General features: G+C 51.0%; 1 protein-coding gene and 1 long non-coding RNA gene across 12 annotated transcripts; one reads left to right on the top strand and one right to left on the bottom strand.

Moving 5' to 3' along the window:
• GYG2 (glycogenin 2) lies at positions 17,404 to 54,506 on the bottom strand. Of its 10 annotated transcripts, none has more exons than XM_021079763.1 (11): positions 54,420 to 54,506; positions 53,492 to 53,625; positions 48,141 to 48,282; positions 39,715 to 39,889; positions 37,449 to 37,611; positions 35,698 to 35,824; positions 34,113 to 34,335; positions 30,936 to 31,142; positions 22,543 to 22,647; positions 21,685 to 21,792; positions 17,404 to 19,330 (listed from the first exon to the last, which is right to left on the bottom strand). In XM_021079763.1, the coding sequence occupies exons 2-11, from the start codon at positions 53,496 to 53,498 to the stop codon at positions 19,169 to 19,171; spliced, it is 1,419 nt and encodes a 472-aa protein (XP_020935422.1). In that variant the 5' UTR covers positions 53,499 to 53,625; positions 54,420 to 54,506; the 3' UTR covers positions 17,404 to 19,168. The 10 variants fall into 10 exon arrangements, with proteins under 10 accessions (XP_020935422.1, XP_020935421.1, XP_020935420.1 ...); XM_021079762.1 differs by lacking the exon at positions 54,420 to 54,506 and adding an exon at positions 54,344 to 54,417; XM_021079761.1 differs by lacking the exon at positions 54,420 to 54,506 and adding an exon at positions 54,217 to 54,349.
• LOC110257661 lies at positions 54,644 to 63,008 on the top strand. Of its 2 annotated transcripts, XR_002340579.1 has the most exons (3): positions 54,644 to 55,009; positions 61,810 to 61,972; positions 62,653 to 63,008. It is a non-coding gene; the product is annotated as an uncharacterized LOC110257661 (long non-coding RNA). The 2 variants fall into 2 exon arrangements; XR_002340578.1 differs by lacking the exon at positions 62,653 to 63,008 and having other exon boundaries at positions 61,810 to 62,013.

Raw genomic sequence — 63,611 nt, 5'->3', positions numbered from 1 at the left:
GAAGAGATTCGGTGGATGGTGGCCACTGAGGGTGGAGTGGAGCAAGTGGGAAAATGGTCAGAGGGGACCCACCTCCGGTTTGACGATGCATCGGTTCTGGGCATCCGCTGTACAGCAGGGTGACCGCAGATATAACAACAATGTATTATTTCCCTGAAATTTGCTAAGACCCATCTTGAGCGTTCTCGCCACACACACACACACACACACACAGAAAAGCTAAAGATGTGAACTGATGGGTGTGCACACTGACACACCCTGGGGTGAGCACGTCACAGTGTCCGTGGATCAAACCATCCCCGTGTACCCTTGAAAGTGATACAATGTGTCAATGATACTTCAATACATCTGGAGAATAAACTTCCAAAAAAAAAAAAAAAAAAGGGATAGAAACAGCTCCCCCAAGACGAGGAGAGGACCCAAGAGTCCAGGAGTCCGTGATGGGACTGCAAAAAAAAAAAAATTTACAGCCCAGGTCGTAGCTTCGGTTTCCCCTTCTGGAGGAGCATGGCGTAGTCAGGGAATGGGTTTGTTTTCTCCTCTGTAGAAACAACAGGCTCCCAGTGGACCCGCAGTAATCTCTCTTCTAAGCATGTGCTAGAGCTTAGGGAGTGTGAAGGACTCCCAATCAGAAGGGCCGTCATCAAAAAGCCTACAGCTAACAAGTGCTGGAGGAGTCCCCGTCGTGGCGCAATGGTTTAAGAATCCGACTAGGAACCATGAGGTTGCGGGTTCGATCCCTGGCCTCGCTCAGTGGGTTAAGGATCCAGCATTGCTGTGAGCTGTGTAGGTCAGAGATGCAGCTCAGATCCTGCATTGCTGTGGCTGTGGTGGAGGCCAGCAGCTACAGCTCTGATTAGACCCCCCAGCCTGGGAACCTCCATGTGCCGTGGGAGTGGCCCTAGAAAAAAAGGCAAAAAGACCAAAAAAAAAAAAAAAAAAGTGCTGGAGAGGGCATGGAGAAAAGGGACCCCTCCTACACTATCAGTGGGAATGTCAGTGGCTGCAGCCACAATGGAGAACAGAATGGAGGCTCCTTACAAAACTAAACAGAGAACTAGGATCCAGCAATCCCACTCCTGGGCATCTATCCAGAAAAAACCATAATTCAAAAAGATCCATGCACCCCAGTGTTCATAGCAGCACTAGTCACAGTTGTCAAGACATAGAAGCAAATGAAATGTCCACTGACAGAGGAATGGATAAGGAAGATGTGGTCCATAGACACAATGGAATATTACACAGCCATGAAAAATAATGACCGAATGCCATTTGTACTAACATGGATGGACCTAGAGATGATCATTCTCAGTAAAGTAGGTCAGAGAAAGAAGGACAAATGTCATATGCTATCACTTAGATGTAGAATCTTAAAAAATGATACAAATGACTATCTACGAAACAGAAACAGACTCAGAGACTTTGACAACAAACTTATGGTTACCAAAGGGGAACCAATGTGGGAGGAAGGACACATTAGCAGTTTTGGATTAGCAGATACACACTGCAATATATAAAGCGGATAAACAAGGACTTACTCCATAGCACAGGGAACTCTGCTCAATATACATATATATATATGTGTGTGTGTGTGTATATACATGTGCATATATATATATTTGTCTTTTTTTTTTTTTTAGGGAGGTACCTGCAGCATATGGAGGTTCCCAGGCTAAGGGTAGCATCAGAGCTGAGGCTGCCAGCCTACACCACAGCCACAGCAATGCCAGATCCAAGCTGTGTCTGCAGCCAACACCACAGGTCACGGTAATGCCAGATCCTTAACCCACTGAGTGAGGTGAGGCCAGGGATGGAACCTGCATCCTCGTGGATGCTAGTCGGATTCGTTTCCGCTGCGCCACAATGGGAACTCCTACTCAGTATTGTACAATCACCTATATGGAAAAAGAATCTGAAAAAGAATAGATATGGGTATAGACAAGTGAGTCATTTGCTGTACGCCTGAAATGACCACAACATTGTAAAGGACGGATATTCCAATGTAAAATAAAATTTAAACTAAACTGAAAAAAAGGGAGTTCCCGTCGTGGCGCAGTGGTTAACGAATCCGACTAGGAACCATGAGGTTGCGGGTTCGGTCCCTGCCCTTGCTCAGTGGGTTAACGATCCAGCGTTGCCGTGAGCTGTGGTGTAGGTTGCAGACGCGGCTCAGATCCCGCGTTGCTGTGGCTCTGGCGTAGGCCGGTGGCTACAGCTCCGACTCAACCCCTAGCCTGGGAACCTCCATATGCCGCGGGAGTGGCCCAAGAAATGGCAACAAAACAAAAGACAAAAAATAAATATTTATTTTATTTATTTATTTATTTTTTTGTCTTTTGTCTTTTGTTGTTGTTGTTGTTGTTGCTATTTCTTGGGCCGCTCCCGCGGCATATGGAGGTTCCCAGGCTAGGGGTCGAATCGGAGCTGTAGCCACCGGCCTACGCCAGAGCCACAGCAACGCAGGATCCGAGCCGCGTCTGCAACCTACACCACAGCTCACGGCAACGCCGGATCGTTAACCCACTGAGCAAGGGCAGGGACCGAACCCGCAACCTCATGGTTCCTAGTCGGATTCGTTAACCACTGCGCCACGACGGGAACTCCAAAAAATAAATAAATAAAAATAAATAAATAAATAAACTGAAAAAAAGCAGATTGTCCAAGATTCCCATGGTCCCACATGCACCCAAGGAATTATTACTTGCATTATTACTATTTTGTTTTAGAGCCGCACACTGAGGTTCCCAGGCGAGGGGTCGAATGGGAGCTGCAGCTGCCGGCCACAGCCACAACCACAGCAACTCGGGATCCAAGCTGTGTCTGCAACCTACACCCACAGCTCACAGCAACGCCAGGTCCTTAACCTACTGAGGAAGGCCAGGGATTGAACCCGCATCCTCATGGATCCTAGTTGGGTTCGTTAACCACTGAGCCATGAAAGGAACTCCTACTTTTATTATTTTTAATTGACATACAGGAAATTTACAGAGGAAGAGCTCTGGCATGCCAATATCCATTTTTTTTTTTTTTTTCTGGCATCACCCATAGCATATGGACGTTCCCAAGCCAGGGAGCAAAACCTTGCCTCAGGAGCAACCCAAGCTGCTGCAGAGACACCAGGGAACTCCCGCCCATCAATCTGAAAGCTCATTTGGGATCTCACTGGCTCCACGAATAGCCCTATGAAATGGCAGGCAAAAGCATTCGTACCTTCTCTTTTCAGCTAACATAGGACCACTGCCCGTGTGTCCTCATTTCTTTGGTTAGAGAGTGTTTTGAGCCACTAGTAACACACACCAGCAATAAAAAAAATCCTGTAAACAAGCAGGAAGTATGTTATATCCCACCTCATCTGAGGGAAGCAACCCAGGGCTGGCAGCCTCCTTCCAACTCCCTGTGTTGCCATCTTTCACCTCGTGGCCTCAGCATGGCTGCCACTGCTCCAGGCAATATGCAGACATCCCAGGCAGCAGAAAGGAGGAAGGAATGGAAGCAGAAGCATGTTCCTCCCACCTGAGTCTGTCTTGCTGCAGGGTGTTGGAAGCCTGAACCCAGAAATCCTGCCCCCACCAGTCGTCCACAGAAACCACTGGAAATTGAGAAATGCACATGGGCTGCCCTGAACAAAAGCAGAGTCTGACTCATCAGCGTGAAGGGGAGAGAACCTTTATGGAGTTGAGCAAGCTTTGGGGTGCCTTGTCTTACTGCCCAATTAAAAGACTAATTTAGCAAATGGTGATCAGAGGCGCAGAGAGAACATTTTAACGTCAGGCACGGAGCCAGATGTGGGAGCAGCTTATATTCCTCAGATGCCTGCGATGTGACCGATGTCTCTTGTAAGTCAATTCTGCGTGTGTGCCCACACTCACCTCTGTGGTTTGTCCCCCTCACTAGGCAATGGGGAGGCATGGTGACACCTCACTTTTAGCCCAGTGACACCTGGGTCAGAGGTCTGACACTGGAAGGTAACTAGTAAGATAACCATTTGGTGCTAATTGGGGCTGCTCTGTCGTGGTGACTTGTTCCCTCAGTAAGAGGAACCTCACACATGCCCTGCATGCACCTGCCCAGGTCCCCAGTTCAGGCAGTGATGCTGGGACACTGAACTTTGTGTGTCCCTGTGAACTGGAAAGTCTCACTTGCCATCACATGCCACCTCCTCAACGCAGACTGAATCCTGAGCCGCTTCAGGGGCCGACCCTCCACACCCCGTGGAAGGAGCTCAGGGTGGGGACCAGGAGTGGGGTGCTCTGTGCTCTGGGAAAACCAGCAGAACAGGGCTTCAGATAGATACCTCTCTTAGGAGAAGATTTTACGTGCCCAGGTCTTGCATCTCCTCGTATCTAGAAAAGCACTAACATCCTTCATGGTGACATCTGCTCCTCGTGACTCGTAGTGACCTTCACGGGACCAGCAGCGCCCTTCTGTAGAATGTATGCCTGGCTGCAGGCACCTCCCCCTTCCCCTTCTTCACATAGATCCTGACCTTCCCCCTGCCTCTCTGGAGCAGTCTTTCAGAGCCCTGCAATATGACCACTCTGGCTATTAAAAAAAAATAAAAACAAAAAACAAAGGATGTCACAGTCATGGGAGAGTGCAGCCACTCCCAAGGCTGAGCGGGTGAGCCCTGAGGGATCTCAGGACGGAAACAAAGCACACCTGCCATCTAGCAGCCAGCAGACTGCAGCCACGCCAAACAGGAGCCCCGCGCGGAAACTCAGGTTGTGAAAACACAAGACACTGGCCCCCTAGCTGAGGTGCATGGCAAAGGAATGATTTCACTGACCTTTTGCATCTTCCCATAGAAAAGCACTAGATTCCTTAACTCGAGAGAGCTGGTTTTCTGCAAATCTTTTGTTCCTACTACCTGCCTTTGGTTGCAAAAACTCCTCTCACCTGGCTCCCCCGCCCCCCATCTCCTCAGAGAGGTTTCTCAGGGCTCCTTGAGATGCTGCCTCCTGGGCTTCAGTCCTCATTTTGCCCCAAAGAAAACTTAACTCGCAACTTTTAGGTTGTGCATTTTTTTTAGTCAACACTCCTGTCCAGCGTGACTCTGAAACCCACAGACTGCATCTCAGGGCTTACTTAGCAAGGTAGAGCATCTCCTGGCTGGGCACAGAAAGCATTCAGCTCGAGGCAGAGTGACCAGTAAGGAAAGAGGTGCTAGGATGCTTGTGAGGGTACAAGCGGGCGGCCCAAGAGACCTTAGTGGCTACAGGATTATCATCGCAGGAAAAGTGGGACGGGGCGAAGAGCCATGTCCCTCATTCTCAGTAGACGTCAAGCTTCCGTCAGCAGCTCCTCCACGTCCAGATGGAGGAGCCTGTTGTCAGACTCGGGCTGTCACGCACAGTGGCGATGAGCAAAAAGGCGGTAACATGAAAATAAGGTGAATCAACTCAGGATCCACCAGAATGTCACTTCTCCTGATATTTTTGTTTTGAGTGCAGGCAGAGAAGCACATCTTAAGGACCATTAGCTGGCGTTCCCAGGGTGGCACAGCAGAAAGGAATCCTACTAGTCGCCAGGAGGATGTGGGTTTGCGCCCTGGCCTCGCTCACTGAGTTAAGGACCCGGCGTTGCCATGAGCTCTGGTGTAGGCTGTAGACGCGGCTTGGATCTGGCATTGCTGTGGCTGTGGCGTAGGCCACCAGCTGCAGCTCTGATTTAACCCCTAGCCTGGGAACTTGCATATGCCGCAGGTGTGGCCCTAAAAAGCAAAATAAAAGAAAAGGAATCATTAACTTGCTGACCTCACGGGGCAGGATGTGGGTGTATTTCACCACTGTTTTATTGTCTGGGGTCACATCGCATGCTTCTGTTGTGTGGTTTTGTTGCTAAGCCAGCCTGCGTGGTTTTGTTGCTAAACCAGCCTGATTTCTCAAGTGACCCTTAACTCACTTCCATGCTTTTCTTCCCTACCTACAATCCCCTAGTGGGTTGGCTATTTCCTCACCTCCTCTGGCCTGGTACTCTGTCCCCATCAGCTCTGCACCCCCCTGCTCAGGATGAACGGTCCCCAGTCACCCCCATAGGTCTGTTCTGCTTCCTGAGCTAGGGAACGACTGGCCCCTGGGGACCCCCACCCTCCCTGTGTTGCCAAAACTCAGCCTCTGTCTGCGGTTGGTGAGTAGAAATGCAGAGGCAGAGTTTTGGGGGAAGGAGAAAAAAGATAGCTTTATTGCTTTGCCAGGCAAAGGGGGCCACAGCAGGCTCATGCCTCAAAGACTGTGCCCCCCTTGGAAGTGATTAGCAGGGGGCTTTATAATTTGGGGCATGGAAAATAAGGCCTCAGATAAGGATGAGGGTGGGTGCAAGCTTGTATTCTTCTCCAGAGCTGGTGTTTAGTGGCCCCGGGCCAGGTCCTGGGGGTCCTCCCCTCTGGCTTCCATCTGTTGGGGGTTTAATTCTGCAGAAGACCTCAAAGATTGTTCTGTGTGTATCCCTTGAGGGGGGACCAGGACCTGCCCCCAGGCGGCACGGTGGTCTCCTGACAGCCCCTCGGGGTCTCTGCATCCCCTCCCTTCCCTGATCAGCACCTGTGGGCACCTGCCCTTTGGGGCTCAGGGAAGAACCTGGAGGGTGAAGCGTATTCCCTAGAAACCAGACATGGGGGACACATGTGCCCAGGAGCCCACAGGGCCCTGCTGGGTTTCACCTGCATGGATGGGGCGGCCCCCTGCCAACCACACTGACCCAGGTGGCTTTCTGTGACCTCCAGCCAATTCTCTACTCTTCCTAGACCTTAGCGGAACAAAGACCTTCTCTCCTCCCAGACACCCAGGGAAGAGACTTGTTCCCCACATTTGGGGGGGACAGAGGGAAGCCCACCAGATCTGGTGACAATAGGGAGGGTGATGGGTTTGAGGGAAAGTCCATCTCCAGCCAGAACCCCTCAGCCCTGGTCTGAGATCCCACAGCACCCACAGCCCTATCTAGGGCCTTCACCTGCTTGCCGTCCTTTTAAAATAATCACAGAGTTCCCACTGTGGCTCAGCGGGTTAAGGTCTCTTCGGGTACAAAATGATGGAAGAGAACATGAAAAAAAAAGAATGTATGGAAAAAAAGGAACCCGATTACACTGTTGGTGGATTGTAAATTGGTGCAACAACTGTGGAAAACAGGATGGAGATTCCTCAGAAAACTAAAACTAGAACTCCCATTTGATCCAGCAGTCCCACTCCTGGGCATCTCTCCAGAGAAAACCATGACTCAAAAAAGACACATGTACTCCAATGTCCACTGAAGCACTATTTGCAATAGCCAAGACAGGGAAACAACCTAAATGTCCATTGACAGAGGAGTGGATCCAGAAGATGTGGTCCATATACACAATGGAATATTACTCAGCCATGAAAAGGAAAGAAATAACAGCATTGGTAGCCACATGGATGGACCTGGAAATTATCATGCTAAGTGAACTCAGACAGTGAGACACCAACATCAAACGCTTTCACTGACATGCAGAATCTGAAAAAAGGACCCAGTGAACTTCTTTGCAGAACAGATACGGACTCACAGACTTTGAAAAACTTATGGTTTCCAAAGGAGACAGGTTGGGGGGTGGGGGGACGCACTGGGGGTGTCTGACGGAAATGCTGTAAAATGTGGTTGTGATCATCATGGTACAACTATAAATGTAATAAATTCACTGAGTAATATAAACAAAAGAATGTACGTGCATGTGTGACTGGGCCACTGTGCTGTGCAGCAGAAATTAGCACAATATTGTAAATCAACTGCACTTAAAAAATCATGCTTTCCTACTGGTTGGGAGCAACGGCAGACAAGAATGAAATATGTTCCTTTGGGCGTTCCCATGGTGGTTCAGGGGGCTAAGAACCCAGCTAGGATCCATGAGGATGCGGGTTCAATCTCTGGCCTCGCTCAGTGAGTTAATGATCTAGTGTTGCCATGAGCTGTGGTGTAGGTCGAAGATGCGGCTTGGATCCTGCTTGCATTGCTGTGGCTGTGGTGTAGGCTGGCAGCTGCAGCTCTGATTCAACCCCTAGCCTGGGAACCTCCATATGCTGAGGGTGTGGCCCTAAAAAGGAAAAAAAAAAAAGAGAGATAAGTTTCTCTTTCTTTTCAAAAATTCCTGCCTTCCCCACGCAGAAAATATGCACAAAAGAAAAACCTGTAGAATAAATACCCATTAACACCCATCTTCTCTCTGTTCTCATATTTAAACACCCCAACTTTCATCTCCTCTGAAAAACCAACGATGCAAACAGGTGTGCTTGCCTTTCGAGCTTCCAGCTACATTTGTAGAACACTTTATCTTTTTCTAAAATGTTTTAAAATCAAAGTATAGTTGATTCACAATGTTGTGCAAAACAATTTGTTTAAATATGATTATTTTAAACATTGTACATTTGCAGAAAACCTTTTGTGCCTTTTTTTTCCCTTTCTTTCTTTCATCTTTTACAACTTTCTGAGGTGCTCCTGGGGCATTCCGTTCCTTTAGAGTCAAATTGCTTTCCTCTCCGGGGAAACGTGGCGGGGATTGGAGCCCAGGGCAGCTTTCGAGGCGTGGTAACCTGTTGCAAAACTGATTCTGAGCAAAACGGGGAGTTTTCTCCGCAGGCAGATGAGGGGCAGGAAGGGAGCAAAGCCGCCAGCAGCAGCGCGCTCCCCGCTGACCCCAAGGGTGAGGAAGTTGCACGAGGTCCTGGCAGCGGCGGCGACGAGCTGGGGGGGGTGGCCCCCCGAGCAGGGCTTGGCGACAGAGTCGATGTCACCCTGGACTGAACAAACTCCAGCTTCATCTCCGGGGCGCCGGGGGAGATTTACAATCATCCGGGGAAAGGTCACAGTCTCCGGAGCCATCCCCGGGCCGGTTACTTCATTTAGAATTTGCCCGTTTACAACCCGCCTGACGGGTTAGGCAGCTTGCAAACTGGGTGACCAGAGGCAGGCTTGACCCCTCCCATCCAACATCTGAGCCGCTGGAAACCCAGCTTTCTCCCAGAGCCCTTGCTGCTGGTGCAGGGACAGAGCGATGGGGTGCTTTGCACCTGTTATCTGCGACCTCCTGTGCCGGCCTGCCCGCCTCCTCTTCCATCCCCTCACCCTGCGTCCCCCCAGCCCCAATGGAAGTTTGCAGAAGTGTCATTAAGCCCTGTGGGGTCTGGGGAACCCACTGGAATGTCCAAGCAAGGCACACTCTGTGGGGTCCGCAAACGCACTCAGCTTTGGCTGCTCCCAGAGGTCAGCTCGTGAACCTCCCAGGGCGAGCTCAGCACACGATGTCCACTCCACTGCATGACGACACGCCACGGGGACGGATTTAGCCCCTCATCTCACAGGCTGCACAGACACGAACTCGAAGGAGTTCCCATGGTGGCTCAGCAGGTTAAGGACCCAACACCGTCTCTGAGGCTGTGGGTTCAACCCCTGCCTCGCTCAGTGGGTTAAGGATCCGGTGTTGCCGTGAGCTGGGATGTAGGTTGCAGACAAGACTTGGATTCGGGTGTTGCTGTGGCTGGGGTGTAGACCGGCAGCTGCAGCTCCGATTCGACCCCTAGCCTGGGAACTTCCATATGCCGCAGGTACGGCCCCCAAAAGAAAAAAACCAAAAAACAAAGAACCTAAAATTCACCAGAGCCCCACCCAGAAGAGAGAAATCTATGAAACTCTCTGAGGGCCACATAGAAAAAGACCTTTGCCTTCCAGAGTTAGCATGAAAAGTTTCAGGTAAGATACCAAGAGACGAATCCATTTAAAAAACACAGACGTGGCGTGTGTCTCAAATTTCAAAGCGCTCCTGAGGAAAATGAAGAGAGAAGCAGCAGGCTGGGAGTCAATGTGAAGAGAATGCAACTCAATAACAAGGCAGGTGATCTAAGAAGTGGGTCAAAGAGGCTCCCAGCCAGTTGACTGAGATGATAGGAACGGCAACACGCAGGTGCCCGCAGGCTGGACATCACTCGTAACTGGAGAAACAAACCAAGACCACGGGGAGAGACTGCGTCCCGCCCCCTCGCAAGGCTGGAATAAGTGTTTTTAAAAACACATGGACACACTGCTATATATAAAATAGATACCTACGTGGGATGGACAGGGAGTTTGGTGCTGGTAAATGCAAATTATGATATTGAGAATGGATCAGCCATGAGGTCCTGCTGTCCAGCACGGGGAACTCTGTCCAGTCTATTGGGATAGACCAGGATGGAAGAGAATATGAGAAGAAGAATGGATATGTATAACTGGGTCCCTTTGCTGTACACATGAAACTGATACAATGCTATATAACAACTATATGCCAATAAATTTTTTTTTTTTTTTTTTTTGTCTTTTTGCCATTGCTTGGGCCGCTCCTGCGGCATATGGAGGTTCCCAGGCTAAGGGTCGAATCGGAACTGTAGCCACCGGCCTACGCCAGAGCCACAGCAGCGCAGGATCCGAGCCGCGTCTGCGACCTACACCACAGCTCACGGCAACACTGGATCCTCAACCCACTGAGCAAGGCCAGGGATCGAACCCGCAACCTCATGGTTACTAGTTGGATTCGATAACCACTGCGCCACGACAGGAACTCCCCCCAAAATTTTTTAATTAAAAAATAAAACTTCAAAAAAAGAAAATCTTCATTGCTGTGGCTGTGACATGGGCCAGCAGCTGTAGCTCTGATTCGACCCCTAGGCTGGGAACCTCCATATGCCGCAGGTGCAGCCCTAAAAAAAAGAAAAAAAAGAAAGAAAAAACAAATCTGTAGAACCTCAGAATGTGCTTGCCTTAGGAAACAGGTTTTTAGTGTTTTTTTGCGTGTGGGTTTTTTTTTTTTTTTTTTTCTGGATTTGAGGGCTGTACCCTCAGCATATGGAGGTTCCCAGGCTGGAGGCTGAAGCAGAGCCACAGCTGCTGGCCTACACCAAAACCACAGCAACTCGGGATCTGAGCCATGTCTGCAACCTACATCACAGCTCATGGCAATGCTGGATCCTCAACCCACTGAGCAAGGCCAGGGATTGAACCTGCATTCTCATGGATAGAGGTCAGATTCATTACTGATGAGCCATAATGGTAACTCCAGGAGATGTGTCTTCAAAGAGCTCATTAAAGTAAAACGAGGCCACTAGGGTGTTTCCTAATCCAATAGGATTAAATGTCCGTTGACAGAGGAACGGATAAAAAAGATACAGTATGTGCACACAGTGGAATATTACTCAGCCATAAAAAAGAATAACACCATTTGCAACAGCACGGATGAACCTAGAGATGATCAAACGAAGTGAAATAAATCACACAGAGAAACACAAATACCACAGGACCTCGCTTATATGGGGAATCTAGTAGGAAATGATACACAAGTACTTATTTATAAAATAGATGCAAACACCGTATTTCAAAATCAAACTTGCAGGGGAAACTGGATGGGGAGTCGGTTGGGAGGATGGATTTAACACATATGCAATACCATATAAAACAGATACACCACAAGGACCTACTGCAGAGCACAGGGAGGGCTACTCAATATGCTGTAATAACCTAGATGGGGAAAAAAATGGGTATATGTCTATGTACAACTGATTCACTCTGCTGTAAACCTGAAGCTAATACAGTGATGTCAATCAACTATACTCCAATAATTTTTTTAAATTAAAAATTAAAAAAAAAAAAAACAAGTGTCGGCAAGAAAGTAGGCAAGTCGGCACTCATCCATTGGGCTTTCCCCTTCGCCCCCACAGCGTGGACAAAAATATGAGTTTGGAAGCAAGCGGTCTTGGGTGCAAATTCCTAGCTGAGATTGTTGGGTGCTGACGGAAACTCCACTTCACTTGCTATAACACGGGGCGTCAATGTATTCTGTTTTTCGAAACTTTTAAAATTTTGACACGGTGACAGAGTCATGCCTCCTCGCAAGAAATAACACAGAGAGGGGTCCTGTGCATTTTGGCTGGTTCCCCCAATCAGAGCTCTCCTACAATAGGGCGTGTGCCCTCTACCCGGTTCCCCCAATCACGGGTCTCCTACAATATGATGTGTGTCCTCTGCCTGGTTCCCCCCAATCACAGCTCTCCTACCATCTAGCAACCAGGCATGGAGGCAACTGGTCGACCTCACTCAGCCATCCTCAGTTTTGCTCCTGGGGATGCTGGGAAAATCTGCCGTCTCCTCACCAAGGAGGAACCCGCCCTCCCCACACCTGGATCTCGGACCTCCGGCCTCCAGGGCTGGGAGATAGCAATGTCTGTTGTTTGAGGGACCCTGTCCGGGGTGCTTTGTTAGGAGAGCTCAAGAAAACCAACAGGAGCGTTCTGAGAACTCCGTATCAAGGTGTATCTTTTTGCCCATGGATATCCAGTGGTCTCAGCATCCTTGGTCAAAAAGACCGGCCTTTCTCCCAGGCATTGCCTCTGTGCTTGGCTAAACCCTTGCCTTCGTCATGGAGAAGAGTAGGTGTGCACGCCGGGGGTATTGGAAGATTAAAACACTCGGAATGCAGCTGGTCCCCAATCCTGGGGGTTTCCTCTCCTGGTCTTTGCCCACTCTTGAAGCCTTGGAAGTCTATGAAAGGCTTTCCAGAGGATGCCAGAGGTGAAGAGTCTTGAGGAAAAACTAAGATTTACACAAGCTTACAGACAGTGTGTGTTTGAGTTTCCTGGGGTGGTGGTAACAAATGACCACAAACCAGGTGGCTTAAAACAATGAAAATTATCCTTTCTCAGTCCTGGAGACCAGACTTTCAAGATCGAGGGGTCCCAGGGCCATGCTTCCTCCCTCCAGAGGCTCCAGGGGAGGGTCCTTCCTGCCTCTTCCAGCTTCTGGGGGCTCCAGGCGGCCCTGGGCTGGTGGCCACCTCCCTCCCATCTCTGTCTCCATCTTCCCGTGGCTTCTCCTCTGTGTCTGGGTCTCTTCTGTCTTTTAGGAGGACACTGTCCTTGGATGGGGGGCCCCCCCATGCAGGAGGACCTCCTCTCAGACCCTCCCCGTGGCTTCTCCTCTGTGCCTGGGTCTCTTCTGTGTCTTCGAAGGACACCCTGTCAGACCAAATGGCTTTGAAAACAAAGCAATACAGGCGTTTCTTCCTGACTTGTTCTCCCATCATCTTCTCCCAAAGCTGCCATGGTTATATTTTTACAAATATTTTGTGGTGGTTCCTAATTCCTTGCCCAGTGACTGATCAAAAAATAGTTCTTGGATGAATTGGGACCTGAGTCATTCCAAAAACTTACCAGAAAAGGCGGGGGGAGTGGGTAAAATTCTCCTTGAGAAACTGCCCTAAAAGGGCATGTCCTTCCACGTTTCCTACAGAGCCCTTGGCCAGAGACCTGTTTTTGTGCCCTCGTTGATCCTAAGGAGTGGCCTTCCAGAAAAATTACTTGCATAACAAGCAGCAATAGGCTGGCAGATTTAGCCAGCCCCACCCAGGAAAGCCATGTGTATACTGTACAGCCTGGGACTGGAGGCCACCTCGGCTGAGGGACCCAGTCACCAAGGCGTGTGATTTTTCTTCGTCCCCAGCTTTATGGAGACCTAATCAATGGTGGGAGCTGAAGGTTGCAACATGGTGACTTCATAGCTTTACATGTCTTGCCAAACGGCCACCCTCACAGTGTCGGCAAACGCCTACATCAGGTTAGACAGATGCCCCTTCTTTTTGGTGAGGAGAACTTTTAAGATGTCCTCTCGTTTTAGTTGACGGCTGAGTAATATTCCATTGTGTACATGAGACCACGTCTTCTTTAAATCCATGCCTCTGTCAAAGGACATTGAGGTTGTTTCCCTGCCTTGGCTGCTGTGAATCGTGCTGCCATGAACACATGGGTGCGGGATCTTTTGGAAACGCAGTTAGAGTCTGGATGGATGCCCAGGAGTGGGACAGCTGGGTCGTGTGGTAGTTCTATATTTAGTTTTCCAAGGGTGCAACCAGATATGATCATACCCAGGGAAGTAAGTCAGAAAGAGAAAGACAAACACCACATGATGCCACTTACAGGTGGAATCTAAAATAAGGCACACATGACTGCATATATCGAAAAAACCAAGGCCTGTATCAAAGTGGATGTTGCTATCTATTTTCCATCTTTTATGATAAACCCCATGTTTTCACTAGAATGATACTATCTGCGATTATAAATATGCTGTCAAATCTCAAAAACTATATATGGCACAAATGAGCCTATCTACAGAACCGATACAGACTCACAGACACGGAGAGACCTGTGGTCGTCAGGGGGTAGGGGGAGGGAGTGGGATGGACGGGGAGGTTGGGGTTCACAGAGGCAAACTATGACACTGAGAATGGATGAGCCATGTGGTCCTGCTGTCCAGCACAGGGAACTCTATCCAATCTCTTGGGATGGACCAGGATGGAAGAGAATATAAGAACCGGTGTGTGTGTGTGTGTGTGTGTGTGTGTGTGTGTGTGTGTGTGTGTGTGTGTGTGTGTGTAGACTGGGTCACTTTGCTGTACAGCAGAAATTGATACAACATTGTAAGTCAACTATAATAAAAATGATTTTAAAAAGGGCAGTCAAAGGCAGGGGGACCCCAGGCTGGGTTCCTCTCATGTGCATTCTGGTCCCGGACGGGGCTGGTGGCAGCAGGCATCTGAGCCAATCCCCACCCGCCTCCCACACACGGTCTAACCTCCTCACCACGCACGCTCTTCAATTGTCCCTTCATCTCTGTACCACCTCCCATCCTGCATCCCGCATCCCACCATGAGCAATCCAGGTAAGCACGTGGCGTCGGCCATACAGTCCCCTCCTGAGACAGAGGACACGTTTCACCCACTGAAAAGGTCCCAACGGTTGCGTCACAGGGTGGCAAAATGTCCAGGAGTGCGGGCTGTCCATACAAAGGTGAGGTTGCCCAACAAGCAGCATCAGGTCCTCGGAGCGGGAGCAGGGGACACCTCCCCAGAGAAGACGCAAGACCCTTCACCCACCCACAGAGAGATACTGAACGGAGGTCAGCTTGGGGGGAAGGGTGACGGCCACTGGAAGGGACAGAGAGGATGAAGCCCTGACGGCTGCAGGTGCGGTCCTGCTGGAGGACCAGAGGCTGAAGCCGTTCTTCAGAAGCCACGTGCTCCACAGCCCAGGGCACGGAGCCTTCCGGAGAAGCCCCGGACCAGAGATACCACGTCCTGTGACACCGACAGGGTCCTTCCAAGGCCATGATGCCTCAAGTGGCCCCGTGGCCAGACGCCCATCATCAGCTTCCCGCCAACAGCACACCAACAAGAGCGTGTCTCCCCAGATGCGCCACAGACGCTCGGCTACAAATTCTTGTTGGCCTTTGTTCTCTGACTCCATCCCCCATCCACCCAACATCTGAGAGGGGAGCCCCCTCAAAATGCACAAATCTCCATGCGATCTCAATGCCCAGGTTGTCCTTGGGGCCAAGGACACCACGACGCCAAGGGACACAGGCACCTGGGCTGCAGGAGGCCAGGGGTCAGAAAGGAGGCCAAGAACGGGGTGAGGGTCGAAAACCCCACCAGGCAAACGAGGGGGGCCCGTGATGCCTCTGAAGATGGAAACTCTTGGGCCACCTTAACGTGCTGGGGGACCCACAGAGATTTTCGCAAATTCTGTTTGTCGTGAACTTAAGCTGATCCATGGCAGCTTTCTCAAGGTCATAAAGCTAAAATGTCCCACAGGTACCCAGCTGCGCTCCAGGCTTCCAATGGACCTGCCTCGCTACCCAGTCTCCTCTTTATAATGTATCCTCCTTCCCCCCCGGGGGGATGTTTTTCCTTTTTAGGGCCATACCTGTGGCATATGGAAGTTCCCAGGCTGGAGGTCGAATCAGCGCTGCAGCTGCCAGCCTGCATCACAGCCACAGCCACGCCAGATCTGAGCCCCATCTGGGACCTACACGGCAGCTCATGGCAAGACCGGATCCTTAACCCACTGAGCGAGGCCAGGGATCAAACCCTCTTCCTCATGGACACAGTGTTGGGTTCTTAACCTGCTGAGCCCCCACATGAACTTCCTACTAAATTTAAAAGACGTTTTTATGATGTGTTATTATCCGCAAAGCATATGTCGCACGCCAGGTATACACTGGAGCTGCATCAAAGGCTTCCAACAGATGTTCATGCCAAGAAGAAGATTCCATTGTTGTCTCTTAGGATGACAGACAGCATTGGTATGCACGACATCTGGTTTTGAAGCTGAAGGCAGAGAGGTACAAAGGGTGTTGCCCTGTGAAGAGCAGAGGGCTAGGAAATCAGGAACGAGAACGTGTCTGCTTTTCCTAATCCAGGGCTGGTGGCTAAAAATACTCCATTTGACTCCAACTTAATCATGGTTTCACATCGAAAGGCATTAGCCTTAGGACAGTCCAGGTACCTGCAACCACCAGGATATGACCCAGCAACTTCAAGGAACAAAACTACTACGCTGGGTTCCTCAAGAGCCACCTGCCCAGGTCAACACATCTGGAAACACTTTTCTCCCCATGCCGTTTCATCCTGGCCGCCCCACCCCCGCCGCCAAGTTGGATGTTTGTAGAACAATGAAATGTTTTTTTTTAAAAACTCTATGTACCAAAATATTAGCGATAGTATTGGCCAAATCACATCCCTCAGGAATTCAGCGTATACAGTTCTGTAGTCCTGACATTACGCAGCACAGCATCTGGCAGCAGCATTCTTCAGGCAATAATATCACAGTATTTCTCTTTAGTGTCTTTACAAGTCAGTACAGGTTTGCGTACGTTCTTGTACATTCTCATGTATTGATTTAGCACATGTCCGAGTGTCTGCCATTTGGAGACACTCAATAACTACATGGAGGATGGATGGATGGTTGGTAGGCGGATGGATGGATGGATCAAAGAATGGGTGGGTGGGTGGATGGATGAATTGACGAATGTATGGATTGGTGGGTGGGTGGATGGATTAATGGATGAATAGATAGATGGATGGATGGATGGATGGATGGAAGAATGGATGGATAGGTGAGTTGGGTGGATGGATGGATGAATGAAAGAATGGATAGATAAAAGGGTTGGTGGTGGATGGATGAATGGATAGCTGGATGGATGGATGGATGGACAGTGAATGGATGGATGGATACATGGGACAATGGATGGATGGATGGGTTGGTGGGTGAATGGATAGATGGATGGATGGATAGATGAATGGTTGGGTGGACAGATGTATAAATGGATGGATGCAAGAATGGATGGATGGATGGATGGGTTGGTGGGTGGGTGGATGAAATGGAGAAGACAAAGCTAGGAAGTGAGCAGCATCCCTAGAGAGACCTCACCAGATTTCTACAGTTAAGAAGTAAACAGTTCTACTCGTTTCACTGCTACTATCCAGTCTGAAAAACCCATTTGGTTGTTTAAATTTATAGTAGGACAAAGCCACTCACATTCCTATACCTATTATTCCAATGGCTCAGAACACACACAAATACACACCAGAAGGAGACCCCATCACCATTTTAAAATTTTAATTGCAATACATTTGCCGTCATCCAAACCCTAGAAGGCACAGACCCTAGAAGGCACAAGAGGTCGAGCGTCCACCTTCAGCTGGTGCGTCATCGCCCTTACGCACGCATCCTCTTCCCAGAGAAGCTGGATGGGACTCCAATGTTCATTGCCTGGAATTCTCGCACATCTGGATGCCAGACTCAGACTTCTGTTTGTCATAGTCCAACACTGTGGCCCAGAGCGCACACGGTCCTTCTCAGGAACAGACCGATGGGGTTCCTCTGAGGTTATTCTGGGGTTACCCCATCCAACCCACCCGAGGCTCTATCGCTATGGCTATTTCCGACTATCCCTGATGCATCATATGAGTGAAACCAGCCAGGACTACAGACCATTCACCAGCCATCGATAAAAAGAAACAATCCCTCCACAGGTCTCACCTCGAACAAGCAACTGCCCCATCGAGCACCAAATCTTCAAGAAGATTCCCTTACCCAGAGGGCGAGCCTCGTCTGGGGGGGTACACGATGGGGCCAGACGCCCTGCCCACAGCTGCCTCAACTTTCTTCCAACCCTATGCCCTCGCGACTTTCCACAGGACACACATGACAAATACACCATTCAAACATTACAAAAACTGCATTTCTTGGCGTTCCCTGGTGGCTCAGTGGGGTGGAGATCCAGCATGGTGACTGCTGTGGTGCAGGTTCAATCCCTGGCCAGGGATCTACGGCACGCTGCAGCTACAGCCAAAGAAAACTAGATTTCTTTCTCTTTAGTACAGCGGGCGACGTCCAGCTTTAATTACCCTTGTGACGGCCACCGAGGGTGACCCTTAGAGAGACCCCTACACACCGCTCTCATTCCCAGGACGAGGACCTTTCTGAAGGTGAGGCTTTCGGGTAGAATAAAGTGTCCAGTGTCACAAAACGGAGCATTGGCCCCGAAGAGCTGCGCTGGCGTGGCGTGGAGAGCACGATGCCGCCTCACGGTATTTCAAAGAGAGGTAGTGAGACCCAGCAGAGGGCAGGCCGGCGTCCTGGACACACCTGCCTCGAAACAGGCAGCCCCTCCAAGTCCAGGTACTGAGCGTGACCTGTCCCCGCCATCACACATCCCTCGGTGTCAACCCTTGGTTCTCCTAAACCAGTAGGTAAACCAGCGTCGGAGACGCTACCTCCCCCAGGCAGCTGCAATCTGCCTTCCAAACACCGCTGGCTCATCCACACGGGGCCTCTGTCAATGGCCCTTTGAAGTCCTGTGGGGTTTTGTGCAAGAGACACCACACCGTGCTGTTTCTCAGCCACGTTCTGCAAAGCCTAAACCAGAGCGACCCTCAAGACTGAACACTGACTTTGTCTTAAAGGGAAGGGCTTGTCCTCGCGGAGGGATCCCAGGACTCGCAGTCCCTATATCAGTGTCCCGAGCTTTGGGACAGAAGCTGTGCAGTGACATCTAACCCTACGCAGGATGGATACAGCAGCACGGGGCGGAGGCAGCATTTCTGAGCTGCTTCGAGCAAGATCAGAGAACCGTGTCCGGGGTCGACCAGGTTATTCCTGCTCCCTTTGGCGGACACATCACGTCGGAAAGGAAACGTGACGTCCCGGGAGAGCCAGCGAGGCCCCGTGGGCGGGGCTTCGTTCGAGTGGCTTCTGGATGGACCGCGGGATGGACAGGCGGCCTCGCCATCCGCAGAGGCGCATCGCGGAAGAGCCTTCCCTGGGCGGGGCCTGGAGATGCTCGCGGGGCAGGGCCCCTCGGGTCACTGCAGGAAGCGGTCCAGCTTCTCCTGAATGCGGGCAAACGCGTCCCTCCCCAGGTAATCCATGCGCCCCTCCTCCCACTTTCTGCGCTCCTCCTCGGGACTCGGCGCCTTCACCTTCTCTTGGATGGACAGCGCGGAGACGGAGACGGCCAGGGCGACCTAAGGAACACAAGCCCACGGGAGACGGCTTCAGAAAAACTGTCCTTGGACCCTGAGCCATACGCCAGGCGTCTGCCCAGATTGGCATTCCGTTCCGCAGACTCACGGCTCAGGGGGGACCACGGCCCTGCTGACTACAGCAGACCTTCGATTTAGGAGAAAACACGCTGAATGAAATAGAACCTTCTCCGAGTTCCCGTCGTGGACCAGGGATTAACCCGACTAGGATCCATGAGGATGCGGGTTCGATCCCTGGCCTCACTCAGTGGGTGAAGGATCTGGCGTTGCCACGAACTGTGGTGTAGGTCGCAGACGTGCGTGCGGATCCTGCGTGGCTGTGGCTGCGGCGTAGGCGGGCGGCTGGCGCTGCGATTCAACCCCTAGCCTGGGAACCTCCATATGCTGCAGGTGCAGCCCTAAAAAGACCAAAATAAGTAAGTAAATAAATAGAACCTTCTTACTAGACGATGCTTTTTTTTGCCTCCTTTTCCAGAAATTTGATAAAAGATAACAGTACCTGTGTTCCCTTGTTCCTAGATTTTTTTTTTCGGCCGTGCCTGCCACTTGCAAATGTTTCCGGGCCGGGGCTCAAACCCTCACACAGCAGTGACTTAAGCCACAGTAGTGACAACACCAGATCCTTAACCATTAGGCCACCAGGAAACTCTGGACGGGAGTTTATCTTCATGAGCCAGGCTCCCACCAGGATTTCCTCCACACCAGCCCCTGGTCGAGTCCTCCGCCAGCTCTCCCAGGTGGGCACCTTGTCTCCATCTCACGGATGTCCAGAGGACAGGCGCTTACCCACGGTCCCAAGCTCACATCGCGGCTGGGCTGTCAATGGTAGGTCTGCCCAACAAGACTCCCACTCATCCCGTGTCACCCCCGAGACACTCTGCACCTCCTCTGGGAGCCCACAACCACCATGCAGGGGCTGAACGCATGCAGGCGCTCCCATGCCACAGGCTGCACAGCGACGTTTCAGAAGAACCCCTCCACGAGCAGCGCTAGACCTAAGTTCACGATAGAGCATCTGGCATGTGCTATGCTGACCAGCAAGAGACAAAAAGCAAATTCGCAAATTCTGGTCAATGCATCATGCAAACTAACACCTGTTTATGTAGGAAGCCAGCGTCTACATATCTGTTCCTATAAACTGAGTATGTGTGTTTTCACCTCCTCAAACTCATAGGTTAAATTCCTGCCCCCAAGGGGATGGTGACAGGAGGTGGGGCCTTGGGGGGAGTGGGGTCTTGGGGAGGTGGGGCCTTGGGGGAGTGGGGTCTTGGGGAGGTGGGGCCTTGGGGGAGTGGGGTCTTGGGGAGGCAGTCATGAGGGTGGAGCCCCCAGGACGGGATCAGTGCCCTTAGAAAAGAGACACCTGGGAGCCTCCTCGCCCCTTCCATCCTGTGAGGACACAGTGAGAAGATGCTATCTAGGAGCCAGGAAGCAGCCTCACTCTTGTTGTAGCAGCCTGCACAAACCAAGCCACAATGCAAAAAAAAAAAAAACAAACAAACCAAAAACTAATTTTTTCTTTTTATGGCCACATCTGTGGCACATAGAAGTTCCCAGGCCAGAGATCAAATTGAAGATGCACCTGCCAGCCTACACCGCAGCTCACGGCAACGGCCGGATCCTTAACCCACTGAGCGAAGCCAGGGATGGAACCGGCATCCTCATGGACACTACGTCCGATTCTTAACCCGCTGAGCCACAAAGGGAACTCCTTAATTTTCATCCTAAGCCCAGCACTCACCTCTAGAGATTTCTTGGCTATTACTTAAACATCAGAAGCTGTTATCAGACTGATGTTAGGGAGAAAAATTAGCAACTGCCTGCAGGAAACATATCATCAGAGAGACTGAGGTTTAGCACTGTAATATCCGGAAGAGGAAGGGTCAGGAGGAAAGCATCCTTCTCTTCCTTCTTCAAGAAGACCCCGACACATGCTCAATTTGGATGAAAATATTCACCCCCCAATGTCCCAGCTTTTAGGTTCTATTTTTTTTTTTTTTTTGGAGACAATTGATATTTGCTTCCATGCTGACTCTGCAGGAAAACACAGCACAGCCCCGTCACCTCAATTAACTTTGGCAGAACAGTGTTTAAAGAGAGGATGGCCCGTGATTATCAGAGCTGAGGACAGAGAGGAGCAGGGACCGGCCACCGCAGCAGGCACAAGCCAGGGCGAGGCTACAGGGCTCTAAGCAACAGAAGCGGCCGCACGCGCATCTTAAATCAGGGATGCTGCGAAGCTTAGTGATGGCAGGTGCACGTTTAGAGGCGGCCCCCCCGGATCGCGCACAGCATCCATCAGGGCAGCTGGACCAAGCAAATGGCTAGGACACCACCTCCAAAGCGTCCTGGAGTCTGGGATCCCTGGTGACATCCACAGGGGGCACCGGGCTTGGTTCCAAGGATTCCTCAGAGGGGCCGCCTTCGGCCGTATCCGCTGGCTGCTGCAAACACAACCGTTTCCTGGTTAGTCGGCTGCGGGGCTTCAGAGCTCCGTGCAGCCTTAAGTGAAATGACAGCGAATGCCTTTTCCCGGGGAAATAAGATCCAACTGGTGGGTTGGGCTCAAGAACCCCCTGAGCCGAGACCACTGTGCACGTCCCGCCAGCCGCCCGCTGCTCCCTGCCTGGGAGGAGGTGCTGAGGGGTTCACACGCTGCATAAGGCTTCACGTTTCAGAGACGGATTCAACGTGCTGAAAGCCAGCGTCTCTGGAAGCATTTGACTCAAACGGTCTCGCAGCGAGAGTTAAGAGTGGGTTCAACCTTCTGGGGGATGCACAGTCACGGAAGCCCGGATTCAGGAGGGCAAATTTAGGGGAAAAAGGCACAGTCAAAATCCCCAAATACTGATAAGAAACATGGGTTCAATGTTGCGCCATGAATTTTTTTAAAAATTCAGGAAGACGTACATGCAGTATTGACACTGCATCTCTTTCCTGTCTGATTCTCTCTAAAGCAAGAAATAAGAGAATGACTGACTGACGGACACAAAGCCCAGTGATGGAGGAGGGAAAAGGCGAAGCAGGCAGCCAGGGCTCGTAGCCCCCTGGAAACGACACCCACTCGCTGCCACACAAGGGGAAGAGCCATTCAGAAAGGTCACGGGACGGAGAAGCAATATGCAAGAGGGGCCAGTGGGCACAGGTGCACAGAGACACCCAGGATGTGCCCAAGAGGTAGGAAGGAGTTATACCGAGCCGGTTGGGGTCTCTGTGAGGTCTGCAAACTGGGGGGAGGCTGGTGACACAGGGTCACCCAGCTCTCCAGCAGAAGCTTCCACTTCAGGCCAACCTAGCATCTAAAAAAAAGAGCAAATGTAAGTTAGGACAGAGCTTCAGGTCCATCATTAAAAATACCCTATGATAGCACGTATATCTGGACTCTAATACAGGGCACGAATGAACCTTTCCACAGAAAAGAAACTCCCGGACTGGGAGAACTGACCTGTGGTTGCCGCTGAGAGGAGGGGAGGGGGATGGACGGGGAATGTGGGGTTCACAGAGGCAAACTATTGCCTTTGGAGTGGATGGGCAATGAGATCCTGCTGGGTAGCACTGGGAACTCGGTCTAGTCACTGATGATGGAGCCTGATCACGGGAGAAAAAAGAATGTACACACGTATGTGTCACTGGGTCAACACGCGGTACAGTAGAAAATTGAAAGAACACTGCAAACCAGCTATGATGGAAAAAAATAAAAGTCATTATAAAAAAATAAAAATTAAAAATACCCCCAGGTTTTTCTTCCTGCCTCCATGATGCAAGTACAGCTGGAGGAGGAGCAGGTCTGGGACTGGGAGTGCCCTGCTCGTCCACGCTGGCATCTGCTTCTTGGCTCAGCCCCAAGGGGCCTGGCACCTGAGCAGGGCAGTGTGATGAATTCTCACCCACAGCACTGAGATGCGCTGTGAGTCACGCCAGACTGGGCAGTGACATGGGGATACTTTTCCTACCCTCTGTCCCCACAGGTTGGGTGAAAAGCAAGGTGCCCCCCATGTCCAACATCTTCCAAATTCCAGCTAGAATCCGCAAGTGGAACCCTACAGAAAGCCATTCCAGCAGCTGCTTTCTCAGCTCTCCCAAGGACCAGACCCAGCAAAGTCCATCCCAGAGGCATAGGTGACCACATCATGCATGACAGGCAATGGATGGCTTCCCCACGGGACCCTAATCCTCTCTCACGGAGCCACCTCGGAAAAATGCTACCCTGGAAGGTGACAGAACAGAGCCATGGCAGGATCCTGGATCCCTGTGTGACTGCGTAGAGCCGAGTGTGTCTTTGCCAACTCGGCTAAACGGGACACAGACAAGAAACAGACGTGTGTATCGGGGGGCACTTAGTGACAGCTGCGAGCCCACCCTGATGGATTCAGGGCTGGGAGGCCAGCCTGGGCCCCCAGGCTGGAGTCCATCCAAGTCCAAAGGCTCCAGGGGTGTAACTGAAAGGGTGTCAGCCAGAGTTGACAGTGAACTTGGTCACTCAGTTGACCATCCTCCCTGCAAACACTCAGCACAAATCGTACGGGAGGCTGGACTGACACCCAGTGCAGGGGCCAGATAGGCATCAGTGACTCTTTATCCTGGGCTTGCAGCGTCCAAAACCACCTCACACACACACAGGTTTTGAGTGAGGGTGACAATGCATACACCCAGCTCTGGATTGCTGACCCCAGCTTTCCCGATTTGGAAAAGGTCCTATTAATCCCTGCATTAACTGAGGCAGCTGTGAGCGCATTCCTGGATATTTATGGAAAGCTGGGAAGATGGGCAGGGGTGTGGGCTATCCGCAGGGGCCCCACCCTCGTCGGCTACAGTCCAAGGACAGAGATCAACGGTCCGCAAATAACAGCCATGCGCTCACCATCCATGAGAGCCTTTGCCAAGGAAGACAAGAGAGGGTCAAAGGCAGGTGTAACAACTCGGATCGATCTTGTTGAGAGAGGGGAGCACTCCTGAATGAGTAACTTGGGAAATGAACCTTTTTTCCTCCCCTGTCCTTTTAGGGCTGCACCTGTGGCATATGGAAGTTCCTGGGCTAGGGGTCGAATCAGAGCTACCGCTGCCAGCCTATGTCACAGCTACCGCAATACAGGATCTGAGTCGCACCTGCAACCTACACCACAGTTTGTGGGGACGCCAGATTCTTAACCCATGGAGCAAGACCAGGGATCGAACCTGCATCCTCACGGATACCAGTCAGGTTCTTAACCTGCCGAGCTACAACGGGAACTCGTCCCATAAATGAAGTCTTGAAGATGAGCGGGAGATGGGGTGAGAAAGAGAACACGCTGAGCAAAACAGGACAGCATGTGCAAATGTCCTGAGGCAGAGGTAAAGGAGGGTGATAAGAAACGGAAGTAACTTTGCTGTAAAAACTGCACAAAACTTAACACCCCCCCAAAAAAAGGCCATTTTTGGTGAAATTCAGTTAAATTTTACTGTAGAAGATAGTATGTTCATGAAGTTGCTTTTTTTTTTTTTTAATGTTGATTTTTCTACTGAATCAGTTCGAAAGTGCAAAGTAAAAGAACGGCTCTTTACTACACACGACATCCTGCCGTGTGCCGCCACAGGGACGCACCTAGAGATTCTCATACCAAGTGAAGTCAGTCCGACAGAGAAAGACACAGACCCTCGGAGATCACTTCCAGGTGGCATCTAAACTGTGACACAAATGCACCTGTCTACAGAACAGAAACAGACTCACCGACACAGAGCCCAGACATGGGGCTGCTGAGGGGGAGGGCTGGACGGGGAGTTTGGGGTCCGTAGACGCCAACCCGGACACTGAGAATGGATCAGCAACTGGGACCTCTTGGGAGAGACCAGGACGGAAGATAAACCACACAAGGGCACATGTGTGTATACGGCTGACGGGGTCACTTTGCTGTACAGCAGACGTGGACATAACGTGGCGAATCCACTGTACTTTTGCAAAATACATTTCAACCCCCCCTCCCCCAATACGGCTCGTTCTCCCCAGTCTTGATTATGGGTGTGAAATCCAAGCATAAAGCTCTAAGAATGCGGAGAGAAAGCAAAATGATCGTGTTATCCAAGAGACGAAAGGCCAGGATAACAGCAGCTCCATTTCATTCCGTGTTCCAACCCGGTTCCTAACATGCACTCCTCAATGTCCACGTCATGCCTTTTCCTTTGCACAGCAGCCTTGTGAGGGTGTGCTTCCTGCTCTGCCGGGGGAAAAGTTTCATTTGCAGACAGAGACAAGGGTTAAGGATGCCAAAGTCACACAGGAGAGACAGGGGATTTGAGCGTGCTCTGCTCTGATCACCCAGCCCTCTGCGAGCCCAAGAAACCTCCCATCATGAAGGCACCTTCAGTCCCTTTGCTCTACAAAACACTACCACAACGTTTAGGAGGCAAAAACAGTGTGAACGAGGTAAATGCACTATCACACCAACATGCACACGATCCAAATACATAATTTCCTTCTCCAGTTAGGGCTGGGGGGCAGAATGTTCTAGATTTGAATGCAGACGCCCGCTTAAGAAAAAAATGTACAAATAGCCAGATAAATCCCTTCCCCACTCTGAGACGCTATTTCTTTAATAACCCATGGCACAGACACCTGATGTCACGGACAAAGAAAGCCAGGCGCCTGGCAAACAGTCAGTGCCCCCCAAAAGATGAGGCAAACTGGAGTGACGAAACGCCCGTGTTGTCACCTGCATGTCTCTCCACAAAGAACACACAGAGAAATTCCACGTGGGGCGTCGTGACATTTTCCCCTTCCTTGGAAGGGACTGAACTCAGGGCTGCAGAGTTGACAGGAACGGAGGGCCTGATAAGCCCCCTCTCCGGCGTGGCTTTAGATGCGGGAGCGTCTCCCAAGTTGCACTTCAGGAGAAGCAGCAACGGCAAGTCATGCTAACAGGTCTGCACGAGCATCCTGATGGCTCCAATAAAAGCTCAGGGAGATAAAACAGATAAACCACGAAGTCCTTCTACAGGGCACTGAGAACGACGTTCAACACCCTGTCATAAGCCATCGTGGAAAAGAATCCGAAAAAGAACATGCATAGAGTGGAATCTGAACAGAGGACAGACGGACTGTCTTTGCAGAACAGACGCTGACTCACGGACAATGAAAAACGTGTGGTCTCCGGAGGGGACAGGTTGGGGGGTGGGGGGATGCGCTTGGGCTGTGGGATGGACATCCTGTGAAATCAGATTGCGATGATCATTAGACAACTACAGATGTGATAAATGCATCTGAGTAATAATAATAATAAAAAAAGAATATACATATGTACTGACAATGTTTTGAGGCATAGTCTTTTTCAGATTTATATATATATGGAAGTGAATCGTTTCACTGTACACCTAAATGATCAGAACACTGTACAGCAACTCTATTTTTTTTTTCTTTTTTTTTTTTTTTTTGTCTTTAAGGGCCGAACTGGTGGCAAAGGGATGTTCCCAGGTTGGGGGTTGGATCGGAGCTGTAGCTGCCCGCCGACACCGCAGCCACCGCAATGCTGGATCTGAGCCGTGTCTGCGACCGACACCACAGCTCACGGCAACACCAGATCCTTAACCCACAGGGCGAAGCGAGGGATCGAACCCGTGTCCTCAAGGATGCTAGTCAGGTTCGTGAACCCCTGCGCCACGATGGAAACAGCCTCTACTTCCATTTAAAAAGAAAGACCAAAAAATGCACGTTAACAACGGAAATAAATATAAGTGGACACAGGGATAATAAATACTCCCCTCTTTCTTTCCAGCGACAGAGAGGGAGGGAATTCCGAGGACGGACGAGGACAATCGCGGGCGCAGAGCCAGCCTTGCAGCCCTTTGCTGGCGAGCTCGGGAACGAAGCCCCGGGACGCGGGGCTTCTGCAGATGGCACGTCTCTGGATCCTTCAACGATCAGCATTTCGCCGAGTCGTACCCCCAACCCGCTGCCAGAAGCTTGAGTCAACTTTGAAAAGAGACACGCATGGGAAGGGAAGAAACATCCAGAGGCTTCTCGGCGCAAAGAACACACAGAAGCTCAAGCATGGACAACATTCCAAGGCTCGAAGGCGTCTGGCTCCAGAAAGATGGAAGCAGAAAGAACATGCTGAAGCCAGATCACCCACGCACGGAAGGGAGAGCCACGGGACAGGGCGAGACGTGGCTCCCGGCCACCACCCCCAAGAAGGGAAATTTAGAACCAGCAACGAACACACACGCCGCTGCCCCATGGACCGGCATCCTGGGAACGTACCACTGTCGGGGTGAAAGCAGAGAATACAAACGCGCACAGGTCTTCACGAACCAAAGAGGAAGAGGAGCTCCCGCTGTGGCTCAGCAGCTTAAGAACCTGACATTGTGGCCGTAAGGATCCAGGTTCGATCCCTGGCCTCGCTCGGGGGGTTGGGGTGGGGTGAAGGATCCGGGGTTGCCGTGAGCTGTGATGTAGGTCGCAGACACGGCTTGGATCCTGCATCACTGTGGCTGTGGTGTAGACCGGCAGCTGCAGCCCCTTAGCTCGGGCCCTGCCATAGGCCGCAGGTGCGGCCCTAAAAAGAAAAAACGAAGAACAGAGACGTTCCTGTGTGGCTTGGCAGGTGAAGGATCTGGCGTGGTCCCTGCTGTGACTTGGGCCGCTGCTGTATTGAGGGTTCAATCCCCGGCCCGGGAACTGCCCCGTGCTGTGGGTGTGGCCAAAAATAAAGAACTAGCAAAAAATATCTCTCTTACACATGCACTTATATGGGAAATAAATGAGATATTATTCAGCTTCACTTCTGAAAACGGAGACCTTGCATCCACAGTGCCTCCCAGGTCCAGACTCAGCTCCTGCACAGCTACAGGGAGTTGTGAAAATATGTTTTTTTGGGCATTGGGTTCCCAATTCCCCAGGAAAGAATCGGGAGCATATCATTCAATGTACGGCCAGTAGGTGGTGGTGATGCTGCCTAACTCGTGAATTCATACCTGGGCGCATAAAACAATGACACTACAAAGATCCCTGCCTCTTAAAAGGGCAGTGACGGCGTCTTTTTTTTTTTTTTTTCCCCATTTCTAGGGCCGTTCTTGCAGCATGTGGAGGTTCCCAGGCTAGGGGTTCAATCGGAGCTGTAGCCGCCAGCCTACACCACAGCCACAGCATCGCGGGATCCAAGCCACGTCTGCGACCTACAGCACAGCTCACGGCAACACCGGATCCTCAACCCACTGAGCAAGGCCAGGGATCAAACCCGCAACCTCACCCACTGAGCGAGGCCAGGGATCAAACCCGCACCCTCATGGTTCCTAGTCGGAGTCGTGAACCACTGCGCCACGACGGACACTCGAACGTCATCGTTTTACAGACGCATTTCATCACCAAATATTCAATCGATGAGATGTTTCTTCTCTTTTAAAAAACTATATTGACGTAGAGTTAATTTACAATGTTGTGTTCCTGCAAAGTGACTCCGGCAAACTTATATACGTGTGTATATCCTTTCTCATGTTCTTCTTTTGTTTGTTTTGGCCACACCTGCCACATGTGGAATTGCCCCGGCCAGGGATCGAACCCGCACCACAGCAGCGACCCAGGCTGTTTCCATGATGCCAGGTACTTAACCCACTGTGCCACAGGGGAACTCCTCTTTTTCATACTCTCTTCCAGGATGGTTTATTTCATCTGTGCTCTACCACAGGGCCTTGCTAATCCCTCCTATGTAATTCTTTGCCTCTGCTGATGGGAGTTTTTCAAAATGCTAATCTCTGCCAGGAACACCCTTCCTGGCACACGGAGAAATACTGTTTGACCCGCTATCTCTGCATCCTTTAGGCTGGTCCACTGGACCCATCAAAATAAGCATCGGAGCTGGAAAGGGTTTTCACGGAGGTCCTTCACGGAGTCTTACGTGTGGGTTAAACATTTCGTGTGAACGCTGACTTTTAAAAAATCCCGGCAGCAAGGATTTACTGACGAGCACAGGAGATGATATTCAGTATCTGGCAATAACCTATTTATGGACTATAATCTTAAAAAAAAAACATAATAACTGCATCGCTCTGCTACACTCCTGAAACTAATGCAACAGTGTACATCAACTCTATTTAAAAAAGAAAAGAAAAGAAAAGAAAAAAGATCCTTGCAGGCTCAGGGCTCCTCCAGGCACCACAGGGACGAGGGGTCATTTAAGAGCTTAACTGACAGATTCTTTACATTCCTGGAAACTTAACTCTCAAAAGGCACTTCCTGGGGCCCAGAGCCGGCAGAGAGGCCCTCAGGGAACAGGAGGAGGAATAAAAAAGCTGGGCAAAGCTCGCCTTCTACCACCCCCGCAGTCCAAACGTGGGTGGGTGGGGTTTTTTTATTTTTCCGTTTGTCTGGATGGTGCTTGGAAACGGCACCTCAAAAATGATTAATGCAGGGAGTTGCCTGGACCTCATGGATCCCACATTCAAGCAAGATGCAGCCTGCCTGCCATGGATAGATTTGCTAAACTTGAAACAGGCGTGGCTTATCATCCTGGAGAAACAGCTCCAGAGTTATTCCCAAAACACGGAAAAGGACAGTTTCTCTTCCCTCCAGCCCCCAGGTCCGTCCCCAGCCACAAATTCGTGTTAATTCTTGGGAGACCCATAGGAATTGGGAAAAACAGCTTTTGAACGTGAGAATGTACAATGACAACGCCTGAAACAGTCGTGTTCAAGGGGGTCTCACTGTAAAACACATTCCTGCCACCTCTTCCCCTGCGCCCAGAAAGCTTTGCCCCCCCCACTTTTTAGGGCTGCACCCCTGGCATATGAAAGTTCTCTGGAGGCTGCAAAGCACAGCCACAGCTACGTGAGATCTGAGCCACATCTGTGACCGACACCAAAGCTCATGGCCACACCAGAACCGTAACCCACAGAGCGAGGCCAGGGATCAAACCTGCATCCTCATGGATACTAGTCAGGTTTGTTTCCTCTGAGCCACAGCGGGAGCTCCAAGCTTTGCCTTTTGAACTTGAAAAACTGGGGACTCCCCAACACTCTGGAAGAGACTGAACCTCTGTTCTCCAGGTATTAGTTTTCCATGGCTGCTGTGTGACAGAGGGGCCATGAACTTGGTGGCTTAAAACGGTGCCGGCTGATGATGTCAGCTGTTCTGGAAGGCAGAGGGCCCCACTGGGTGGGTGTGGGCGGAGCTGACTTCCCACAGAAGCTTCCAGCACGGACCTGTTTCTTTGCCACCTCCAGCGAGAAGTGGTACCCAGCTCCCTCGGCACATGGCATCTTCATCTTCAAAGCCAGCAGCTCACCAGCCTCCCATCTCTGCCCCTCCCACCTCTGCGCCATCCCATCTCATCAGATTCCCCCTCCGTCCCCCTCTTACACAAACACGGGTGATGACCTTGGGGCCACCGGGAAAATCCAGGGCCACCTGCCCACATCGAGGATCTTAGCTCAATCATCCCTGCAAAGACCCCACTTCCACCTAAGGTAGCATGTCTAGCTTGCAGAGGTGAGGATGTGTCTGTGGATGGCTGTACCGCGCCAGGCAATTCTGCAATTCTCTAAATCCTCAGGGGCCCAGGGACATCCAGGGACTAACCCGCGTCTCCCGCTCCACCGGGCCATGCAAACCACGCCCACTTACATCTTCCGCAGAAGGTGCTTCAGGCGAAGGAGGGGTCTCTGACACCACCACGGTTCTCTCCAGTGGGTCCCGGGCAGGCCTGGGCTGGCTGGGCCCTTCTGCAGAATTTGCACCCGGCTCCTCGGTGCTGGGCATGGAACTTACACCCGGTCCCTCAGCAGTGGGCCCTGAACATGCACTGGGTGACCCAGCGCCCCTGAGGTGAGCCTGCAAAACAGGGGGGGCACGCTTAGCAACGTTTCTCGCAATCTTTGCAACTCACCACTGCCCTTGGGGCCCTAGGACCCATCCCATTCCGCGGGGGCCAGTGGTCCCCATTTCCCATCCAATTTCAGTAATCAGAAGCGTGGGGAGGTCCTGCGGTGGCTCAGCGGGTTACGAACCCGACACAGAGTCCATGAGGATGCGAGGTCCATCCCTGGCCTCGCTCCATGGGTTAAGGATGCGGCGTTGCCATAAGCTGCAGTGTGGGTTGCAGATGCAGCTCGGATCTGGTGTTGCCGGGGCTGTGGTACAGACCTGCAGCTGCAGCTCTGATTAGACCCCTAGCCCGGGAACTTCCATACACCCAAAAAGAAAAAAAAAAACCAGAAGCACGGCCAATGGATGCCATGTGCTCCTGTGATGCTGTGCCCCGAGAACCTGCAGGTGAGCCGTATGTGTTCTGGGCGGAGGCGAGGTCTCCCATGCCCTCTGGCTGACAGAGAGGCCCCCAGGTCCACAGGGCTCCTGGTGACAAGACAGCGTCCATTCGGATCCAACACTCAGAGGGTGACAGGTGGGAAAAGGCATGAACGCTTTAAGTGGGGACCACACAGCATCAGGGGGTCGAATCGGAGCTGCGGCTGAGGTCTACACCACAGCCACAGCAACACTGGATCCTTAACCCACGGAGCGAGGCCAGGGATGGAACCCGCATCCTCACAGACACTATGTGAGGTTCTTAACCTGCTGAGCCGCTAGAGGAATGCCCGACCTCATTTTATCTCAAAAAAAAAGCCTCAGAACCACTGAGTCTTACTTTCTTTGCATAGAATCGCGGATGCAGCAGCCTGCTGGGCAGAAAAGCACCGCAACTTCTCATCGGGGACGAGATCGGCATAAATGCTTATTGGCTCCTGCACAGAAGCAGGAAACGGTGGCGTCTACTTGGAAAGCCCAGCTCCACCCAAACCCAAACCAGAGAAAACACCAAACTATCCATTCTTTCCAAGGTCCCTGTGCCTTGACCGACCCTGGACTCCACTGCACCAGTAAAGGGTGCTAGTAAAAATCAACAAAGAAAGAAAGTTTCCTCGGACCTTATTGTAAAAGGTGTTTTGCCAGGCTCATGCCTCCTCGTTAAATCCACTGCATAAACGCTACTCTGGAGAGCAGGTAGGGCTTTTCGTTTTTTTTAATTGAAGTACAGTTGATTTACAATGTTGTGCTAATTTCTGCTATACAGCGAAATGATAGCTTTATATATATATTCTTTGATATGTGATATATTACATGCAATATTTATATGTAACATATCTATTTAAATTTTATTTATATTTACTATATATTCTTTTTCATATTCTTTTCCACTGTGGTTTATCGCAGGAGATTGGATAGAGTTCCCTGTGCTATACAGTAGGATTTTACTGTTTATCCATTCCTTTTTTTTTTAATCTTTTTTTTTTTTTTTTGTCTTTTTGCCATTTCTTGGGCCGCTCCCGCAGCATATGGAGGTTCCCAGGCTAGGGGTCTAATCGGAGCTGTAGCCACTGGCCTACGCCAGAGTCACAGCAACGCAGGATCTGAGACGCGTCTGCAACCTACACCACAGCTCACGGCAATGCCGGATCCTTCACCCACTGAGCAAGGGCAGGGATTGAACGCACAACCTCATGGTTCCTAGTCGGATTCGTTAACCAATGCGCCACGACGGAAACTCCTTTTTTTGGTCTTTTTAGGGTCGCTCCCACAGCATGTGGAACTTCCCAGGCTCTAAGTCAAATCAGAGCTCTAGCCACTGGCCCACACTGCAGCCACAGCAACGCCAGATCCAAGCCGTGTCTGGGACCTACACCACAGCTCATGGCAATGCCTGATCCTTAACCCACTGAGTGAAGCCAGGGATCAAACCTGCACCCTCATGGATACGAGCCAGGTTCGTTACCGCTGAACCAGAATGGGAACGCCTACTGTTTATCCATTCTAAACGTCAGAGTTGGCATCTGCTAACCCCAAACTCCAGAAAAATCAGGAGGAGAGGGGAGGAATAAATTAAGAGTTTGGGATTAATATACATACACGACCAGACATAAAACAGAGAATCAACAAGGACCTACCTACCGTACAGCACAGAGAACCATACCCAGTATTTTGCCATAACCTATCAGGGAAGGAACCTAAACAAGAATATATAAATCTATGTGCATAATTGAATCGTTCTGCTGCACACCTGAAACTCACATGATACTGTACATCAACCACACGTCCATAAAAAATATATATATTTTTCATCTTTTGTCTTTTTAGGGCCACACTTATGGCATATGGAGGTCCCCAGGCTAGGGGTCTAATCGGAGCTACAGCTGCCGGCCTGCGCCACAGCCACAGCCACGCCAGATCTGAGCCACGTCTGTGACCTAAACCATGGCTCACAGCAACGCCGGATCCTTAACCCATAGAGTGAGGCCAGGGATCAAACCCACAACCTCATGGTTCCTAGTCGGATTCGTTTCTGCTGCGCCACGACGGGAACCCCAAAAAATAAATTAAAAAAAAAAATCAAATGGGTGCCAATCAACACGTTACAAAATACCCTCTTCAGACACTGCCTCCCCCGACTGGTCCTTCAGGTGAGGACAGGAAAGTGGCAAATGTCGCCTCCAACCGCATTTCTCATCGATTCGTCTTGAGCCACTTCATCTGCGAGTGGTTGCTGCCCTGATGCAGGGGCTCATTGAAACACCCGTGGAAGCACCCGTCCTGGAAACCACAGCGGCCGGTCCGCTCATGAACCATTCATGATGCTGCACCCAAAAAAGGAAAAGAACAAAACAGGTGCCTGCCTCTTGCAGCATCCTTCTGCGTGCATGCTGCCGACTCCTGAAGGACAGGAAGAAAAACCCATCCCACCTGCTCAGGGACCATGTATCCCCCTGGGGGCTTCCTTCTCGGACCGTGAGGGACACGCGTACTTACCGTGTGTCCTGGGGGGGTCTGCTCGCCCTCCTCCAGGACAGTTTCATAAAGAGGCAGGACGCCGCGGTGGAAGGTCTTCCACCAGAGGTTAAGGAAGGACGCCTGGTGCTGGCTGAGCGCCCCGGCGCCGTCCGTGCACACGGAGCCCGTCTCGGGATTGTAGGTGTAGTGCCAGGGCTTCCTGGACCCCAGGAAGTGGACAACCTTCGCCCTGGAGCCGAATCTGACAAGGAAACATAGAGCATAGGTCCCTCCTGTCCTGGGAAATAATTGTCATCGGGAGGTCCCGGGCGGGGCGCAGCGGGTTACCAACCCGACAAGTATCACGAGGACGCAGGTTCGAGCCCCCGCCTCGCTCAGTGGGTTAAGGATCCTGGCGTGGCTGTGGCTGTGGCACAGGCCCTTGCCTGGGAACTTCCATATGCTGCACGTGCGGTCCTAAAAAGCCAAAAAAAAAAAAAAAAAAAAGAAAGAAAGAAAGAAAAGAAAATGGAAGAAAATTATACTAATCTGTTAATCAATCAATGTCCCCAGTCTTTCACCTTCCATAGAATAAGAAACATAAATATAACTCCCCGGGAACATTTCCCAAAATAGGAAGAATACATCCAGGGTCTTGTAAAGATGGGCAGGTGGTCCCCTTGTGGCTCGGAGGGTTAAGAACCTGACGAGCATCCATGAGGTTGCAGGTTCAATCCCTGGCTTCGCTTAGTGGGTTAAGGATCTGGTGCTGCTCTGAGCCGTGGTGTAGGTCACCGATGCAGCTGGGATCTTGCATTGCTTGACAGTGGCTGTGGCGCAGGCCAGCAGCTGTAGCTCCAATTCAACCCCTAGCCTGGGAACCTCCATATGCCAGGCGCACAGCCCTAAAAAAGCAAAAATAAATAAATAAAATAAAATAAAATTTGTTATAAGAGTGACATCTTGACTGTTTCAATAGGGGACAGCTGGTTTCTCTTATCTGCACCTGCATTCAGCCCAATGCTTTATCACATCGTGGTATTTCCGCAAATTTATTTATGAGGAAATGGGAGTGAAAAAGGGAAAAATAACATCTCAGAATTATTATTACTTTTGGCATTTAGGGCCGAACCTTCAGCATATGGAAGTTCCCAGGCTAGGGCTTGAATCGGAGCTACAGGGCTGGTCTACACCATGGCCACAGCAACACAGGATCCAAGCCACGTCTGCGACCTACACCCCAGGCACAGAATGCCAGATCCTTAACTCGATGAGTGAGGCCAAGGATCAAACCCGCCTCCTCAGGAATATTAGTTGGGTTTGTTACCACTAAGCCGCCACGGGAACTCCCACAGAATTAATTTTTTTTTTAAGTCACTGACTTCACAAATCCTGGAAAGAGTGGCGGGGAACCCCTGGGGGTTCCCTGGGCAACACTTTGGGAACCACTCTCCTTAAGCCTTGCTGCCTTGACTACCTCTCACATAAACGGATAAATAAGCAGGTGCAGGGACGACCTGGGGATTTTTCCCTCCAAGATGCCAAAAGATGGCACGGATTCTGAGAGAGAGAACCCGTGACCGGCAGCGGCAGGCAGACAGATGGGGCTCCACGTAAAACTTACTGTCTGAAAGCGGGGCCGTACGTGTACGCCGTGTTGCTACTCAGGTTATAGATGAACGGCAGGTGCTTGTGGATGTCGGCCGTGGACCAGCTACTGAAGAAACTGTTCAACAAGCCTTGGTCTGCCCCTACGCAGTCAACAAACAGCCAAAGAAGTGAATCACGAATGGTGCAGAGCGTCAAGAGGACACAAGACGTGTCTGATGGGCGTAGCGGGAAAACACAAATTGCATGCCTTCTCCCAGCTCCCTGACCACCATGGTTATCTCAAAAGGGACGGAGACCCACAGCATTCATTTAAAAAGTGCTCTCTCCAGAATTCCCCCTGATGACACAAACGATGGCTAATAACCTCGCGTAGGGTCTCCCAAATTCTCCCTTCTGCCAACGAATTCCACCAGGTACTGACAACTGCTTTCCCTATCCTTTCTGCCAACTTTTGTCAACTTCCTCATCCTTACCTAGAACCAAGTTTTCTTTCTTTTTCTGCCTATGTTTTTTTTGTTTTTTTTTTGTTTGTTTGTTTGTACAGTTGCTTCACTGTTACGTTAAGTTACAGGTGTACAAAAGAGGTGTTCACAATTTTTAAAGGTTATACTCCATTTACAGTTGTTATAAAATATCGGCTATATTCCCTAGGCTGTGCAACGATATCTCCTTGTAGCTTATTTTATTTACACCTCTTAATCCCCTCCCCACAGGTCACCACCACTCTGTCTGCTGTATTGCAAGTCTGCTTCTTTTTCGTGATATTCACTAGTTTGTTGTATTTTTTAGATTCCACTCATAAGTGATAACATACAGTATTTGACTTTCTCTGTCTGATGTGTTTCACTATGTATAATGCCCTTCAGGTCCATCCATGTTGCTGCAAATGGAATTGGTTCATTCTTTTTCGTGGCTGAGTAATATTCCATTCCATATGGACCATATCTTCTTTAGCCATTCCTCTGTCGATGGACAGTTAGGTTGTTTCCATGTCTTGGCTATTGTGAATAGTGCTGCTGTGAATACTGGGGTGCATGGATCTTTACAAATTAATTAGTGTTTTTTAGTTGTGTTTTTGGAGATATACCCAGGAGTGGAATTACTGGATTAGATGGTAGTTTCTATTTTTTGTCTTTTGAGGAACCTCCATACGGTTTCCACAGCGCTGCGCCAATTTACATCCTAATTCTTCCATAGTCTAGTATTTTCTTGCACATTATAAAAACTACAGCATCTTCTCCATCCATGATGCCTGATCTGGCAAATACCTGGTTTCTGGTTGGTTCGCAGTTAAGTCTCCCCTCTATTCTATACCGGGATTGGCCAATAAAGCACGCATCTGTGTTTGTACAGAAGGTTTTGCTGGAACACGGCCAGGCTCAGTGACGTCTTGTCCCTGGCTGATTTCTCGCTACAACAGCAGGGACACGTACCTGCCACAGAGGTGGTACGGCCCACGATGCTGCAACCACTATCCGGCCCTTTGGAGAAAGACTGTCTGCCCGTGCCATGCGATCAGGATGGAGGAGCCCTCCGTACACTCACTGACGATATTTTCAGCGGTTCTCTCTGCTGTGTATTCACTTACTAACGTCTTCACTTCCTCCTGTTACCCTGCCTGGCCGTGTTCCTCGAGCCCCCTCTCTCACTGGTGTCAAGCTGCCAATCACAGCAGCAGAGTGTCGGCGGGGATGTGCCGGTGAGCCCGTGAGATGCAGGCAGACCCCCTCGTCTCCCACAGTCACCTGGGGCCCCGTCGCCTACCGTCGAAGCTGCCGTGGTCGGCGGCGTGCCGCAGCAGGAGCCCGTGCGTCTCCAGCGAGGGCTGGAAGACGAACACCCCGCTGTTGAAGCAATCCGGCCACCCAGGATCGGGGGCCGCAGAAAACTCTGTCCGATCGAACAGCTCATCGATATTGGCCAGGACCTGGGGAAAGAGAGCCGGCGTGTCACAGGGAGGAAGCAATCTCAGCACGGCATCCGTCTCTTCTTCTCTAGCCTTTGCATCCGACTGCTTTTGCGCCACATTACTGACTAAAAGGATATTGCCTGGAGCTTAAAGTACACATTGTGGCCCACTGAGTAACAGGGGAGTTCCTTGGTGGCTCAGGGGGTAAGGAACCCGACTAGTATGCATGAGGATGTGGGGTCGATCCCTGGCCTCGCTCAGCGCTGCCGTGAGCTGTGGTGCAGGTCGCAGACGTGGCTCGGATCCCGCGTTGCTGTGGCTGTGGGGTCGCCCGGCAGGTGCAGCTCCAATTCAACCTCTAGCCTAGAACCTCCATGTGCGGCAGGTGCAGCCCTAGCAAGCAATACATAAATAAATAATAGGGCAGAACCAATCTGACTCTGTACTGCATCTGCTTCTTTTACTTTAATGTTTATTTTCTATTGCTTTGCTCCAAGTTAACGGCCAAAGGGATGTGGCCGCAAGCGGCAGGTGTCACGGCGGGTCTCTGGGAGCCCGGCTCCTGCGTAATGAGCTTGAGGCAAACATTCCTTTGTTTTGCTCTCAGGAAACATCCCGACCTGGAGACGCTCATCACGCAAGGGGGGTTGCTCGCAAGCGTCAGTAAATCAGGGAAAAACCAATGTGACGCCAGAGCTGATGTGTTTCTTTTACTTGAATGTTTGCAGTCTATTGCTTTGGCCACACATTCATCACGAAAGGCACGTGGCCTCTAGCATCACGTATACATAGCGGCCCATCTCCGGGAACACTGCCTCCCACACCATGCGCGTCAAGCAAAAATGCCTCTGTTTGGCTCAGAGGCAACATGCTCATCAGGTCCACGCGTGAAAGACGTGCAGGAAGGAAGCAATTCTGACCAGAACCCGGACTCCCCCCTCTCCCCTTTTCGTAGAAAAGAAGCCTGAATTCTAACTCAACGCAGGGATTCTTCGGGACACCCAGTCCACCAGCGCTTTAGTCTTTCTGAATCAATTCACACCTCTGCGCGCCAACACCTGTCTGGCACAGGACTGGCCCGTCCTGTGGGCAGCAGGACGAGCTCGACTCGGTAAATCACAGCAGGTGTCTTAAACTCTGGTACGTGAGGGAGAAAAGCAACAGGCTGGGAAACAGAGTGTTGAGAGATGGGCAACTTGTGTCCAAATGTTTTGCATGACAGCCACGCTTTCTCAGGCTTATATTCAGCAAAGAAAGCGTGTGCGTGTTAAGACGGGCCCCTGGTTTATTTCAAGGGATTGAAGTAGCACCATCTCGGAAATGACATTATCTCAAGGTTCTCAAGATCGTCCATGAAACGCTCCTAATTATACGTTCTTTCATCTGGCAAAGGTGACCCACAGGTTTCAGGAAACACATCAACAGAGAGTTTTGTTTCTATCTTTTTCTTTCTTTTAAGGGCTGCACCTGCGGCATATGGACGTTCCCAGGCGAGGGGTCGACTCAGAGCTGCAGCTGGCGGCCAGAGCAATGCCAGATCTGACCCTCATCTGCAGCCGACACTGCAACTCATGGCAATGCTGGATCCTCAGCCCACTGAGCGAGGACAGGGATCGAACTCACATCCTCACGGATATTAGTCGGCTTCATTTCCACGGGGCCACAGTGGGACCTCCCATCCAATTGGCTGATTTTGAAACTGCCCATCCTGGGCTCCTGTAGTGAGAGTCACTCCCTAACATGACCATGGGGGGAGGCCTTACGAAGCCAGGTACACCAGCCCCATCAGCTCTGCATAATCCACGACACGATGCAGGCAGACTATTTTTCTAAGTGGATTATTTTGTGCAGATGAAACAAGGTGGGACCAAAGCCCATTCTAGGGAAGGAACTCAAGCAGCCCCGGGTCCTGGAGGGTGTGGCCCAACGCTCGCAGGTATGTTCTCCCTGATGCGGATCTCGTGATGCTGGTGGTACAGGTGGACCGTACCTGCGAGGGACCCACCGGCACCAGCGAGCAGCCGGCCTGAGGGGGTGGGGGGGAGGCGTGGTCTTTGGGAGGCGCCCCTCATCAAGCGGAGCGTCTGGTCCTCAAGGCCGCCGCCCCCGCCCCCTACTCACCAGGGTATCCGCATCCAGGAAGACGCACTTGCTGTAGTGCGTGAGGGTCCAGCAGTGCAGCTTGGTCAGGGTGACTCCCAGCTCGGGTCGCTTCAGAAACGCCAGGTGCACGTCGTCGGCGCTGTCCAGCTGCTTCACCTCGAGGACCTCATCGAACACCCTCGAGAGGATCACCCTGTGAGAAGACACGCCGCACCCCAGGAAAACGGGAGACCCTTTAACACGGGACGCGCGCGCTCCCTCGCTGCGCACGCGCGGGAAACACGGCCCCAAAGCCCCATCGCCGTCACTGCCGCCCTCACCGTCCGGCGTTTGTGCCCCACAGGTGCGTTGTGTTCATGCGGAAAACTTGGGCAAGCGTGAAGAGCAAAACATATTAAACAATCTGAACATCGGCAGGTTCGGGCCACCCCTTAGGGAGGTCTTTTCTCTTTGCAAAGGGTACGGTCCGCGGGGAGGAGATGCCGAGACCGGAGAAACCATTTTGACAGTCGTGACAAATGCCATCCGTGAACTTGGAGAACAGACTTGCAGTTGCCCAGGGGGAGGTGGAGGCACTGGGATGGATGGGGAGTCTGGGGTTCAGAGATGCAAACTCTTGCCTTTGGAGTAGATAAGCAATGAGGTCCTGCTGTGTAGCACTGGGACCTCTATCTAGTCACTTGTGATGGAGCCTGATGGAGGATAATGGGAGAAAAAGAATGTGTGTGTGTGTGTGTGTGTGTGTGTGTGTGTGTGTGTGTGAGAGAGAGAGAGAGAGAGAGAGACTGAGTCAATCTGCTGTACAGCAGAAAACTGACAGAACGCTAAACCAACGAAAGTGGAAAAAAATCATGTTTAAAAAAGTTTTTAATTTATGTATTCAAACCTACATTGCTCATTGCGTACAAGTGTGAGATTCAAATTTTGAAAGAGGGTACATTTCATCCACATGAAATTTGCCTCTGTTCCATTCAAAAAATATTGTAATTAAATTCTATTTCATCTTAGCCTGGAATATCTTGTGATGACAAAAATATTAAGAGCGTGCTAGAAAAAGGATGGGGGCATCTCAAAACCACTCAGGAGGAGCTCCCAGCAGCCAAAGCGGAAGCCGTTTGGGCAAAAAAACAAATAACACACCCAACATATACAATGAATATTCAGGAGTTCCCTGGTGGCTCCATGGGTTAAGGATCCGGTGTTGTCACTGCAGTGGCTTGCATCGCTGCGGTGGCACAGCTTCCATCCCTGGCCCAGGAACGCCCACATGACACAGCCATGAATGAGGGGAAGAGGCAACTCTTGGCTATGAGAGAATCCAGGTAATACATACAGAAGGAATGAAGGAAAGAGAAAAACCACATTTGATGAATATCACAGGTTCTCGCTGTTGCAGGCAAGATCCACCGACCGACCCAAAATCAGTGGGTAAAGGTTCTGAGGAGCAAGAGCTTGTTTTCAAAGTCTGAACATTCCTCCCCGAGATACTTATCAACACAAAGACAGAAAAATAATAATTTTACAGTGGCGACACCCCCTGGGGGACCAAGATGAATGTTTCTGACAGCAAAACGGAGTTAACACCGCAGACGCCGTAATAGGATCTACTGAAGATGGTACCTGACTTCTGAGGACTGTTCTTCAAAGATGCAGGCACGTAATCCAAGCACGAAAACATACTGGAGAAACCCGAGTTGAAAGGCACTCTATGAAACTGCTGACCAGTGCTCTTCAAATATGCCAAGGCCCTACAACTTAGCCATTTGAAAAAAAAACAAAACTTATACAACTCAACAGCAAAAAAAAACCCAACCCAATGGTAAAACGGGCAAAGACCTGAATAGGCACGTCTCCAAAGAAGAGCCGGAGATGGCCACCGAGCACATGACAACCTGCTCAACAGCACTGAGACATGCAAATCAAAACCACCCCGAGATACCACCCAACACCCGTCAGAATGGCCAGCATTCCTAAGCCCACAAATCACCCATGCTGGAGGGGGTGTGGAGAAAAGGGAACCCTCCTACGCTGCTGGGGGGCATGTCAACTGGTACAACCACGATGGAGACCAGGATGGAGGCGCCTCAGAAAACTAAACATGGAACCACCGTGTGACCCAGCCATCCGGCTCCTGGGCATATATCCGGACAAACCTTGCCAAAAAAAAATAAATGAAATGTTGCCATTTTCAACGATGGGGATGGACCTGCAGATTATCACACTAAGTGAAATCAGCCGGAAAGAGAAAGAAATACTGTACAGTATCGCTTATATGTGGACTCTGAAGATTACAACAAACAAGTGAATATAACAACAACAACAATGACAAAAAAGCAGACTCACAGATCCAAAGGATAAACGAGTGGTGACCTGTGGGGAGGGGGAGGGGCGTGATGGGGGAGGGGCACGAGAGGTACCAACTCCTACCTACAAATAAAATAAAATAAAATAAATCCGAGGACATACAGTACAGCCCAGGGGATCTAGCCAATAGTTCATCATTACTATAAATATATAATCTTTAAAACTTAAACTTAAAAAAACTCAGTATGTCGTACACCTGAAACTTATAGACTGTTGTACCGCAACCATACTTCAATTAAAAGAGTCAGGATCATCACAAGTAAACAAAGGAAGAACTGGAGTTCCCGTCGTGGCACAGCAGAAACGAATCTTGGGGACGCGGGTTCGATCACTGGTCTCGCTCAGTGGGTTAAGGATCTGGTGGTGCTCTGAGCTGTGGTGTAGGTCACAGATGCAGTTCAGATCCTGTGTTTCTGTGGCTGTGGTGTAGGCTGGTGGCTATAGCTGTGATTCAACCCGTAGCCTGGGAACCTCCATATGCCGTTAGTGCAGCCCTAAAAAGATAAATAAAATAAAATAAAACAAAATACAATAAAATAATAAAGGAAAACCCTTATAGATGGGAAGAGATTAGAAGAACCATGACCACTAATAGAAGGAGGGGTCCAGGACTGGACTGGACAACAGAATATACAGTATGACACACACCACTTGATTTTCAAGTTTTTGCAAGCTGTCTCCTGCACAGGTAGAGTGTATGGCTGGATTTTATGTTTATTTTCCCAAGGTGAACATCTCTCCCTCTTAAAAAAGATTTTTAATCCATTCATATTTAATAGAATCGTTGATATATCTGAACCGAGTCCTTTATAGATTGATTTTTCCTTTTCTACAGGTATCATACTTTTTTTTTTTACTGTGAATGCTTACACCTTTTTTTTTATAATACTTTTTATTTTTTCCATGATAGCTGGTTTACAGTGTCCTGTCCATTTACTGCTGCACAGCAAGGTGACCCAGCCCCACAGACGTGTATACATTCTTTTTTCTCACATGATCAAGCTCCATCATAAGTGACGAGACACAGCTCCCAGGGCTGTACTTTCTTCTTTGTAAATGATCCCTCTCTGAGATCTTTCTTTTTGTGTGCAAATTAATTCACTGTGCCGGATTTTACAGAACCTCCCTTAACAGCCCAGCCCCGGGGCCTTTCCACAAGATAAGCCTTGGATGACACGCTCAATTTCGCCCACTGTTACCTGTCTTTTGCTTCCTCTGCTCTGGGTGTGGATCATCTGAATTATGCTGAAAGGATCAAGTATTTCATCACTGCCTTCGATATTATCAACAAAGTGTTCCATACGGTAGCTGCTTTTAAAATCTAAATTATATCCAAATGACTGCCTTTTAATTTTTATGTTTTCTTGAATTTATTATTGTCTTTTGCTGCACCTGCAGCAAATGGTGGTTCCCAGGCTTGTGGTTGAATTGGAGCTGCAGCTGCCAGCCGACACCACAGCCACAGCAACGCGGGCTCCGAGCCACATCTGCGACCTACAGCACAGCTCACGGCCATGCCAGATCCTTGACCCACTGAGCAGGGCCAGGGATTGAATCTTTGTCCTCATGGATGCCCGTCAGCTTCACTTCCACTGAGCCACGTCGGGAACTCCTGAAAGTTTATTTTTAAATGATCCAACAACTGGCTGTTTTTCTTGTTTCTAATTATTCATTTTTGTATGTTCCTTTATGAATCGCTTCCTCCTGTTTGTCCTAAGTATATCTTTTGTTTTAATTTAAAATTTTTTGAACTGGATGATTTCTTTACTGATTTCAGCTAGTCTAGCTGTCCTCTTTGGTTTGTATATGAAGCATCCACAGTGCAATTATCATTTTTTTTAGCTGCACTATAGTTGATTTACAGTGTTGTGTTAGTTTCGGGTACAATCGTTTTAAAAATACTTGATTTTTAGTTTCGGGTACAATCGTTTTAAAAATACTTGATTCCACCTTTCATTGGTTCACTCTTCAAGTTCTTTAGGAAAGAATCTCTCCTTTAAAATGTCCCAAGGAACACAGATTTTGTTTTTTCTTTTGTTTTAGTTTCACTATTAACATCTAGATTTATTTTATATACATTTGAAGAATATAACATTTAGGAGTTCCCGTCATGGCGCAGCAGAAACGAAGCCGGCTTGTATCCATCATGACGACATGGGTTGGATCCTGGGCCGTATTCAGTGGGTTAAGGGTCCAGCACTGCCATGAGCTGTGGTCTAGGTTGCAGATGAGGCTCCCATCTGGCCTTGCTGTGGCCATGGTGCAGGCTGGCAGCTGTAGCTCCAATTCAACCCCTCACCTGGAAACGTCCAGATGCCGTGAGTATGGCTCCAAAAAGCAAAAAAAAAAAAGAATACAACATTCAATTCTTGCTCCAAGTAACATATTAAAAGCCTCCTTGTACCCTTGATGCAAAATCAATTTTTTTAAGTGTCCATGGTTGATGAGAGAAAAGACGCTGCGTGCATAATGCATGGCATTTTAAGAGCGATCTTATAGATTATTCATAGGCCAGTTTGCTTGTGTGTTTGCTTTATCCGTCAGTTAAAGTCCAGGAGGACGAAACGGGAGTGTCTCAATATCATTCTTTGCATTTCCAGGTGTACCTACTAGGTTTTGTTTATATGTTTTATCTAATGATTGCTGGCGCATAAAGGCTCATGACCAGTGCAAGGAGAATATGAATGCCACACCTTCTCATCATCCAGCATCATTTACCTGAATACTCAGAAAACAGTGTCATGATCCATTTTTTCCTCTCCTCTAGGCCTTATCTGATACTTCTCTGTCTATCCTTTATGAAATAAATACTTGTGAGTAATACATAGTCTTTTAAGTGTACATAGTTTTGTGCATACATTTACAGCCCTTATTTACTGTTCATATTAGGTTTTTACTTGCTCCTTGTCCTGTTAAAAAGGGCTTTCCTATTAAATTCTGTATTTTCATATAGTGTTTGGTCAGTATCCGACCACTTTTTTTCAGCAGCAAATATCCTACGTACTTGCATGCTTGAGACTCTTTTTCCATTGACACACTTAGCTGGGTATAAAACTCCTGAGATGCTAAACTATGGCTCCATGATTTTATGTCTTATTTTTCTGACCTTAAATATTGTAGGGAGGTAATCTAGATTTTTTTCCTCTTGCAGACAAGCTTGCTTCTGTTCATCTTGGATGCGTATCCAAATTGTTACCACTACAACTTTAAAAATTCATATATAAATATATATATATATATATGAATATATGTGTGTATGTATATGTTTTTTTTATTTGGTTTTCTCAAGCTGGGTGTTACCCATTGTCTGTGGTGTTTCTTCAACTTGGTAAATTTAATCCAAATACACCATTGTTTGTTGAGATAATTTCATGTGCTTTGAACTATAGATCAGGTACCTCTCCATTTTAAAGCATCCCTCTCCAAAATTCTCTCGCTCGCTCTCTTTTTTTCTTTTGCTTTTTTAGGGAAACAGGTGCCGCATATGGAAGTTCCCAGGCTAGGAGTCAAATAGGAGCTGCAGCTGCCACCCTACACCACAGCCACAGCAAAGCCAGATCCGAGTCACCTATGCGACCTACACCACAGCTCACGGCAACGCCAGACCCTTAACCTACTGGGCGAGGCCAGGAATTGAACTTGCATCCTCTTGGATACTAGTTGGATTAATTTCTGCTGAGCCACAATGGGAACTCCTGAGAATTCGCTTGATGAAAAAAAAAAAAAAGAAGAAGAAGTAACACTGTCTTCTCTCTTCCTCCACTAAGATCCTCACTCTCCACAGGGACAGCTAACTCCCAAGGCCATCGGTCACCAGGGAGCATCAGCAGGAAGACATGGTCTCCCTGGTGACCTGACGCCAGGCATGCACAGCATCACGGCAACACCATCTCTCTTACCTGAGTCTACAGTCACCTGTGACCTCCCAAGGTGAACCCTGCCTGGTGATTTTAAGCCATGTCCACGTGCCTCCCAGACCCTAAATCCCCTCCCTCCCACCCTCTGTGGCACTCAGCTTACCCAGGAAACAAGGCATGGACCCCTCCTGGCAGGACCCTTCCCGGTCCCCGCTGGCCAAGGCTGCCCTTGGAGAGATACTGTGACTGCTGCAGTGGTGGGTGACGCAATGCCCCTGGGTGTCCCACTCAGCCTGGGCCCTGCCAACCCCTCTGTCCCCCGCCATCCCAGGTCTCCCCTGTCCTTTCTCAGACCCTCTGCAGGGCGCATACACCTTACAAGAACTCATAGGCTCTCCTCTTGTAGTATGTGGGATGCTGAGAGGCAAAGGCTCCAGCTTGGCCACCCGTGCCTGGGGATCTTGGGAAAGGGGGAGGCCAGCAGCTCCAGCAGGAACACCCCACACACCCAGGAGGATGCTGAGCTTTCCCTGAGTGAGTCCATGCAGGAAGCTCTTGGTGGCTCCACCCAGCTGCCTGCCATCAGGCTGCCCAGGACATGCCAGCTCTGAGGACCCAGGCCACGTGGTCAGCAGGTCCCTTCCATTCTGCATCTTTCTCTGCCTCCCATCACACATCCAGCCGGCCCCTTGTCCTCACTGCCCTTCCAGTCCCTCTCCCTGCTGAGTGCCCTCCACCAGCTGTTCTTTTTACACCATCAAGACAAGCACAGCTGTCCCTGCCTCACTTTGTATCTCTTGGCACATTCAGGACACGCACAGGCGTCCATGCATCTCTCCTTCAATAACACTTTAAAGAAAGAAAAAAAGAGGAGTTCCCACTGTGGGGCGAGGGGATCGGCAGTATATTGGGAGCGCTGGGACATGGGTTCCATCTGCAGCCCAGCACAGTGGGTTAGGGAGCTGGCATTGCTGCAGCTGCAGCTTAGATTGTGACTGCAGCTCAGCTCTGATCTCTGGCCTGGGAGCTCCCTTTGCCGCACATACTCCTAGACCGGGAGGCAACAGCACGGCTCGGCCACCGCACATACCCGTACGTCCCTTCACAGGGAGAAATACAACAAAAGGAAACAGAAAATGCAACAGGAAACGGAAGCCTATTCTATTCTACACGTGCAAGGACAAAGAGACGGGGGGGGGGGGCTTCAATTTTTAACTTGCTGTAGTTGCCAAAGGGGAAGGGGGGATAATTTAGGAGGCTGGCATTCAAACATACACTATTGCATATAAAAGAGGCAAACAACAAGGACCTACTAGACAGCACAGAGAACTGTATTCAATATACTGTAATCAGCTGGCCTGGAAAAGAATCTGAAAAAGAACAAGTAGATGGCTACGTATAAGTGAACCACTTTGCTGTACACCTGCAGTGAACACGACCCTGAAAGGCACCTATGCGTCAATAAAAAGGTCCAACAAATCGCTAACCTAGCTCAGGACAGTTGTTTTTCTTTTCTTTCTTTTTCTTTTTTGGCTGCACCCAGGGCACCCGGAAGGTCCCAGGCAGGAGTGGAATCCAAGCCACAGCTGTGCCCTATGCCACAGCTGCAGCAACACCAGATCCTCTCACCCACCGTGCCAGGCTGGGAATCAAACCAGCACCTCCAGAGAGACAAGCTGGATCATGAACCCCCTGCACTACACAGGGAGTTCCAGGAGTACTGCTTTTCAAAGTCCCCCCCCCCACACCACACACAAAAAATAACCGGCTTCTGAATTTCCATAGTTGAGACAAGGAACAGGAGCCACACACAGTGTTGTCTGTGAGGATTCTGCGATCAACCATACACCTGGCAGATTCCCCAGTTTGACTCTTTTTCCTTTTTTACAGCTAAACCCACGGCATATGGAAGTTCCCAGGCTAGGGCTCGGATCAGAGCTGCAGTCCATACCACAGCCACACTGGATCCGAGCTGCCATCTGTGACCTACACAGCAGCTTGTGGCAAGCCGGATCCTTAACCCACTGAGCAAGGCCAGGGATCGCACCTGCATCCTCACGGACACTGCATGGGGTTCTTCACCCACTGAGCCACCACGGGAACTCCTCCCTGACTCTAAGAAGGATTTGGGAAGTGTCCGAAGCCCGCCAGGACGGCCGCTGGTCCAGACCCATGAAAACCTGCTTCTAGGGGAGGAAGACTCAGCGGGTGTCTGCAGCTTACCTGAGCAGGCTGGACACCTGAGGAGTGACCAGCACCACCAGCCTCCGGGTCGCCCTGTGGTTCCTTAGACTCTGCCCCAGCACCAGGGCCCCCTGGCAGTAGATGTCATTGGTAGCCAGCGTGACGAACGCCTGGTCAGACACTGTGGGCAGCGACAGAAACATCAGGGTTAGGTTCCTGGCGGCTCTCAGGGGAGCACAGGCTGCATGGTGACCTCTGACCCTCTCCAGCTTCACGGCTCATACCGAGGAACCATTCGGTGTCTACAACACGCATCGGGAACGTTTCACGTGCACCCCTTCACGTCAAAGGAAAACCCCCAAATGTGTCTTCGACAAAACCAAAAAACCAAAACACACGTGTGTGTGCGTGCACACACGCACACACACGAAAGTAAGAGGACATCCCCAACACAAGACGAGGCCAAGCAGAGTATGATTAAAATTTCCAAGCACAGGAGGTCCCTCTGGGGTGCGGTGGGTTAAGGAGCCATTTGTCTCTGCAACAGCACAGGTTCGATCCCCAGCACAGGTGGTGAAGGATCCAGCATTGCCACAGCGTGGTGTAGGCCCTTGCAGCTGTGGCTTAGGTTCAATCCCTGGTCTGGGAACTTGCACATGCCGTGGGCAGGGCCAAAAAAAAAAAAAAAGAAAAGAAAAAAGATCCATGCACCCCTATATTCATTGCAACCTATTCACAAAAGCCAAGACATGGAAACAACCTAAATGTCTACCGACAGAGGAATGGATAAAGATGATGCAGTACCTAGACACAATGGAATACGACTCAGTCATGAAAAATGAAACCATGCCATTTGCAGTGACATGGATGGACCTAGAGATTACCATATAACTGAAGCAAATCAGACAAACATTATACGATATCATTTATATATGTGGATTCTAAAATATGATGCAAAAAACCTCATTTACAAAATAGCAATAGAAAAAAAAAAAAAAAAAGAGTTGCCATTGTGACTCAGTGGTAACGAACCCAACTAGTATCCATGAGGATGCCAGTTTGATCCCTGGCCCCACTCAGTGGGTTAAGATCCAGTGGTGTCATGAGCTGTGGTGTAGATTGCAGGCGCAGCTTGGATCCCACATTGCTGTGGCTGTGGTGTAGGCCGGCAGCTGTAGCTCCAATTGGACCCCTAGCCTGGGAACCTCCATATGCTGTGGGTATGGCCCTAAAAAGACAAAAAAAAAAAAAAAGAAGAAGCAGAAATAGACTCACAGACACAGAAAACAAACCTACACTTACCCAAGGGGAATGGACAAGAAATAAATTAGGAGTTTGCAATTATCAGATGCATGAAACAGAAAGACAACAAAAACTCCTGTATAGCAGAGACCGCTGCTCGATATTGCGTAACGAGTACAAGAAAAGAATCTGAAAAAGCATCAATATGGGTCTCTGCCTGAGTCCCTTTGCCGTTCGCCTGAAACTAACACCACATTGTAAAGCACCTCTACTTCAATAGATCAACCTCCTGGTGCCACGACACCCCGGGAGAGGGGCCGAGCTCAAACCCCTGATCTTACTTCCCATGCAAGTCTCAGAAACTCACGCAAAGCATCCGAGTCTCGGGGGAACGGACGTGAAAGAAGGATGCAAAGGCTGCATCATGAGTTCAGCTGGAGGACGCCAGCACCGCTGGCAAAACTGGACTCTGAGCAGCAACAGCCACGCCAACCCATCAATCAGATTCCACACCACCCGGGTGTCGGAAAGACGTCACCTCGGGGAGGCTGAGGAGACGGGGAAGGGAAAGCTGCGGTGCCTTCACCCTAAGGTCCTCTTTCCCGATGTCTTCGGGACAGGGCGGGAGCTCCCGCTGACTGACTGACGGCCTTCTGAGTCCAGGCAACTCGTGCCACTGACCTTGCAGGGACTTTTAAACAAGAGGATTCTGGGGCCCCGAGAGCTGGTTGCCAGCATAGAAACAACACGACCCAGAAACCCGAGCCTTGGGCAACTGCCCGTGTGCCGTCTACAGAAATCAGAATTCACAGCATGTCCCCAGAACACACAGAACTCAGTGGCAAAGACCAGCGCGGCCTCCCCTCCCAGCCCCCCTGTGTCCCCAGAGCCAGGCTCCCAGACATCACGCCAAACGCAACCTGAGGGGGCCGCAGGGTGGGGTGGGGGGCTGCTTTCCTGCAGCTGCCGCTGTTGCTCCTGACAGGCCCCTGGGGTCAAGGCCCGAGGGCGTCTGGGACAACCCGCTTCTGTCTACGCAGGCCTGAGCGGCTTCTTGGATGAAGGAGGAGGGAGAATTCCTGGCATTTCCACTGGGAGCTGAGTTTTACAGGCAGCAGGTGTCACAGCTCACGCCTGCAGACCCAAAGATACCTACGGACTCCTCCATCGCCCTGCCATCTCTCTGCCGGCGTATCTATCAGGGGTGGGTCTTCTACCTACCCGTCCATCCAACCACCCATCCATGACAGCTAGTCTACCATCTACCTCTCTCCCCATCTATCACCCCTCCATCCAAGATACACATTCTATTATCTACCCAGCCAGGCAGCCATCACATCTATTCTATCATCTATCTATCAATTCATTCACGATATCTCTTCTCTTATCTATCCATCCATCCATGCATCATCGGTTCTATCACTTATCTATTCATCTGTCCGTCCATCCGTCCGTCCATCCATGTATCCTATCTCTTCATCTATCCATCTGTCTGTCTGTCTAATCCATCCATCCACCCATCACCTCTCATCTAGTATCTACCACTCCATCTACCTACCATTATCTTTCATCTATCCATCTCTCATCTAGAAATGCGCATTAAATTCTTCCTAACTGGACGGCAACGCAAAGACATGAAAAGCTCCCCAAGACACGCTTTTCTGCATTTGCCACGGTCCTTTCAACGGTCGGAAGCCTCTGCACATTTTTGCACCTAACGACTGATTTTTTTTTTTTTGAAGTCGGCTTCCCTCACCGGAGAGCCCTAGAGCCAGTGACCAGACCGAGCACGATTTCAACCACCCCGTGCTCCTGACCGCTTCGTGGGGACCCGTCAGCTGTTCCTGCAGGAGAAACGCCAACGTCAAAGGCAGGCAGGGCCGAGAGGTCCTGGGGCGGGTGGAACTGTCGCGGTCTGCAGATAGGAAGCCATATCCAGGAGGTTTGGGGATGAGAGGGCTGAGGCGTGGGCTGTGTGGACTCCAGTGTGACAGGGCAGCGGGGCCGGGCACCTGTCCACGGGTTCTGGTTCTCAGGGAGGAGAGAGTCAGGGCTGCGTCTGTAGACAGGGTTTCATGCTAACACTGGGTTCGCCCTCGGCTTGGGATGGATCAGATGAATGCATTTGCTCATTCTGGGTCATGTTAACAGGATGACAAGACAGCTCTCTGGAGAGAAGACCCGCTCTCCAGAAACCCCAAGACTCAGTGTCACAATCTGGGTAAAAAGACTGTCACCTCCAAAGGCTGGCCCCGGGGGGCCCATGCGTGATGTTGCAAAACCAGGCGTGGATAACGTCTCCATCTCAGAGTTCCTACTGGGGTGCAGCACCTTAAAAATCTGACTGCAACGGCTCGGATCACTGCAGAGGCGCAGGTTCGATCCCCAGCCAGGCACAGTGGGTTAAGGATCTGGTGTTGGCTGCAGATACGGCATCGCTTCCAGCTTCTGGCTCAGATTCAATCCCTGGGCCCGGGAACTTCGTATGCCCCGGGTGCAGCCAGAAAAATAAGAAAAGAAAATATAATGCAAGTGCAAAGACAGACCTTGCCACGGATTTTCCTGTCTCAGAGGATGAGAACGTCGCTTCCTTCAAGCAACTCCCACTGATGGAGTTTCAGCGTGGCATCCAAAACACCCCAACGAGCCAAGGTCCCCCGCGTGGAAAAGCTGAGTGTCCATGCAAGCGGCTCTGGGGAGGGCACGTGGGGGTGGGCGCAGGGGAAGAACACAGAAACAGAGCTGGTCGCTGTCTTCCAACCCCCAGGATGAAAAACACAAAGAGTCTTGCAAAACCAGGTCCATCCGGAAGCCGGGGTGGCTGACAGTTTTATGACGAGTCTGAAGACGTGTTTACTTCCACTCCTTGTCCGCCCTCCACCCCACCCACCTTCCAGCCGCCCCCACCCCAAAATACCATCGCTGGCCTCCTCCTCTGTCCTCCTCTTTTACTCAAAGGTGTTTTTTGTTCCCCGCCAAGCGTGGAACACCCAGATGGGATCTTTGCAGCACATTCCGGCACGGGGGCCCTGCGTCTGAATGCCACCCTTATTCGGGCCCTCGCAGGTCTGCAGAAATCGTGGTTTTTGACCTGGATGGAGCCTTCCAAACCGCTCCCTGCAGCAGACAGACTTTGCTGCTTCTCTGAACGGAATCTTACAGCCCACACTGGGAAAGGGGCTTTTTCCACCCTACCCGTTTTCCTCTCTGGGGCTCGTAGGAGGAAAACAGCCTCTCTCCATAAAAAGCAATTTTTGTTGTTGTTTTTTAGGGCTGCACCCGTAGCCTATGGAGGTTCCCAGCCCAGGGAGGTTCCCAGAATCAGAGCTACAGCCGCCGCCTATGCCGCAGCCCCAGCCATGCAGGATCCAAGCCGTGTCTGCAACCTACACCATAGCTCAGGGCAACACCGGATCCTTAACCCACTGAGCGAGGCCAGGAATCAGAACTGCATCCTCATGGATGCTCGTCAGGTTCATTACCACTGAGCCCCAACGGGAGCTCCCTTGATTTTGTTTTTTTTAAGGCATTCATGAATGATCAGGCTTGATCTGGGGCAAGGAGAGGGTGTCTCCCAGACCACGGCTAGACCACAAGAGGGTAAGATCACCACACTGCGAGGCTAAAGCAGACATCCCCCAAAACCCAAGGGCAGGCAGACAGGAGCGAATTTCAGCCTCGGGGGACCAGGCCTTGCCCATGTCCCCAGCCGCCTGGCCATCCTCAGCCTGCTGCTCTGCTCTGCTCTGTCTGTACCGGAATCACAAATGATACGTCTGAACTCAGAAGAACCAAAGGCTCTCTCTACCCAGAGTTTTAAGAACATAAAAGTCCCATGAGTCCCCTCAACTGTGCCACTCACACACTTGCGTGATTGCCAAGAAAACGGCCCATTTAATCGCCGAGGGTTATTACGTGTTACAGAAGGAAAATTACCAAATCTCAGCGCCCCTTGACCAAACTAAAAGGCGCCTCCTCCCGGCTGTTGACATCCAGCCTGTGCAGTCCCGGAGAGGGGGGCGTTCTGGGACAGGAAGGGTTTGGCGCGATCTTTCGCAAGCAAAGCGGGGGGGGGGGTCTCCTTCTCCCACCCCCGCTCCCGACCCAGCATGAGCAGGGGGCTGAGCACAGGCGTATTCTCCACTCACCCGGCATGGTCTGAGGCGCGGCGGTTGGAGGGCACCGAGGGACCGGGGGCGCCTGGACGCGGTGGGCCGCCCCTGCGGCCGTGAGCCGGGTTATGAGGAGGCGTCTCTCCAGGGGACCCGCGCAGAGCTGCACCCTGCGGGAGGGCACAGCTCAGTATTCCAGGCATCCGTGGCTGCGGCCCTACCCAGCACCGCCCTGCACCCCTCCCCCGGGTCACCTGCCGCCCTGCTGTGCCCGGGACACCCTCCCGCCCCACGTCTCCTCCGGGCTCCGGAGCAGTCTCTGTCCCCGGGCCCGTGGCCGCTGGGTGTCCTTGTGGCCCCGCCGCGCCCGGCACTAGCTCCCGCGCCCCCGCCTCCCTCACCGCTCGCTCTCCAGTCCTTGGGGCGTCGCCGCGCGCAGGGCAGCCTCTGCTGCAGCCTGGCCCGGCGCCCCCCGCCCGGTTCTCCTTTCACCCGGTGGCCGCCACTGCGCCCTGCACCTCCGCACGCCCGCAGTGGGTGCGCCCCCCACGCCGCTCCCAGGGCCCCCGGAGCGCCCAACGGCCTCCACGCCCCCCAACCCAGCCGCAGCCCGGCGCCCAGGACCTCCTCTGCCTTCCCGCAGCTTCTCCCGGCGCCTCCTCCGCGCCCTGCCTCCCACACGTCCTCCGAGGTCAGGCAGCCTCGTCGCCCGGTCTCCGCCGCGCCTAGGCCGCCTCCACGCCCCCGAAGCCTGCGCCTACCTCCTGCCCTACGGGGGCCTCTGCCCGGGCCTGCGCCCCTCCTGAGCCCCAGCCCCCGGCACCGCCCGCCCTCCCGGAGCCGCTGCCCGGGGACCACGCCTCCGCCCCGGCCGCGTACGCCGCGTACCTCTCGCGTTCCGGGAGCCTCTGCCCGGGCCCGCGCCCCCTGCCCAGATCCCGCCCCCGCCCCCAACTACCAATACCTGGAGCGCAGCCCCCGCGCTGGGCGGCCGCGGCCCGCGATTGGCCGCCGCTCTCAGGAAGCCCGGCCCCGCCCCCTCGGCCTTGGGGTTCGGGCCCCACCCCTCTGCCCGCCGCCGCCCCCCGCCGGCTGCCCTGCGCCGGGGGCCCGGGAGCGAGAGCCGCGAAGGGGCGGCGGCCCCCGTGCCTCCCAGGGCCCCCGTTCCCGCCGAGCGCAGGAGGCTGCGGCGGCGTATAGACGCGGACGTGCCACCTTTAACCCTCCAGCCCCAGAGTCAATGTTTGCCAGGGCCCCAGGGGCGGGCCCGAGGCCAGCGCGCCGCCCGGGCAGAGGCCGCGCTGGAAACGTCCCAGCCAGCGTGCTTGGGAACGTGATCTTGTTGCGCGAACGCACGGGGCAGGAAAGGGTCGCGTGGGCGGGGATGGTGCGTGGATGCCGGAGCCACGGGCGCTTGGGCTCCGGAGCACACGCGCGAGCGGATGAAGGACGGGGTGGCCGAAGCAGTGGATGCGTGAAGGTTCTGAAACGCGCGTGCACGTGCGCGTGGATGCCTGAGGTCAGGAGTGTGCGCATGCGTGCCTGCCTAAGTGGGTGAGTCGTCGTCTGAGCCCGGGAGCCGTGGAGCGTGGGAGAGGGAGACGGGCGCGGGTCAGAGGGAGCAGGCAGGGGCCAGGGGAGAGGCTAAGAACGAAGGGGCAGGAGTTCCCGTTGTGGCTGGGTGGGTTACCACCTGGACTGGTATCCCTAAGGATGTGGGTTCCATCCCTGGCTTCCCTCGGTGGGTCAAGGATCCCGCGTTGCCGAAAGCAGCGCGGTGGGGTGTGGAGATGCTCAGATCTGGTGTGGCTGTGGCGGTGGCGGTGGTGCAGGCCTGCAGTGTGGCTCTGATTCCACCCCTAGCCTAGGAATTTACATATGCCTTGGGTGCGGCCGTAAAAAGCAAAAATAAATAAATAAAACCAAAAACCAAAAACAGGAGGCAGAGAAAGCCGGCAGTTATTTCAGGAATTCTCCCATCTGTCGTCTTCTCCATCCAGCACGTTGTCAGGACCCTATGGGATTAAGGAGGTGTATGGACAGACGGACTAGACATTCCTCTTCTGCAGGAACCGAACAGCTGGGCTTCCTGCTCTAAAAATGTCACCTGAAGGGTTGGGGGCAGGCGTCCTGGAGTGGGTCACCTCCCCACCACACTGGCTGCTGCCCCAGCAGATCCCCCCATGTCACTTCTGCACCCTCTGTGCAAACTGCAACATCATTTTTTAGAAGGCTGAGGCGGTCCTCGTGGTATTAGGAAAACTGTTTGGGGAGTTCCCAATGTGGTTCGGCAGTAATGAACCCCACTAGTATCCATGAGGATGAAGGTCAATCCCTGGCCTTGCTCAGGGGGTTAAGGATCCGGCGTTGTTGTGAGCTGTGGTGTAGGTCACCGATGCAGCTTGGATCCTGCATTGCTGTGGCTGTGGTGCAGGCTGCAGCTGCAGCTCGGATTCAACCCCTAGCCTAGAAACTTCCATATGAGTTGGTAGATCCAGCATTTGGAGTGGATAAGCAATGAGGTTCTGCTGTGCAGCACAGGGAGCTATATCCAGTCATTTGTGATGGAGCAGGATGGAAGATAATGTGAGAAAAAGAATATATGATACATGTGCAAACAGGTCACTGCTGTACAGCAGAAACTGACAGAATGTTGTAAGTCAGCTATAATAAATTTTTTAAAAAAGAAAACCCTTTTGGCCCTACATGCACCTCTTGAACGTGGGGAACCCCCCACCTCAGGTTTCCACACCTCCCACTTTGAGAACCAATACAATTTAGATTCAAGAAGTGACAGGGGAAAACTTTTAAATGCCCAAGAGAGAGAGGTCGTGGCCAATGCAAAACCTCATTAGCAATCAGGGCGTAGAGTGTGGACGTCCCCCGTCACCCATCAGACTGGGATTCTTTGTTGGAATTCTCCCCACGGGGAGCAGGGATTGGGCAGGCTTCAAAGCCCTAGGGACTCCCGAGTGTGTTGGAGAAAGGGATTTCCTGTGACAGGGGGAGAGGCCATGGAGAAGGGGCCCCAGATTCTCAGGACATCTGTTCACGGGGATGGCATCCTCCACGGAGAGCCGCCAGCCTCAGGGAACAGATGCCGGAGGTGTTTTTAGCAGCCCGTTACTGATGGACACAGAGATGTTGCAGAAATCTCATCCAGGAGTTGTTTTTGTGGGCTTCCTTTCCACAGTCTGGACATCTATCTGAAAACCGTAATTCAAAAAGCTCCCATGCACCCCAAAGTTCATAGCAGCACTATTCACAATCGCCAAGGCATGGAAACAACCTACAAATCCATCGACAGAGGAATGGATAAAGAAGAGGTGGGTCATATGCATAGCGGAATATTACTGGGCCATGAAAAAGGATGAAAAATGACATTTGCAGCAACAAGGATGGACCAAGAGCCATCCATACCAAATGAAGTCAGACACAGAAAGACATCTCCTTTGCCATCCCTTTCATGTGGACTCTCATAGAAAATGATACAAAAGAACTTATTTATAAAACAGAAACAGACTCACAGATTTCACACAATCAAAGTTAGGGTTACACGGTTACCAGAGGGGAAGAGGGAAAAATTGGGAGGATGGAATTCACAGAGGCGTGCTGCTGTATATAAAATGGATAAGTAACCAGGACCTACTGTCCAGCCCAGAGAAGTGCTGTCAACATGCTGTGATAACCTCGATGGGAAAAGAAATGGATATAGGTATGGAGGTGACTGGTGTGCTTTGCTGTATACCCGAAACTAACACAACATTGTAAGTCAACTCTAGTCCAATAAGACTTTAAAAAGAAAAGAAATCGCATCCAGGTGACAGACCTGGGCGAGGTCTGCTGGAAAACACAAGGGCAGGGCCCCAGCTCATGGCACTCCGTCTCCAAAACGCACATCTGTTCGGCGATGAATATATGGCTGGTCTAAGGCAGCAGGCAAAGGACTCGGGCCTCTCTGCCCGTCCCCCCCCCCCCGTGGGCTGTGTGCACAGCCTGGTCCTTGCGGAGCAGCGGTACAATGTCTGCAGGCCAGACTGAGCCTCTGGATATCTTGACAACGTCGCTAAAACAGAGCCATCGGCTGGGGGAAGAAGAGGGTTTCTTCAACTCAAAGGGCATAGGGAAGTGCAAGAATGACATTCCGGGCTGGCGGGGGGTGCGGGTGGCAGTGGTTCCTGGCATGGCCTTGATGGGTTGGGGACAAAGTGGGCGGCGCCTTAATCGCCAAGTCGAAACCCTGACATTGAGAAAGCAGAGTCTTCCAACCTCATCCCAAAACCGTGTCCTGCTGATAAAGAATCCTAAGGCGTCCCCGTCGTGGCTCAGTGGATCAAGAACCTGACGTAGTCTCTGTGAGGATGCAGGTTCCATCCCTGGCCTCACTCAGTGGGTTAAGGATCCCGCGTTGCCACAAGCTGCGGTGTAGGTGGCAGATGTGTCTCGAGTTGGGTGCTGCTGTGGCTGTGGCTCTGATTTGACCCCTAGCCTGGGAACTTCCATATGCCTCGGGTGCGACCCTTAAAAGGGAAAAAAAAAAAAATCCTAGGAATTCCATGTTCTACCCAGCGCTCAGGAGGGTGGGTAATAATACCAGCTGTTGATAAATTTGTAAGAGGATCACCTAACTCTCACCTCCCCAAGCCCAGCACGCTGGGCTGTGTTTGGCTCCCAGCTCTCCCTGCATCTTTATCCTCCAGAGTGAACCCTGGCTCAGCCCCGGACCAGGGGCTGCATCAGGTTCCCCTGGGAAATTCTGAGAAATGCACCCTGTCCAATTCCCCTTTGATGTTCCCCTGCTGTCAGAAAACTGAGTCAGAGAGCTGGTCCCCTGTCTTAACAAGCACCGCCACCCAGGCACCCTCAAGCCAGAGAAGCGTGGTTGTGATGGCTGACATTTGGACTTGATGGGAAGGTGACAGCTGGAGCAGGGTGGCTGGGGAGGGTGGGAAGCCAGTGGCAGCTGGAGAGAGGGATGAGGGTAACCAGAGAGATGCTGAAAGCAGAGATTGAGGACCCTCCCCCCCAGCAGGCTGCCTCTATCTCTGTGCACCACGCTCACCCCAGCCCTCCCACCAGCTCCATCCTGTGTGCCCTCAAAGCAGGGCATAAGGCACTAAGTCACAGGCAATCTTCCCAGAGCCCCGGGCAAAGGGTAGGTCCATTTTTAAACCCAGAGCAGGCATCCTCCTGGGGGCGTTGCAGGTTCCTGTGTGTGCTGGTCTCCAGGAAGCTGGGAGAGGGGACACCTGGTGAGCTGTGGGCGCCATCAGCGACATCAGAGGGCGCATCTCACCCCCGCGTGCCTGACCAAAGGTGTTTGCCAACTGCAAAAGGCAGCTGCCTTCTCGCAAGACACCATTCAGAGAAAATGGGTCTTTCGTTGGTACCCCAGACATAGAAATGTTGGAAAGTGAACAGGACCCTTTGGGGGACGTGTTTCAAGGCCAGAAGCCAGAAAAAGATGCCAACCAATCGGATCGCTGGAAGGCCTATGAAACTGGAAAGGCCAGTGTGAGAAGGAGAAGAGAAAGGCAGTGTAGACTGTCTGCTGGCAGTAGTTTCCACATTGTATCAGGTGAGCCCAGGGAGATACGAGAAAATGATCAGAAAATGATCAGGGCGAGCCAGGTGGTGTGAAAATAAGCAAAGCATTTACAGCACCTGCTCTTGGTTGCCGTTCCACCACCATTTGTCTTGTCCTTATTGTCAACAGAGCTGCCACATTCCTCCAGGATTCATGCACCCCGGTTTTAGCGAGGGGCTCTGTGGCCCATTGTGTGTTGGTGAAATGAGGGGTCAGCTGGTGGCTTCTGGAAGGAGCGCTTCACTCTTCCTTTTTTTTCTTTCTTTCTTGCTTTCTTTCTTCCTTTCTTTTTGTCTGCGCCCACAGCATATAAAAGTTCCTGGGCCAGGGATCAAACCCATACCATTGCAGTGATGATGCTGGATCCTTAACCTGCCGAGCCACCAGGGGACTCCTAAAATACCATCTATCTTCCTTCCTTCCTCTTTCTTCCTTCCTTCCTTCCTTCCTTCCTTCCTTCCTTTCTTTCTTTCTTTCTTTCTTTCTTTCTTTCTTTCTTTCTTTCTTTCTTTCTTTCTTTCTTTCTTTCTTTCCTTTTCTTTCTCTCTTTTCTTCTTTTTATGGCCACACCAATGGCATATGGAAGTTCCCGGGCTATAGGTTGAATCAAACCTGCAGCGGCCAGACTACATCACAGCCACAGCAACACCAGATCTAAGCCACATCTGTGACCTACACCACAGCTCACGGCAACACCGGATCCTTAACCCACTGAGAGAGGCCAGGGATCAAACTTTCGTCATCATGGAGACTATGGTGGCTTCTTCATCCATTGAGCCACAACCGGAACTTGGAGATCTTCACTTAAAAGAGTAAAACAGGGAGGAAATGGTCTTAATAGGGCCTCCAGATATTAGTGGGTGAAGCTGTGATGGCTGGAGCTACTGCAGCCATCTTCTGCTATGAGTGAAGCTGGTGAATGCCCTGCGAAGGGCAGGGTCGAAAGACACAGAGAACCTGGCCACAAATAGACCCACATTCAACCCTCAAATTACCCTCAATCCACATGCCCTGAACCTCAGGAATTGCCCTTACAAGCTACTATCTTTATATTTTAGCCATTTGGAATTGGGGTTGCTCTTACTGTAGCACAAAGGCAACCTAATTTATATCATGTGGCAGAAGTCCTCAAACAGCTTGGTCACTAGAGTCCTTGACCCTTGGGAAAACTAATGACCAACCCAAAGAACTTTTGTTTGGGTAGCTTATCAATATCCATATATGCTGTTAGAAATTAAAATGGAAATTTTTAGGTATTTATGAATATCCATATTTTCTGTATTAGAGATTAAAACTCAGAATTCTTGCTGTGGTGCAGTGAGTTAAGAATCCGACTGCAGTGGTTTGGGTCGCTGTGGAGGCTTGGGTTCAATCCCCAGCCTGGTGCAGTGGGTTAAGGGATCCAGTGTTGCCACAGCTTCACTGTAGGTCACAGCTGCAACTCAGATGCAACTTCCATGTGCTGTGGGTGCAGGAACTTCCATATGCTGTGGGTGCAGCCATAAAAGTTTTTTTTTTTTTAAAAAAGCAAGAGAAAAAAGGAAAAAGAAAGAAATTAAAACTGAAATATTTAGATATTTATAAATATCCATATTTTCTGTATTAGACATTGAAACTGAAAATTGTGGGTATTTGTTTACTTACTACGTTTAAAGGTAACAACAACGGTAAACCCATTCCATTTAAAATAAATAATGTATTTTTTTGAAAAAATAAATATATTTTCCCAAAAATTTAGGGGGAGGAGAAGAGTGGCACTATTTTATATGTTTGCAAGTCCTCATTTCTGGTTTAATAGAACAGAACCAATGTCTCACATTTGCTTCTCCATTTGTTCTGCTGCAATAATAGTTGAGGTTGAAACAGATGAAGAAAATCTGGCCTCAACCACATGGGTAGTTAGGAAAGAGAGGAGTATTTTAATCAACTTTTCACACAGACTGGGGACATTCTTCTCGGATGCTGCACCAAAACTTGATAATGGCTAGCTTCTTGATGCTGCTATGATTTCAGCACAGAATCTGGAAACCTATCACGAATTGTGTTCTCTGTACAGTTAAAATCCACAAGTTGATCTTGAACTTAAGACAAATCTTTTACCAATTTAGGATTTTGCAACATCCTGTATGAGTCCTGTGGAGATAGATGCTCCAAATGCTGGCACATTTTATTTCAATGTATATATATAAATATATATTTTAAAAATTTTCCTTTTTACAGCGAAACCTGCAGCATATGGAAGTTCCCAGGCTAGGGGGTCAAATCAGAGCTGTAGCCACAGCCACAGCAACACCAGATCCAAGTCACATCATCTGCCCCGTACACTGCAGTTTGCAGCAATGCTGGATCCTTACCTCACTGAGCAAGGTCAGGGTCAAAGCCGCATCCTCAAGAGAGACAACTTCAGGTCCTTAATCTGCTGAGCCACAACAGGAACTCCCATAATATATATTTTTTAAAACCTCCTGTTTGTGGATCTCTCTCGTCCATTTCATCATCTAAAGTCTTTAGCCAGAATAACCAGAGGCAACAGCTCCTGTGTAATATGAAGGCTGTAGCCTGAGCAAGAAATTCTGCTATGCACTGAATATATGGTGTGCCCTCAAAACTCTGGCTGGGGAAGCCCTGATCCCCGGCGGGATGGTATTAGGAGGTGGGGGCTTTGGGACGTGACTAGGGTAAGATGAGGTCCTATGGGGGGGGGGCCCCATGATGGGGTTCAAGTCCTTATAAGGAAAGGAAGAGGCACGGGAATTCTCTCCAACAGGTGAAGACTCAGCAAAGAGGCAGCTGTTTGCCACCCAGGAAGGGAGCCGCACCCGGAACTCATCTGCCCCCCACTGTGAACTCAGCCTCCCAGCCTCCAGAACGGGGGGTGGGGGTGGGGGAAGCAAAGGCCTGATGCTGAACCCCCCAGGCGGTGCTGTTCGGTGAGAGCTGCCCAAGGGGATTAAAACATCTCCATTCATTCCTTCTTCTCTCTTGCACATTCATTCATTTCAAGGGTGCCTTCATCGCGAAGGCTGGTTTCCCATTGGAATTGCGGCCTCCCTGTGTTTTCCGAAGGTCAAGTTTTTCTTTTTTCTTTTGGCCTTGGCCACAGCAGGTGAAAGTTTCTGGGCGAGGATTGAACCTGCGTCACAGCAGTGACAACACCAGATCCTGAACCCTCTGAGCCACAAGGGAACTCCAAAAACCTGGTTTAAACACCCAGAAAGAATTGCAGGAGTTCCCATTGTGGCTCGGCAGGTTAAGACCCTGACATAGCACGAGGATGCAGGTTCAATCTCTGGCCTCACTCAGTGGGTGAAGGATCTGGATTGCCACAAGGGGTGGCATGGGGCACAGACATGGCTCGGATCCCATGTGGCTCTGGCTGTGGTGTAGACCTGCTGCTGCAGCTCTGATTTGACCCTTAGCCCAGGAACTTCCATATGCCACAGGCATGGCCACAAAAGGAAATAAAAACAAGCTTGGTTCAACAGCCAGAGGTGATAGTGAAGGATTTTGCTCCCAGCCCTGGTTTAATTAGTTGCCCCTCACCTTGGGGTGGGGGGTGGCAAAAGATCACATGTTGGGAAGGTCGCAGACATGCTTCTCTTTTCTCCAGGGAACTGGGAACATCATCTGTCTTCCCGTGGACCCTGAACACACCCTTGGCTGTTCATCAACAGGCAGGTCTGCTGGATGCACACCTGTCTGCGGGGGGGTGGCCAGGGCGGGGACAGAGGGACACAGCTGCGAAGCACAGATGTGCCCGTAGGCGGCTGTGCGTGGGGAAGGCAGTGCGTTTATATTTGCATCCGAGGGGGACGTGCCTCCGTCAGGAAGATGTGACTTGGGCCGCGGCCAACCCACGTCACCCAAGCGCTTCCACATCAGGAACCAGAAGAACACGTGGTGTGAGGCCACACGGGCTGGTTCTACTCCCTCGGGAGTGTGACCTGCCCACTGGGGTTCCGGGGACGCGGCTGGCCCCTGGACCCCTGGGCCTCTTCGTCACCTTTCCCTGACTCTTCTCTCACGTTCCTAGCGAATCCCACACGCCTTTCACCAGGAGCTCAGAGAAAAGTGGTGTTGGGGACATCCGGTGTCCTTTTTTTTTTTTTGGCCTTTTTAGGGCCATACTTGGGCATATAGAGGTTCCCAGGTGAGGGGTTGCATCAGAGCTGCAGCTGCTGGCTTCCACCACAGCCACGGCAACACAGGATCTGAGCTCATCTGCGACCTACACCATAGCTCACGGCAACGTGGATCCTTAACCCACTGAGTGAGGCCGGGGATTGAACCTGCATCCTCATGGATACTAGGTGGGTTCTTAATTCACTGAGCCACAACGGGAGCTCCCGTAGTTACTGTTTTGACTTTGGAGTGTTCATGGTAAGGATTACAATACATTATCATTGCCTGTGGGACTAGTTATATCTTTACAATTTATTGTGTTGACACCCATATATATGTATACACGTGTAAAATATTTTTGTTTTGTCTCTCTAGGGCTGCACCCACGGCACATGGAGAGTCCCAGGCGAGGGGTCCAATTGGAGCCGCAGCCACCAGGTCACAGCC

Source organism: Sus scrofa, chromosome X, assembly GCF_000003025.6.
Source record: "Sus scrofa isolate TJ Tabasco breed Duroc chromosome X, Sscrofa11.1, whole genome shotgun sequence".
In the NCBI taxonomy this organism is placed as follows: domain Eukaryota; kingdom Metazoa; phylum Chordata; class Mammalia; order Artiodactyla; family Suidae; genus Sus; species Sus scrofa.
Note: the sequence above shows the minus strand (reverse complement) of the source record. Positions and strands in the feature narration are given on the sequence as shown.

What these genes read in the sequence shown, in the direction of transcription:
- GYG2 (XM_021079763.1), bottom strand. An exon ending in TCCTGGATGCGGATACCCTG is followed by an intron (nt 37,612 to 39,714) that starts GTGAGTAGGGGG and finishes CTCTTTCCCCAG; the next exon opens with GTCCTGGCCAATATCGATGA. An exon ending in AGACCCCCCCAGGACACACG is followed by an intron (nt 31,143 to 34,112) that starts GTAAGTACGCGT and finishes CCTGTTTTGCAG; the next exon opens with GCTCACCTCAGGGGCGCTGG.